The sequence below is a fragment of the Cottoperca gobio genome, chromosome 9 (assembly GCF_900634415.1).
Source record: "Cottoperca gobio chromosome 9, fCotGob3.1, whole genome shotgun sequence".
Taxonomy (NCBI): Eukaryota; Metazoa; Chordata; class Actinopteri; order Perciformes; family Bovichtidae; genus Cottoperca; species Cottoperca gobio.
In genome coordinates, this window is record NC_041363.1 from 18,465,452 (window position 1) to 18,536,863 (window position 71,412).

General features: G+C 38.9%; 6 protein-coding genes and 1 long non-coding RNA gene across 10 annotated transcripts in view; all 7 read right to left on the reverse strand.

The window, feature by feature from the left end:
• Positions 1–6,316: 6,316 nt before the first annotated feature.
• LOC115014162 (uncharacterized) lies at positions 6,317–41,392 on the reverse strand. Of its 2 annotated transcripts, none has more exons than XR_003832868.1 (4): positions 41,306–41,392; positions 40,546–40,648; positions 7,373–7,453; positions 6,317–6,757 (listed from the first exon to the last, which is right to left on the reverse strand). It is a non-coding gene; the product is annotated as an uncharacterized LOC115014162 (long non-coding RNA). The 2 variants fall into 2 exon arrangements; XR_003832867.1 differs by lacking the exon at positions 41,306–41,392 and adding an exon at positions 40,766–41,028.
• A 659-nt stretch (positions 41,393–42,051) lies between these two features.
• Positions 42,052–46,777, reverse strand: LOC115014153 (zinc finger protein 227-like). Its single transcript, XM_029440834.1, has 2 exons — positions 46,433–46,777; positions 42,052–43,866 (listed from the first exon to the last, which is right to left on the reverse strand). The coding sequence occupies exons 1-2, from the start codon at positions 46,602–46,604 to the stop codon at positions 42,671–42,673; spliced, it is 1,368 nt and encodes a 455-aa protein (XP_029296694.1). The 5' UTR covers positions 46,605–46,777; the 3' UTR covers positions 42,052–42,670.
• A 59-nt stretch (positions 46,778–46,836) lies between these two features.
• Positions 46,837–51,952, reverse strand: LOC115014150 (zinc finger protein 37 homolog). Its single transcript, XM_029440829.1, has 2 exons — positions 51,679–51,952; positions 46,837–50,193 (listed from the first exon to the last, which is right to left on the reverse strand). The coding sequence occupies exons 1-2, from the start codon at positions 51,848–51,850 to the stop codon at positions 47,765–47,767; spliced, it is 2,601 nt and encodes an 866-aa protein (XP_029296689.1). The 5' UTR covers positions 51,851–51,952; the 3' UTR covers positions 46,837–47,764.
• Positions 51,953–52,482: 530 nt separating this feature from the next.
• LOC115014160 (zinc finger protein with KRAB and SCAN domains 8-like) lies at positions 52,483–55,277 on the reverse strand. The gene is made up of 2 exons (XM_029440842.1): positions 55,034–55,277; positions 52,483–54,127 (listed from the first exon to the last, which is right to left on the reverse strand). The coding sequence occupies exons 1-2, from the start codon at positions 55,203–55,205 to the stop codon at positions 53,307–53,309; spliced, it is 993 nt and encodes a 330-aa protein (XP_029296702.1). The 5' UTR covers positions 55,206–55,277; the 3' UTR covers positions 52,483–53,306.
• A 625-nt stretch (positions 55,278–55,902) lies between these two features.
• LOC115014154 (zinc finger protein 239-like) lies at positions 55,903–59,020 on the reverse strand. Of its 3 annotated transcripts, none has more exons than XM_029440837.1 (3): positions 58,981–59,020; positions 58,695–58,851; positions 55,903–58,134 (listed from the first exon to the last, which is right to left on the reverse strand). In XM_029440837.1, exons 2-3 carry the CDS (start codon positions 58,729–58,731, stop codon positions 57,122–57,124), a joined length of 1,050 nt encoding a protein of 349 aa, XP_029296697.1. In that variant the 5' UTR covers positions 58,732–58,851; positions 58,981–59,020; the 3' UTR covers positions 55,903–57,121. The 3 variants fall into 3 exon arrangements, with proteins under 3 accessions (XP_029296697.1, XP_029296696.1, XP_029296695.1); XM_029440836.1 differs by lacking the exon at positions 58,981–59,020 and adding an exon at positions 58,931–58,967; XM_029440835.1 differs by lacking the exon at positions 58,981–59,020 and having other exon boundaries at positions 58,695–58,974.
• Positions 59,021–67,195: 8,175 nt separating this feature from the next.
• Positions 67,196–68,728, reverse strand: LOC115014158 (zinc finger protein 90 homolog). The gene has a single exon (XM_029440840.1). The coding sequence runs from the start codon at positions 68,566–68,568 to the stop codon at positions 67,507–67,509; it is 1,062 nt and encodes a 353-aa protein (XP_029296700.1). The 5' UTR covers positions 68,569–68,728; the 3' UTR covers positions 67,196–67,506.
• An 820-nt stretch (positions 68,729–69,548) lies between these two features.
• The window catches only part of LOC115014155 (zinc finger protein 664-like), a 2,045-nt gene continuing 181 nt past the window's right edge, over positions 69,549–71,412 (reverse strand). Inside the window, exons 1-2 of the mRNA XM_029440838.1 lie at positions 71,310–71,412; positions 69,549–71,153 (exon numbers count right to left, since the gene is read on the reverse strand). The exon at positions 71,310–71,412 is cut by the window's right edge and continues 181 nt beyond it. Of these exons, the coding sequence (XP_029296698.1) occupies positions 70,207–71,153; positions 71,310–71,412 (1,050 nt within the window). The 3' untranslated portion in view covers positions 69,549–70,206. The remainder of the gene's footprint in view (positions 71,154–71,309) is intronic.

A 71,412-nucleotide genomic window follows, 5' to 3' on the forward strand; every position in this document is an offset into this window, starting at 1 on the left:
TGTTTTTTCAAAGACACCTTGACAAAGGCGTTGACGCAAGTTATAGTCTTTGCAATAAATAGCACCTCTGTTAATTCGATGTTGGTTTATCATTACAGAAGCTAATAAAAGTAGCCATAATGTGTTATTTATGAGTCGAGTGAGTTTTTTTTTATTCAAATGAATGCAAAGCAGTATTCATTGATTTATTTATTTTTTACTATTGCAGACAGCCGGACAAGCTGCGAGCAAACAGTTCAAACGAGGAGAAACATTTTTATTTATTTAGAGTTGCGTTTCCTTCTGGTTCTATTTTAGTCTCCACCAGAAATCTGGCTCTCTAGCTGCTAAATGCACCACTACATTCACCAGCTAGTCGTTGGTGCTGAGCAGGATGTGTACGGTGGGTTTGTCAGAGCCAGTTACTGCTGGAACCAGATTAGAGTGATGACACTCAAAACTGTAGAGTTTAGGGATGTGCGCGATTAGTTAACTTGACGTTAAGCGTTCCTACCCTCGCTAGTCGGCACCAGAAATACTAGTCGGTATGTATTGTTAAAATTATTATTATTTTATTAAAGTACACATTTAAATTACATATTGACATATATACACAATATATTGATTGATGATCGACACATACTGTGTCTAATGGCTCTAACATAAGCACATTTATTTCTGACAATGTTGAACCTTATAGATTAAATTGTGCTCAATTTCAAATATTTTCTGATTGTTTTTGTACTTTTTGACTCGTCTAAGTTCAAGAAACATCCCTAGTAGAGTTGTGCATCTTGTTGGGTAAAACTTTAGTTTGACAATACAAATTTTCTTAGTGGTTTTAACATAACATAACATAGTTGGATATCTTCTACTCAGATCCATCAAGTGCAACAAATGCAGACCAACAGAAATGTGTCTGAGCCATTTGTGCAGCAACACACTTGACAATGTACAGAGACCTATTGGCATGTATATTCAAAGCACAACGGTGTCTTACATAAATTATAAAATGACATCACAAGACGCAACGTCTATCCGTCTGTGCTAGTTCTAGTCGTCCTTCCGATTCCTCTGCTGTCCCGTCAAGTTAAATGCTCTTTTGATCAAATGAAGCATAAATGCTTTTCTTGTCTGTCAGCGCAGCTCAACCCACAAACACCCGATAAAAAACCTGATGTGATAGTATCTGTAACTGGCATCGAATGTTCGTTCTAGTGGTGTTGTAATGTAATGTAATGTAACGTCTGAAATCCCTTCAACCTCAAATGGGTTTTGACAAATCTGGCACGCAGCAACAGTTTTTGTTTGTTTTTGTTTCTTAAAAGTATGCAGACTCTGATAACTGTCAACATCTAATTAGTATAATCTTGACAAAACAGGCTCTAAAACAAAAACAAAAAGGGTCAACATTGGTAAGAGGTTGCTATTCTTTTTGTGTCTTTCTCACCTGCTGAAGTGCTGACGATTCTCTCCTCATGGACAGCAGACAGAGACACATATTTAGAGAGAGGTCATGGTGTCTGGCTTTGATTTGATGTTATGAATGCATGCTTTGTAGGGCATGACACTAACTTTTTTGGTCCAAGAGAATTGCACCATCGAAAATCTAATTCCAAATGTTTATTTAGTAAATAATGTTTGGATGATTGATCCATCTCAAATATTTAATATTCAAAAGTTTGGCTGGTGAATAGCACTAAGTTTAAAACGACTGTGGCGAAACAGTACAGACGTTTTCCCCTCACACAGAAAAAAAGGTCAGCGCGTCTGATCGTTGAATCTTTGATATCAAACTATCCAGCACACTCAGGTCTTATCATTAAAGCATTTGCTAGGCTTGAGTAAGCCTCTTCATAGAGGAAGAAAGACACCCGGGCTATGCTTTGAACTTGAGATAACATGGTCTCCACATGGTGTGCGTTAAGGAAGTGCTTGTGCTGTGTGTGTGTGTGTGTGTGTGTGTGTGTGTGTGTGTGTAGCCATTTGCATTTTCAAGTAAAATAAGGCATTAGGAACATTTGGCAGGTAGAATGTGCAGAGTGCAATTTCCAAAATGTTTTTCTCATGCAGGCCCCTTGGAAAGGAAAGAAGGTAGAAGAGTATTTCAATTCTACAGATGTTAAACATCAGCACACACGTAAATAACAATCTACAAAACATTAACCAATTTGCCACATTGTGATGCCATTTCTTCTTGATTGTAATGCTCACATTAACTTCAAATTCATTCCAGTTTTATTTGTTCTAGTTGTACATGTTTAGGGCAATCAGAGGACAAACTCTCCCGTGTTAGGCCTTGAGAGTCCAAAGGATTCTTGGTGCCTTGATTTTTCCATCAGGCTTCACACAAGTTTCTGGTGGGAGTTTGGGGACAAGCAAGACCTGATTTACACATCCTCCAGTTCCACCACCCACCCGCTCCCCCTACCTGACAGGAGCAGCTGCACCTCATGACAGATAGGTCATGTCATCTCCAAAATTCCTGCAGGGCTGCCCTGCTCTCAGCATTTCTGTCAGCACTCAATATGACATTCTAATTTTACCAAGGCTGGCACGCCTGTGCACCCTCAGTGTGCACTTGTATGTATATGCTCAGTTGAATAGATGCACTGTTTGACAACCAGCATTGGAAGTAACTAAGATATGATCAAGCACTGCACTGATTGATATTTACATTTGTTTGGCTATTTTGGATGGACACCAAGTATGTAAGTAACATTGCAAATACAAGTTAGGCTTTTTCAATCCACTGCTTTTTCTGATGAGGTCAGCGGGATAGGAAGGAAATTGGTCAAAACAAAGATGGAGCCTAAGACTTTATCTTCTAAGATGAAACAGATGTTGACAAACTGCATAATTTGTAGTAAAAAAAAAAGAGGTAATAAATCGCAATATATGTTATTCAGCTTAACGCAAAATGTTCAAAATCACAAATATCATATTGTGACTTAAGCATCGTGATAATATCGTATCGTGGGGCCTCTGGTGATTACCACTCCTAGATACTATATATATATATATATATATATATATATATATATATATATATATATATATATATATATATATATATATATATATATATATATATATATATATATATATATATATATATAAAGTTTATATACACAATATAAGATGATCTTTTGAAAATGATGTACTGCTTTCCATACATACAACATATTTTAAATGATCTTCACCTTAACCAGCTGCAACATTAAAATGCCGCTTACATGTTAATGCATCCTTAATAATAATAATCCAATTATTTAATATGTAAACATGAAACGCTCACATGGGCCATTCATCCTCCATAATGAGCATTTTTAATGTTGATACATGAAAGCAGGACTTTTACATGTAATCGTGTATTTATGAACTGTAGTATTGTTGCTGGTGTCTCTGGATTTGTGGAGCAGTACATGCTTACAACAAATAAGTCACTCTAAATTGGAATTGATCATATACAACACCCAGTGCACAACTAGACACAAACCAATGCAGGCAGTCCAAGGTCTTGTTAAGGCCATGGAATGAGCTGCACAGCCCTCTGGGTAATGGACTGGGGATGTGCTGGAAGGAAACTCAAGCCTTCTTGCCATTCCAAGCAGAGCACAGCAGGCCGTGCTCCGTATCAATGACAAAAGCAGACAGGCAGCCAGCCTTGATGCATAAAACATGAGCCTGAGAAAGTTAGCACAACTGAGTCAATTATCATTTTTTGAGGAACAGAAAGTTTAACTTCGTGTTTGGTTAACAACATAATAACTCCATATACCAATGTAAGTCGCCTTTATTTAAGCAGCTTATGAACATTGCAACCTTATTTTGCCTTTAATTTCATCGTATAATAATAAGCCAGACTCCATAGAGAATATAACTTAAAGAATTACTGCGGGAAAGTATTGCATATTATGATATTTAGTGAAAGATGACTTTGCTAAGGAGTGTTAACTCTAAGACAAACACATTTAAACACGCATGTAGTCTAACTACTGTGTAGTCCACAAAGATACAGCAGTTTTGTATAAATTCAGACAAGGCCAAGGAGTTGTTTTGGTTGAAACCATATGGGACTCATTTGCGAGGGAACTTCTGGCATCGATTCCGGGGTCTGGTTTTGATGTTCAGATAGGAACGGTACACATTTCGGTCAACATGAAACTATTCCAAGATAAATGTGTCGCTGTCGCTGTAATAGTGAGGAAAAACCTAAACCATGCACATATTTAAATGACTTTTATTTCTTTTTCCCCTCACGTCAACAGAAATGTAAGTTAGCTTGTTCCATATCTTTCATAAGTCCATAAAAACTAAAAGGTCAGTTTTAATATTTCTTGTCTAGAAAGCCGAGCACGGCTTTTTAATGGAGAAATATTTGAGTAATTAGATTCCATTTAAAAAAAGTGTAAAAACAATTGTGTATATAAAGTTACAGTGAACGTTTCTGAGTTGAACTTTAACAGGCAGATTTGTGTCTGCTTTTCTCTCCTGCTTGGATCAAATTAGTTGAGGGGCCTGTTTAGGGAGAACTTGGGCTACAGCAGAGACCAACACAAGGTTCAACTGCGAAACTCTTCAGTTGCATCAGCTTCTCATACAGTTACATCAACTCTTATATCTTATGATACATCAAATATTTGAAAGAATAAGGCACAAAGGGAGGGAGAAGCATTACAAAACAAGGAACCTTGTAATGTCTGTCTGAACTAACCTGTGACCTCTAAGCGAGGGAGCCAACAGAACATCTGTGAGAGCTCAACTGATTATAGTTTGTACATATAGGTTACAGTTTAACTGATCGACTAGAAGTTGTAATTGTCTTTTAGGCCAGTTGCATTTTTATAAAGTTTTCAACTTACTAACTTCAAGCGTCAGCTGCAACGGGCAAGACAGAGGCTGTTTTCCCGACAACTCCTTATACTTGAAAAATAAACTAATATATAAAGATATAACAGATTACTGGCATTGTTTTATTTATATGTGATTTTTAACAATGTTCTCACGATGAAAACAAAAGTGCAGTGTCGAGTACGGGTCCCTAGAGCAGCCAAATGTAGTGATTGCCCAATCCAACTCTCATGGATAAAAAAGCATACAAAAACAAAATGTACTACCTAAAGTGAGGGAAATTGCTGCTGATTGCGGTGCGGGTAATCATTCATATAATGCTGTTCTTTGACAGCAGCACAACGTATTTGGGTTCTTGTAATCTGGTGTGTTTCACACTAATGCCCTCACAATGTTAGCCATGCTGTGATTACAATCTGAGCAGCTATGAGAACGCCATTTGCTTTAGATGTGTGGTAAATTACAAGGAAAACAAAGCCCACACACACATATAGTAACATGCAGACACTGTGGCACCAAAATAGCAAATGTCGAACCATTATGTAGCTCACACTTTGATGTGAGGACACCCTCAGCACTTCTGACACTACCTATACTGCTCTGGTGGATGCACACTGGAGAGGAAAATTAGATTAAGTATTGTACCATTCTCCAATTTCCACTGGCCAACTTTCTTGCTCCTTTAAAGCCAAATGATTGTCTGTTCAAAGTGGAGCCTCCAACTGGTCCAGGATTCTCAGCAGGCCACAACTACCTTTAATCTCCAGTAAGTAGTTTCTTGGCACACAAAAGGAAAGTTCTCCCATTTTAGCAAGCATGTGAAAACGTTGTATAAATCCTTTTGTGGGATCTGCATGAAATCTGATAAATTGTCTGAATATCTTTGGGTTTTGGGCTGTTGGTTGAACAAAAGACATTTAATGACATCATCTTGCAGTTTAAGAAAATAATTTTGGTATGTTCTCACTTATTATAGACCAAACACAGAAAATAATCTGCAGATAAATGTAATAATGAAAATAATCTTTAGTTGCAGCCATTTGTTTTCTCTTTTTACTTTTACTATTGTGGACTCAGTGTGTAAATGTATTAGATTAATTAGTGTTGAGCCTCCTATGATATTTTACTGGCAATACCTTTTTTCCAGGATGAAGGACAATTACATTACACTACAGTTCATTTAGCTGACGCTTTTGTCCAAAGCGACGTACAAAAAGTGCAAACAATCATGGAGATACAACTCCGAACAGCAAGAATCTTGCAAGTACAATAGCTTCAAATGAAACTAATGCCTGCATGGTGCGGCTCAACGCCGCTCTACTTTTAGTAACAGTACATTACTTTTCTCAATTTAATTTTCTGCAGCAGATAGTACCTCGTCCACGTGGGTGGGATTTGATGGCTAATTACAAAATGGCAGGTTTGTAAAGGATGTCCAGTGTCGTGCTGGTGACGATTCTCAAACTTTCACAACTTCTTCTAATGGAAAAACAAAAAAGAATTCTTGATTTATTGACATAGTTTAGCATAAATTACGAGAATTTAACCAACAGCAGTACTGTATGACATTTTATAAGACTGATCCTACAACCCCATTTGAGAAATAAATCGACAATTTGGCTTTGGAGCTGGAAATTTGAGAATGCTTTCAAGTGCTGGTGTTACACATCCTTCAGTGTCTGGAGACAGAAGGCTGCTGGAAGTCCTTCACCTCAGGTGAATTTGACAGACTCAAATCAAACTATGTACAAGAAGCCTCTCTTTGTACAACTAAATACTGTACGCCACAAACAAGGCCTCTTCTTTGAACAATAGAGACGTTTGCTGTAGCTTCTCCTGCATGCCATGACTCTTTCAAGCTGTAACTTCAGTCCACCAGCAGCTGCAAGCCCGCATGGAACCGCTTACGTGAGACATCCACTGCCTGCATCCATAAGAGAGACAGAGAGAGATTGAGCATGTGGTCCAGGGTGACAGGCACCACAGGTTAGGTTTCACATTCACATATTGATCAGAAGAGCTGTAGAGATCACCAACAGGGACTGACACACCCAACTTAACTCACACATACTTATTATTTTAAAGGATGAGGCTGATGTTATTCTCTGTTTGTGTTATTGTTAACAAATCCAATGAAAAGACCAAATACTCAATACTTTCTGATTTCCTTGCTCCGTCTGTGGCTCTCTATTCCTATTGAAGACCTTTTAAATCTTTAGTGACGGGTTACAAATACATAATGTATAGGACAATGACAAGACATGTCCTAAAACAGCTGGGCATCACTCAAACAGGAGTAAATAGTGCATTTGTTTGGGAATATTTGTTTTTTAGCATTGCATTAATACACTTTTGAATGCCACGTTTCGGATATAGATGATAAATACATATTGATAAGAGCAACTGCAAACTGTAAACAGGTGAAGATTGCAGGGAAATAGGAAAAGCACACTTGAATTTGTCCATTGTACATTGTGCTTCAATAAAGTGGATGGGAAACGGAGTGAATAATCGTTAGACAAGTGCAACGTGTCCATACCTTTAAGTATTAACAGCAACGGGAGGATGGTGTTTTTGGGTTCATCTCAAAATAAACTGCAGTGCCCATGCTGCCGGTAGCCTTTAAGGAAGAGAATAGATGAAAGAATCTGTTGCATCTGTTATCATTTCACATTCATGATTTCTAAGTAAGAGCCAAATACTTAAAGGGAAACGGGATACCTTCACTTCTGGAGGTGACAGCTGGTCAGAAAGAAAAGAGAGCGAGATACAGAGACAGGGAGTCAGAGACAGAGAGAGACACAGAGACAGAGAGAGAGAGACAGAAAGAAAGAAAGAGAGAAACAGAGAGACAGAGACAGAAAGAAAGAAAGAAAGAAAGAAGAAAGAGAGAGACAGAGAGACAGAGAGAGACACAGAGAGAGACACAGAGACACAGAGAGAGTCAGAGACAGAGAGACAGAGACAGAGACAGAAAGAAAGAAAGAGAGAGACAGAGACAGAAAGAAGAAAGAAAGAGAGAGACAGAGAGAAAGAAAGAAAGAGAGAGACAGAGAGAAAGAAAGAAAGAAAGAGACAGAGAGAGAGAGAGAGAGGAGAGAGAGAGAGAGAGAGAGAGAGAGAAAGAGAGAGAGAGAGAGAGAGAGAGAGAAAGAGAGAGAAAGAGAGAGAGAGAGGGGATGCAGCTGCAGCCGGGCTATATGATGGTAGGGGGTCCAGAAGCAGATGGGGGCTGCAGACTGCACTGCAACACGATAGCCAGTTTGAAATACCCACATATTTTTAAAAAAGAAAAAAAAGTAAGATCACTTTCTGTCTCCAGGTTCTTGAGCATAACAACCACAAATAAATTCCAAACCCCTTTTTATATACATGTACATATATCTTATATTTTTTAAGCTCATACAACCAGATGTCCTTAAAAACTGCTTCCTGCACACTGTATAACTTTTAACTTTAGGACTTAATTGCATTTTGAAAGATAAATTGCACATTAATCCATTCATACAGATGTAGTGTCTGTTTTCTGTCAAGCTTCCCATGATTAGAGACGACAGATGATTATGGAGTCCATGGCTGGAATCCAGCTTTTGACCAAAGACTTCAGGTTTAAGATGACTGAAGAACTTTGGCATCTGAACTAAAAGAAACCTAATATTAGGTATGCCCCCCCCCCCCATAAAGCATCTCTCCCTCCCCCTCTCTCTCTCTGCCCTGAGGGCTTTTAGCCGAGAACCTCACGAGGCCTCACTTTAATGATATCAGCATTTTCTGTAGAGTAGGAACGTTACATGAACTTTACGTGGTCTGTGAATAGTTTCTGGTTACCGAAATTAGTTTGTACCTAACCACTAATATCTTCTCTTGAGTAGAAACTTTCTTTTGGCAAAAGAGAATTAGAATGGAATGAACTGGATTATGTTAAATCTTTTTAGAATTGATATCATAGTTCGATTTAAAGGAAATGTCAAAACACAAACCGTTTCAAGTCTTTACTTTAGCAAAGGCTGTTATCTTGCAGAGCATTTGACATGTTCATGTACTTTGTAGTAATTTTATGAATGGTCATAATCTGGGTTGCCAATATACTACAAAAAGATTGAAATATGACATATTGGATATTGTAAGAAAATCTAATTAAAATATCTTTCAAATTGATAAAAAAGCAATGGAATAAGTATCTATTTGGTTAACTAGCTATACTGTAGATATGCATAACATGTTTAACTTAATATAAACTAACAAACTTTCTAAGCAGCTTAACATTTGCAGGGGAAAAAGCAATATTCACAAAGTGTTGGACCATTACTTTTTGAAATAATATTAATCTATGCTCACTTAAACATAATTTAATATGGAGTTACTGTTTTCCAGATGACATACTAAAATGGTCCAAGAGTGTGGGTAACTTATTAACACCACAAATCCAACTTAAAACCCTTGGGCAATTTCCATTAAGTGTGTAGCCAGAATGATGACATAGTGCAACACCACTCAAACCTCACATTTATGTAACTACACATTAACATTAAGAAAGTCTCATGTTAGCATAGGTTGTGGAGCCTTAATGTGCTTAAAAATATACCACAGGGTGAAAGTGATAAAGGAGAAAGCTCCTGCGCTTCCCTGGATGTGACCAAAACTTGCTGTCCCTCGAGGAGGTCGACCCCATGAGGCCGGGACCCCAGAAACTCACAAGAATGTCATCAGTCTTCTGCCAAATATGTTTGATTACTTCTACTTTTCTCATGTTAGTCTTGTGGTACAGCTCTGGGAAAAATGAAAATAACACTGACTGTACTATAACCCAGAATGATATTAATATTGCAGGGTTTCAGGTGACACTTCATCTGCAGCCTTACAGCTCCTCAGAACTTATCATTTTGTCATTGATTTTTGTATATGAATAAATCCAAGTTTACTAGAATAATCAAAAAAATAAAACACTTTCTGGGGCCGCAGGGTTCCGTATGTTTTTTTTTTTTTTTTTTTAAACTGTGCGCGATCTTCCCGCACTCCACCTTTTGGGCACCCCAGGCCTAATGGGTTGAATGTTTCATATGTCAATACCTTGTAAAGTGTGTGATAAATTATGTTTCTTCTTTCGTGTTACTGTCAAAGTTTTTTCTTTTTAGTTGTTTTTTTTCTGCACATTTGTTGTTCGTCTGTTCAGTTTGCTGAATTTCTGTTCTGCTCTTCAAAATCAACAAACAGATGTTAAAAAATATAAAATTAAAATAATGCTGTGTTTTCGTCCAGCTCGTCAAGTGGTCCACTACATAGATATGATCCTTTTGTAAACTTAATTTATTATTAATAGCCCCCTCATGGATGTTAAATTAAATATGATGCTACAGCAGATCTAAGCTCATTGACACCTTAGTGTCCGCTGGCTGCCAGGTCAATTGTGCACCTTGCCAAGAAATAGTCCCCGGTAAAATCACATGTTTCTACATTTTAATTCTGTCTTAATTTTAATTAATTTCATTCCGATTAAATAAACCAGATATAATGTGTTAATTAGTTATGCTAAGCTAAGCTAACCATCTGCAGCTTTATATTTAACAGGCATATATGATAATAGTATCAATATTATTATCCAACTCTCAACAAAGACTCTAATAATCATATTTCCCAAAATGTTACAACTCCTTTAAAATCAAATATTGTAACATTGCATCTCTTTTTACAATATAAAAATCATGCTTCCATTAATGATGAAAACAATTCGCTAACAAAAGCTTTCTTTACCTTGCCATGCTAAAACATAACTCTCTTGCACAGCAGCATGTTAATCCTCCTATATGTGACCTAAGTCTGGACATGAGTTACAGCAGCTATAATGTGGTGGCTGTTTCACTTTTATCACTCCAATTATAGTTAAAAACATGACGCCTCGCCTGCATAAGTGCCTGCTTGAATTTTCACTGGTCAGGCGAAAAGAAGGGGAGAGAGGAGGGCTGCAGAGGGAAACGTACACTCAACATTGTGAAGTGAGGGTTTATGAAGAGCCTATCCCCCCAGCAGGAGATGTTTTATTAGTGGTGTTTAAATGACCGGCTTGTTAAACATCAAGCGGCAGGCAGGCAGGCAGCCAGGCGGTTGTTGCCTCAGGATTCGCTGCAATGCTACATCGCAGGCTATTTTCACCCTCTTTGGAGCTTTATTTGACATGCTAGTGTGTAGACAGGGTTGTTTTGAGACACAATAATCACTCTTAAGTTTAAGTTGAAACACTAGATTCCCACCTGTGAGTGAGAGTTGGGACTCGGGTGGTCCTTGGTTATACAGTATCTTCACGTCAGAGAGAAAAAAACAGGCCAGGAAAGAGAGGTAGGATAAATAACGAGCCGTTCCTGAAGTCTTGATGATATTAACACCTTGACACGTGCAGAGAATTAACTTAAAAACCCTACATGGATCATTCACACACACACAGAGTCAATGATGAGTGTTCCTAATGTAAACACAGGCACAATTTGTTAATTGAAAGTAAGATACAAAATGATTCCTTTGCTTGAAGGTCATGGGAACACATGAAAACTAAATGATCCCTGGAGATGAGGGATACAGTCATGGAAAATGTGACACAATAACTGTGTTCATTGGTGATGACACAGACGGAACATCAGGAAAAAGGAAAAGTCAAGATGTCCATCCATTGTAAGGATATTACCCAGTTATTACTAATTGTTTCCACTCTTTTCTCTTGATTTAGATTACTGCTGAGAAAGTCATGTCTGCACAGTTTTGATCTTGAATGAAAGCATCTGTTTAATTACTGGCTTCAATTAAAATGACTGTAATTAAAGTTTGGCTAATAATACTTTTCTTAAAGACTAATCTAACCAATTTAGAGCTGCAATGTTGATTGACAGAAAACTAAGTAGCAAAAGTTTTTCTGGTTATTTTTAAAAACATTGTGGTTTTTCTGCTCTTCTGATGAGGTCGTGACCCTTCAGGCTGGCAAATAAAATATTATATTATAATATCTTATACAGAAAACCTCAGACTCCAGACTCATAAATCCAACAACAACAACAAAAAGTCTCTTATTTTGACATATGTAACACCAACAGTTTGCCTATTATTTATTTGCATACACAGCCTACAGGGCCCTCCAGAATTATTGGCACCCCTTTAGTAAAAATAAGCAAAACAGGCTGTAAAATGTCTTTTATTGTTTATCGTCTTGGCCTTTCATTCAAAATATTCACAACAATCTGACCTTTTCACTAAGTAAGTAATATTCAATCAACATTCTATCATAGAAAAAATAAATTTTGACTTTGAATAAATATCTTTCTCCAAAACATGTGTGCCACAATTATTGGCACCCCTAAAAAGTCCTATGATAAAAATCTAACTGAAGTATATTTCCAGTCACATCTTACATCGTTAGGTTCTCCTGTTTGATTAGGAACTCTTAAGTGGTCAACCATGACTTCCTGTTTCACTGGGGTATTAATATGAGGTGACACAGGCCAAAATTCTCTTTGTCATCCTTCACTATGGGAAAGAACCGAGAACACAGTGAAGATCTGCGACGAAAAGCTGTTGAGCTACACAAATTAGGAAATGGATATAAGAAAATCTTGAAACAGTTGAAAATGCCCATTTCCACTACAGGGCAATAATGAAGAAGCTTAAAGCAACCGGAAATGTTAAGAATCAGCCTGGAAGAGGACGTGTGTGTACATTGACGCCACACACCGTGAGGAGGATGGTTCGACTGGCAAAATAATCTCCAAGGATCACAGCTGGAGAATTGCTGAGGTTAGTTGAGTCTTGGAGTCAGAAAGTCTCCAAAAGGACCATCAGACGCCGCCGACATCACCACAAGTTGTTTGGGAGGGTTGCCAGAAAAAAGCCATTTCTGTCAATTAACAACAAACTAAAGCGCCTACAGAACGTTACTGGGGCTTTGATTGGGACAGGGTTATATGGTCAGATGAGACCAAAATAGAGCTTTTTGGCAACAAACGTCAAAGGTGGGTTTGGAGTAGACAGAAAGATAGTCTTACAGAAAAGCTCCTCATACCCACTGTGAAGTATGGTGGTGGATCTTTGATGTTGTGGGGCTGTTTTTCTTCCAAAGGCCCTGGACATCTTGTTAGGATACAAGGTATCATGGATTCTATCATATCTAACAATTGTACTGATATGTTATCACTGCTTTCTACGAAAGGAAATATAATGATTTGTCTTCACTTGAGCTTTCTCTTTGGCAAGGATCGACAACTGAAGGATACTATTTAAATAAAATAATACTTTGACCTAGGTAACCAGACTAGTTTTGTGCTAGATCAATCACAGTTAGGCCTGTCATGATAACTACAGTTGTTGGATGATATTGTCTTAGAAATAATGAAAAGAACTGCTGTAGGTCAACAAGATTGAATTTTACGATGTGGCTCCAGATGATGTACAGTCAGTTACCTGTCAGTCTGTATAACTTGTGGTTTACAGCTCTTGCTTCATTTGTGAAACGCTAATGTGAACAAGAACAGGACCAGAGGTGAAAAGCAACGTGGTATAATATTTCTCCTCATGCGGACTAAATGAATCAAACTGCAGTTGTGAAAGTGCCCTTAGATAGAAAGTGAGCACCACAAAAGGATGGATGGATATCTCAAAACCTGGACAAATAAGACAAAAAGGACATTTAAGTCATATTTCCAGATACTGCATCACTTGTTTAAAAAAAGGTTTTTGGATGAACGGACCCTTACATGAAACTTGAAACCTTACCTTCTCTCACTTTCTGACCTTTCAGTGCAATAACTTTGACCTGTAACAATGATGCAACTTTTTCTTTTACGTGAGCATAAGCAGACTTTTAGCACCGAGTCCTGGGCCAATCAATTGATAGATTTTATTTTGATCCTGCTACAACTGCCCGCCGTGGCTGTCCAGACTGCCTGTAATTTATCTGGTGTCTCTAAACAGTGTACACTCCTGGCAGCGTCAGAGACAAGCTACGCTCTGAACAATTTCTAATGTAAATACAACCACCTGACTGTGAAAATCTATGTTTGAGCTTTGGGGCTTTATTGTGTTCTCAGAACGAATGAGGGCAGGGAACACGAGTCAGATGATTGATTGCACAGCTAGTGAAACACTTATATAGGAAAAGAATGCAAATAAAAGCACAGGATTGGAGAATTCAAACAACAACATCAAGAGAGCAAACATTTGGTCTACAATAGAAGCAGAAGAAGCTGAACAAATTCTCCTGTACTGTGATTATATTCCATTAACCCCAGCCTGTTTTCAAGGGTTGAAAGCTGTATTAATGATGCACTGGGGAGTGGTTTAAGTTCAGCACATATTTCATGAGCCAGAAGAATGAGCGCTGAGGTTTCTGGTTTGGGGTCATCTGAAGAGTCAAGACGAAACATCTCTCGTGGAGCCCCCACAGGAAGTCATCGCTAAGAGTGCAATTAGAGAGAGGAAGCCCCCCAGTTTTTGCTCTGAGTCATCCAGCCCAAAAGATAGCGTTAACATCTCTGTTTTGGGTGGTCATGTCTTCATGGTAACCCTCGATTTTTAAAACCTGGCGAAAACTCTTGCAAAACTCACTGCCCGACCACCTATCCTAACCTTAACCATTCGAGGTCAATGCCTAACCTAAACCATCTCGCAACAGTTTTGCACATCAAGGGTTACCATCTAGACACGACCATCTTGGGTCAAATGGATATCTGGTTGATTCAGAAACATGAGCTGTAAAACATTTGTGAAGCTGTTCAGACAAGAGACATGTAGTCCTGAAAGTCATGCTGAGCATGTGCTATATATGTTCTGAGAACATGAAGATAACGACTAAATAAACTACACACTGTACTTCCAGACTTTGGCAAGTAGTTCAGCAAATACGTTTTGATAAGATTGTCTTACCAACATAATGAGCGGACACTGCAACAGTCTGGACGAATCTGCAAAGATGCAAACAATCTTGCACATTAATTGTTTTATTCTTTTGCTCTTTCTCTGGTAAATCAGTTGAACTCTGCACAACATTTGCCTGGAAACCCGACAAGTGATCCACCAGACAGGACGAGTTTACTTTTTTAACATGTAAAGATAAACAAACAAACAAACATTTGAAGCCATCTTTCAGTACAGTTTTTGATACTTAGTGCTAAAGACATATTTTGGTTGGTACCCTTCCCTAGTTGGGAATAGATGGGAGATTAAACAAAGTTTAAAGAAAGTGGCGATCACCTCTGAGATTCTGAATCTGAAGTGCTCATAGGTTTTAAGGGAAAGTGTTTCTGAAATAGCATTGATACTATAATAACATGGCATAACAATCATAAGTCCATTATGGCCAAAATGAAACACACTGACAAGCTAATGTTGTATTATACGGTTGCAACATTATTACTGTTTGATGGAGGTGAAGTAATCCAAAAACAACTGTAAGCTATCAGCCTCTTATCAAATTACATCAATCTACTTCCTTATGTTTCAAAGTTACACTTTAGCATTATTCTGAAACAGATCTGTAAAACATAACTTTCCAAGTCTCTGCGTGTTAATGTCTCCAACTGTGATGACTTTTACGTGACCGCTTACTCACAAAGCTGAATGATGTGTGTTTACGTGTTGAGGAGTTTGGCATTAGCACCAGGCGGGCTCCTGCTCCAGCTGCTTGTTTATGTTCATTCTGGAGACCGACCACCTTCAACCGACATCAATTCAGGCAAGAGAGACACAACCACCATGTGTGAGTGTTCTCGTACTGTAAATATTTCCTTAGCTGTCGGCTGCCCTCCCTGCCAGCGCTCACATTTTAATAAGGTGTGGGCTCAGACAGATTTAGACCGGGTTTGTTGAAGATAACTTGTCAGTTGAAGAGTGTTCTCTCTGAAAATATATTTCTACGTGACGACTTTAGGGAAGTTAGTCTAGTAAATAAGTTTTTATTTTTTAAAGTGGTGGCTTTGCCCTCATCATTCGAACAAATTAGTCGTTAGTTAGATAGATGCAAAACTGATCAGCATTCATGTATTTTAAAGAATATCAAACAAGGCAATACCTGAACAAAGAATACATCAGACCCAAATCAGCTTTGGCAAGACTGGCTCACAATAAAAGTGTCACTTACATTTACCTCTCAAAGGTGTTTTGAGACTTCTTGATTTGTATGGGGATTGAGATACATTTAATCTGAAGCAATTAGTCGTCAATCAATCAGTCAAATGCCAAAAAGAAAAGTCTGCAACCATTATCACAATTGATAATGCAATTTGTTTTATATTGTTTGATAAAAGGATCACGATAATAGATTTTGCAGATACTTGATATGCTGATATTTTCCAACTCATCTTGGCCAATAGCCGATGCTAATATACACATTTTCTTTTTCTCCACCAAATTGCACACAGTCTTTCCTGTAGTGGAATTAAATGCCTGCCGTTATCATGACAGCCCACTGGCAGATGCCGACATAAAATACAATGATTTTCAAAATACTATTTTAAAGCCTTTATCTGCAGATGCCAATGATCTGCCAATATCATCGTGTAGCTCTAGGTTTTAACCAAAAATATCAAAAAAATGTACTTGTTACTCGCCATATGGCTCGCAGACAATTTTGAGCTGTGTTTCGCAAAGGGCGGGGCTTAGCTCCCGACATACAAACACACGTACGCACACACCTACAGTCAACAACGTTTAGGGGTCTGGAGCTGGTTTACTGAGTGGATTAAATGTACCAGTGTACCAGACTGGGATGGCTGAGTTTCCCCACAAAATCTAATGTTTCTTGGATGGCTTGATATTTCATAAAAGCAAACACTACCATGAGTAATCACAGGGTAGTCTCACTTTTCTTTCTTTTTCCACACATTTGGAGACTTTGCACTGTTTGTCTTCTCAAACTGTTTCAGTGTTAAAAAAAACAACTTTTTTTATACCAATCCAGAAAATAATGAGCGACCATAACATATTAGTAGGGTTTATAAATGGATTTTTTCACAATAAATAATTAGTTGCTATGGCTATGGTGAAGGGAAAATATGATGTTGCTCCATTGGAATGTCTCCTCTATGTCCTGCCAAATCTGAGCTGGAAACACTTAGTAGGGAACCTGTGTGTACTAGGAGCCGCTAATAATTTGCTTAAGGGAACCCACATCTGCTCGGATGGCTGAGGCAGAGGTTAAGAGTGTCGAAACTGGGCCACCGCTCCCTGCCAGTTGCAGGCTGAGAATAGGGCCTAATGTTAAACAAAAATCTTAACTACAGGAAATAGGCCTGTTATCACAATATAACCATTTGCCTTGGCTGACAACCAGAGTAAAATTGCTCCTTGTTTACTATTTTTGAGTGGGGCCAAAAGTTTATGGACAGATAAATCACAAATCCTTAGCAGAACAACAGCAGTTGCCGAACTGTTTATTTTTAGTATCGAGGCCAAAACGTAGAGCAAATAGACGGAACAAGTGTGAAAAAAGACAAGTTTGTTTATACAGCTATCGGCTTTGTTTGAGGGCTTAGATGATAATCCGAAGAGTTCCGCCCTCTGAGCTACTGAACTCTGACGAGTGCTCAAACGCCTCGCAACTTCTTAAAACAGCTGCTTTGGGAAACAGAAGCAAACACAGAAGAGTGTTTAAAAGTTGGCTGGAACGAAAACGAAAGCCAATTAAACAACATTAGAAGGGAGATGCTTCTTCAGCCTGCAAAGTTTGTCTCTGTCATTTTGGGAGTTTAAAAGTAGAGTAAGTCTCAAAACATGTCCTTCTATCTAGATTCCACTTGCTATCTACGGATGAAGAAGACAGGAGGGAAAGAACAGATGAATAAGTGAGAAGGAATCTTTGGCAAGGTATTTGTGTTTTAGCATCATGGATGAAAGTTACTGTGAATTTTGGTCTGAAGGGCCTCACCTGTGTTCTCCCTGTTAAACTCTGCTGACTAAGCATTCCTTGCACTCGCATTATTTTAAGTAATAAATAAACTCAAAGCGTCAGCATTGCGCAGTTTGACCCAAAGTGAAAACGACTTCTCAAATCCCCTCTGAAAGACCCTTTCAGACAACGGCAGCAGGACCTGAGCGGCTCATTGGTGACGAGGAACAAGCCTCAACTCCATGCAGTGTTTGGCTGCGTGCCAAGCCCTGCACTGATGGGATCAGTGTTTTGGTTCCTGCATCAGGGTGTAGTTTTTCATCAGAAATAGAGTGAACCACATCCATATGAATTGCTGCATATTTGAGGTTATTAAAAGGAGGCCTTTGCTGGCGCGCTGATCCTCAGTTCTGTGTATGATAAAGTTTTAGGACCCCGGGACAGCGCGGCACCCTTGTTACTGCAGCAGACCCGCTGAGAGAGGCCTAAAGTAAAAAGAAAAGACCAGCTGGGAACACTTAAAACCAAAGCTAGGATGTTAAGTTTTTCCAAAAACAAAGTAAAGGTCTTTTCACTTCTATCACTAATATATCAGATTTTTTATTTTTTTCCTTCTTCTTAAATGTGAGCAGTTGTTGTGTCACCCAGTTTGTGTTGTAAGTTATTTTTATGAAGTTCTTCAGAAGTTTTAAGGTAAGAAGGTTGGGGCAGAACTGATAAGAAATAAGAAATACAGTGTACGATCACAACAATAAAAACCTCTGAGAAAGTCCCATGGCTAGACAATAAATATATATATATATATATATATATATATATATATATATATATATATATATATATATATATATATATATATATATATATATATATATATATATATATATATATATATGCATATGCAAACTCTCACAATTGAATACACCAGTTGCTTATGGTGGCTCATGATAATATGTGTAACTGACATGACTGAGTCCGTGTGTGTGTGTGTGTTTAAGCATGTCACAGATTTTAAATGGGTTTTAATCACAAAACTAAAACAAGAAGCAAATACATCGTAGCCTGCCAAGGAGGGTGCTTTCCACTCGCTCTCTGTCAAGTCACAGAATGATGATATATTTAAAGCCGCTATGATCAATATGTTTATATTAACAACGGGTCCCATGACTTATTGTATGTGGAAGCTTGTAGTGACGAACCCACAGATAAATGTAGCCCGACTCTGCAACTCTACAAAAGTTATTTCTTTAGCATCTTTTAGCTCATTATGTTCGTTTTCTGACCCACAACATTACCGTTTTGGTTTACTCTCTAAGCTCTCACCGTAGCAGGCAGCTGTTCTCGGGGAAAAAGCTCCGATCAACCTACTGTACACTACCTGGCAAAGTCAGGGACTAGCTGGTTGACATAAAGGATATTTTAGAAACTAAAGAGACTAAAGGGACCAAAAACAGAGCTAAAGAGTCAATATTGGACTTACATCCCTCAGCTGGACACAAACAGGACTCCAAATGAATGCTTATGTGTCTTGTGTGCAAATAGGCTGTTCACTAACAAGTTAACCACATCAACTTGACAATAATGTCAATAATGTGATCGCAGCTCGTTTCCGCTGCTCCCAAGTGGCCTTAAAATCAGTTATAGTTTAAAAGCAAATGAGCCATGATAATGTTGGGAAATTAAACAAATCTATGTGACATTGTCAACATGTGGCCTCAACAAACCATTAGCTTTCTCAGCTAAAGTTACATATACTATCTCACATACACACACACAGTAGTGCACTAATAGCCAGTCTCAAGTTGTTCAAGTGCAACATAAACCTTCAAGAAGAATATGACAGAGAAAACATAAAAGAAAATGTGGGTATTGTGTGCAAAGTGTTGTCTTACTATCAATTACACCAGCACACTGTGTAGACAATTCCAGAGGGATGCAATTAATGCCTCAGACCAACAAAAAACAGATGTATTTCTGTTCATAAAGAGGCCGACATGCAGCCTCTACCAATGTTTTACTGTGAAATGTTTTTCTTCGGGCACTGCTACATAATTATTTCTTTTCACAAGGATTTCTAGGCTCATGATTTTCTCATATTTAAGCAGTGAAACACAAGGACGAGAAATAATAGACCAGCCATGAAGAAAGGTGATATTTACTATGATGCAGGACACTACAGGTATGATAGGAAAATCGGCCGTTCACTTGTAGGAAAAACCTGATTCACAACATCATTTTGCAGCTTTGGCAGCTGGCACATTTCTTAGGAAAAACTAATGAGCATGTGCTGCTAGTGAAACATATGTACGGTCACTCATATCCCACACAACCAAGTGTTTCATTTGAACACCATTAAAAGAGCTCTTTGTGGAAACAGAAGAAGTGACAATACAAACTGCTCGTAATGGAGGCAGGAGTTCCTCTTCTGAGTCTTGACTTTTGACTTTTTTTGCATAGTGGTAGTTTATCAAGCACAGTAGAGTGATGTTACATTTCGATAGTATCTCATTAATGCCCAACGGTCTATTAAAAAGGTAGCAAAGTAAAGGTTATAAAGTATGGCGCTATTGAGGTGTTAAAGTGGTAGTAAAAAAGATTGCACTGCGGAGCCAGACACAAAAATAGTTGAGAAATTACTTGAAATGATTATGAACACACGAATGTGTTAGCTGCTTTAACATATATTATCATATTTCTTTGCCATTTTCTGGTGTTTTTCTATGCTTTAACATCAGTTTTATAGATTGCTTTTGTCTTTTGAACAACATAAAGATGTTACACCAAGTTTGCTCTGCATTTCTCAAACTCAAAAATGACACATCAACATTTGCAAGGATGCAAACCAGCTTTCCAGCCTTTTGTTTTTGGTCACTGACTAACATGATGACTCACTCTTTATAAAGGAAAATGCAACAGGTCTCTTTAAGGTTTACAATTATATCAAATGGAAAAACAGTTGTAAAGTCATGAGTTACCGAAACAAAACCCCTTTCTATGGGGTCATGCAATGAGAGGATTTTATATGTGCGACAAATCAAAGAAATTACGGAGTAGACGTCGCTTTTATTGTTTTAACAGAATAAAAAGAAGGGATCTGTCCAGATGTCCATAGTTACTGCATGCTGTAGATTTTGTAATGCTATAAAAGTATTGTTATTCTACAATTGGTTCCACTGTTATTACAACAAAGTGTTATTCTGTGTTCAGGGTGGAACAGGTAAAAGTCTGTGCGAGACAAACCAGTAGGTTTTTGTCTGCAGGCCTATCTTAACCATCTGAAGGGAACCTAAAGCAGGGGGCTGTACCCAAATCTTTAAACTCTACAGACTCTTGTCGGAGTTCATTTCCCCCCAAACCTCCTCCTCTCAATGAATTCCAGATGTTTTGCAGACGAAAGTGAATTTTAAAGGGTGGAGAGGTGCTGGCAGTTGGGGGTAGTTGTTCTTTTTTTGCACAGTATGTATAATGTATGTATGTCATTTACCTAAAAAGCAGTATAGGCCCCTTACACATGGCAGGACTCCAAGGCCGTGCAGAGACATTTTGTCCTAATGTCTTAAACAAGTAGTGAAACTCACAATTTAGCTGTAAAACCAACTAAATGATTTACATTTACAATAAATGCAAATGCAGAATATAGTTGAAATAGTTGTAAATAACAAAAAGCAAGTCCAGACATACTATGCAATTGCCAACTCAGTTTAAATAACAGCCAGCATAGAAACAATTCCAAGTCTAATAAAGTCCTGACTTGCACATCTTTGGCACAGAAACTCTACAATTCTGTGAACCCTCAAATTCAAATAGTAGGTGAGGCAAACAAGCAGAAGAGGTGTTTCAGATCTAGTGACTGTGTGTGGTCTGCCTCACTGGAATAACCTCGGGTAATGAAGACATGACTGGAAGAAATATACTGCTCTCTATTTTAATAAAATATCAAATCCGTCTTGCCGGAGGGCAAGATGAAAAGAAGCCTCGACCTAGTGTTCCTCTTGGCTCGCAATAAAGTGGCAGCCCCCATGCAAGCTTCTCAGACAAGGGGAATCAAACGAAAAAATGCATGAAATGCAATTATTATCCCTGCAGTTTCTACAAAGTCTATACTGTATGAAGAAGCTAAAAGCAAAACATACTGATGAGATGTTTTCTACTCTTGCAAACAACTGAACAGGATTTTTTATAACTTGAACATGACATACCTTCAAATCTTTGTAAGCATGTTTTTGCTTTTAGCTACTTGCGGTTTGTTTTTCTTTCAAATATGAACGAGGCTGATGTGAGAAATTAGTGTTTTACCATGAACTTCCCTGACCTCATCAGATCCATTAAGGAATCCCTCAAACCGCTCCAAGCACCACTGTCCACGAACCAGTCTGACTTCTAGCTGCAAATCATGGTTTCTTGCTCACCACTCTTTTGCCTGACTCACTCGACCAAGACTGCAGACTCATTGTTTGCTTTCCTTCCTAGTAGAGGCACACGTTGGCTACCGCACATGACATTGGCAGCAGATGTGGCGGGGCCCAGAAAAAATAAACTGGCCGACGATGATGTCGTCCGCAGAAGCTAAATATTGACTTAGCGACCTGTAATCAGATTCACACACATGACAGAATGGAATTAAACAGCAACATTTGCCCGTGTCGCGTCTGTCGACCCTCCCACCACAACAGAGGAACCCCAGCTCGCTGGGAAAAACCAGACGCCCGGGGCTCTCGGCTCAGCCGATCTGGTCATGAGAACTTGCCAATGACGCCATGGGGTGGGAATAACAAAATGGGAGACGTACAGTAATATGATGTATAATTACGTGTGTGACAGTCCTGCCTCCTACCAACTCTAAACTCAAGCTTTGGAGTGGGCTTTCCTTGAACTCCTAAACTTCTTCTCAAAATAAACTGAATCAAGTGAAGACTTTGAGCAAAAAGCCGACTTTTTAAAATGAAGTGACTGAGTCTATTGTTATACATTGCACTGTAGCTATATTTAGACCTTAAAACTCAATAATGAATCACTAAAAACAGTTTTAATATTGGATTCAGTGTAGTTTAGATCCAATGTTTCTCTTTTTCACTGAAACTAACGTAGCCTGTTTAAGAGATAACCCTTCTGCACATCTGTTTATAAGATCAATGTTAATCCAAGCATCTGTTTATCTACCAGAGTCACAGTGCTGGCTCATCTTCTTCAGCGAGGGAAAACATTAAGCCTGCATTCTCTGAGCTCTATAAATTAAGTCTCCAAATATAAGACCTTCATGTGGTTGGAATCTGGAGATTAAACAATGGTCGTAAATCAGGCACATCTGGGGTGCAATAAATCTGTCGTTCTATCTTTGGGCTCATCTCGCTCTGGATCCCGTTTACCAGGATTTGAAGAGCTCACAGTGCAGATAGAGGGATCACCTTGCAGGGATTATCTAACGAGGTTGTTTTGTTCAACCATGAAAATCGCTTTTTTGCTATGGATCAGCATGTAGTTGGAATCAAATAGTCCATGAATTTCATCACTTAAGATACTTACATTTGTTTGGCTCACAACATGGGTTTTGTTTTCCACTGATCTGCAAAAAGGCGCAATTGATGTAACGGTGACTCATACGGCTTTATAGTTGGAACTGAAAACTTCTAGCAAGTCCCACCTTGCATATTATATCCCAGAATATTATTCCAAAATGTTCTCGACTCGAATTGTGAGTGCACATGTGCCATATCTGCAGGGACTATTTATCACAGCAATTATTTGTGCATGAAAGTTGTGCGGTATTTGTAAACATGCAACACATGTTTGTGCATTAAATAAGACATTTCTGTGGACACATACAACAACTTCTTTCTTTACAGTATGTGTTGATAATATGACATTCCTTCATTATTATTGGGTTCGTACGTCCTTTTTGAGAATACTATGAATTCATTATTGTATCATTATGTTTCTGACGAAAAGCAAAACTTTGATCAAGTCACGTCTATGACTTTCACACAAAATTATTATTTCTCTCCATGCCTGGCTTATTTGCAGCAGATGTTTGGGAATTGATTCTGCATTATACACCAAACCATCTGTTGTTCATTCGCTCTATTTGTTTTGTTTTCTATGAATCCAACACACTTTTATCACTTGCCAGTTGACCAAACTAATGAGGGATATGAAAGCTTTCTGCCGAGCTTTATGTTTTGGAGCACTAAGGCCTTCAACCACATTATTTTGTAGCCTATATATATGTATCTGAAGTCACCAATCTGAAGTACTGTAAGAGGATATATTAATGTTGAAGTCAACAACATGTTAATTTTTTTTCCCCCATAAAAGGGTTAGAGGAATAAAAAGCTTTAGTCCAACCACACCAAACCGGTGTGGAGTTTTTCTAACCCAAGCTGTAGGATTTTACACAAGTTCAATACTTTCCTTTTCACAACATTCTCAAAAGCACTCGAGTTCACCAGGAACAGTCTCTTCTGGCGGATTCAAGCAACAACTCTGATTACATTAAAAGAATACATGGCGTCCACTGTGATGTTTTAAGCATCTCAAGCAAGTTTCATGTCTCTGCAAGTAGATTTTGATTCTGTGCCAACATGAACTGAAACTATTGGCTGCCTGGAAGCTAAAGTAGGGAAAACACATTAAATCTAAGATATAGTGCGCTTATGGTAAAACTGGCAGGTTTTCTTTAAGTTGCTTAAAGTACATCCAACTGTGGTCAGGTTTTAAATGTTATATTTTAGCAAAACCTCGTAGCCTTAGCAACAAGTGGCCATTTTACAGTTTGAATCATCAACTTCAAGGGGGGCACCCCAAATTTATCCACAAAGGCCTGTCCCGGCATGCAATATGCATACGTCATGGGAACACAGATTGCAAAGGTAAAATGCACACAAACATTCAGGGCAATTCAGGGTCATTAATTCTACTGACCTGCATATATTTTAATGGTGGGTGGAAACCTGATGACTCAGACGAAAGTCATAAAAGACGATGAGAAAGTGCTTCATACAGAAAGGACTAAGAGTGTGATGAGCCAGTTATTAGCAAAAATGCAGCCCCCTCAAACTTTTAAATAAGAGCACAGAGCAGCAGTCCCAACACAGAGGGCTCTGGGAGGGAAAAAGCAGGATTGTCTGGCAAAGAAAAGTCAAATAACTTTTCCCACAATGCATTGCGACAACATCCAGCAACGCACTCGGTCAGCCTATCAAATATATACACGGCTACATTCCTGCTAGAACATTTGGAATTGATATTGTTTACCTGGTGTTCATTGCAACACAGGGTCAAATTAATGTTGCCGTAATAGTTGTACAATTTTTGCTGACAGTATTATAAACCAGGCTGCAGTGATAAGCCTTGAAACGTCTGGATCTATTACTCAAACTGGACTTCCTGTATTTCATGTCTCACCAGTACCTAAAGCAACATGCTCCCACCAATGCAGCCCCTCATGTTGTTTAGATGCTGCTTTGGCCTCAGGCAGAAGTAAGTAAGGTATTATTTCTCATAGTGAAGGTTGACAAATAAAAAACAGCTTATTTACAGTTTTCAAATGCACTCTATAACATTTTACAATGCCCAAGATTTGTCCAGTTAAACCATTAGTGAACATTTTAGGGCTGTACTGAACAGTTCAAAGCTTCATTTATACTGTTGACATTCAATTTCTAAATCAGCATTCAAATGCTGCCCAGCTTCTCTAGCAGCAATCTACATACAGAACCATTAACTACATTCATATAGCTACAATAACAAAAAAATGTTTTAGGGTTAGTGATTCGAAGCTTCATTTAAAAACCTCAAAAGAAGCTTTGAATGTAAAAAAATAAAAAATGCATTTGGTGAGGCCCTAGAATATTCTTGGCTTTATATCTGGTGTATGACTACACATAGCGGATTGTAACAATTACAGTAAAAACTTAATGTGGAAATATATTTTAAAGTACTGCAGATGCTACTTTTCTCATAGACTCTAAATGGCAGGTTTTGAACAAGACCAAGGTAAGATGGCTGCCATATGGTTCCTTTTGTGTGTGGGAATGTGTTTTGACATTTCCTCTCTATTGTTAAGATCTAAATGAACTATCCAAATGTTGCTTTTTATTTCAGTAGGAGGTTGTAATTGGCGGATGCCTGGATAAACTGTCAGCTTAGACCAATTTCTTCCACAGCCATCTGGACCTTTCGCGATTTGGCCCATTAGTCTCCGTTCAATGCCTGCACATTTTTGGCCTCCCTACACAGAAAAGGAGATAGCGGCTCAGATGACGCCAAAGGTAATCGCAGGAACTTGAACAAGCCCCTGCCATTTGTGCACCACCAGACTGATAAGTTAGACAAAATGCACATTGGAGGTTGAGGAGGAGATTTTATTCCAGGCCAGGCTAATTGCTGCTGATTGCCAGGCAGATTGGTGGATCGTTGGCTAATCAAGATGGCAGCAAATTGATTAAACCCTGGCCAGTCCTTTGAATGAAGGCCTGTTCCCTCCCAGTAAATCAGCAATTAAGAAAAGAAACACGATTGTTTTGAGGTGAGAAAAATGTGCCATGTTTGTATGCATGCATCTTTTTGGTCCGTTTTGTCATAGGAGAGCAAACAAAAGAGAGATATTTGAAATAACCACACAAGACAATTGTAAGGAAAATGACTATTGTATTGATAAGTTGCACTACATTACAAAAGTATTGTATTTAACATTTATCAGTGTAAATTTAAAGTGTTATAAACTAGGATTCAAGTCTAATATTGGGAACATAGACATAATGGTACATCCTTGATACGAATAACGACTAATTATCCATCGCATGTCAAGATATCCTTGTTACAAAGGAAAATAAAAACATGAATATGAATAGATATACAAGTATAATTCAAAAGCAGTCTTGCATAAACTTACAATCAATAGGTCCCAAAAGATACAATGAAAATATCAAACACATTTAGTTCAGGTAGCAAGGTGGGTGCCGTAGATAAAACACTAAAGGGGAAACAAGAGTCAATACAAGAAGAAGAAAGAACTGTTATGTCACCATATGTTGTATAATATGAAAATTATTTAATAATAATAAAGCAGCTCTGAAGAAAAACTGCATGTGAAAACATGGCACAGCATGGCCCTCCATGTTACTTCACACTTCTTAGATGCCTTGAAGTTATCTACTAGAACTTCCAAAGATGCTAAATGCTAGGTTTATGTGTTGCAGCTCTTCCTGGCATTCCTGCTGGGGTGTCACCAGCAGAGTGTGTAAAGGCAGCTGCGGGGAAGCAAAGGTGAGCGGCAGAAGTCATAAATCCTCCTCAGTCACTTGTTGTTTGCTTCTTCAAAGAGAGCCCCTGTCTTCAAATGAACTTGTTGCCCTCACTAACTCAAGTTAGGCTTGTCCAGCTGTTTAAAGTGTTAAAGTGTTACTCTTGTATTATTTTGTTCTGTTAAAAAGATGATAAATGAGACGACGAAGCAGAGGACTCAGTATAATTTCCTGGAACAGATCTGATCCTCAGAAAATAAGCCTGGAGAATGTCATATGCATCTTTTCTACATGTTCCATCTCATCTAATTCATTTCCTATGGAGCTTTGCTCAAATGAAACTCTTCGCTTGCCTCTGGCAGAGGGAATAATGTGGAGTAGTGAATGTTTACTACTGCAGACTGCAACCGTAACAGGGAATCACTACAACTTTCAAACACAATAATCCACAGCATTCACTCTCACTTTACCTATTATAGCTAATTTAATATAGAAACCCATAATTCTGGTGGTTCATTTGTGCATGTTCTCTTAGCTCAGGGCTCGGGAACCTTTTTGGCTGGGAGAGCCATAAAAGCCAAATATCTTTTAATGTATTTCCTTGAGAGCCATATATTTAATAACATTTATTTAATATTCACAACTCACTTTTCACATTCAACAGATGCTCTTTTATTAAATAAACTAAACGTTTATGTTATTTATCTAATTTATGTGCACGTTTCTGTGTTTACTGCACGGGTGTCAAACTCAAGGCCACAATTATATCCGGCCCGGAAGAAAATATAATTTTTCTAATAATAACTGGCCCGTCGGTTTTGGTAATTAAATCAATGCATGGCACAACCGCAGGAAAATACATATTTGAGGAAGTATCTAAATGTGTGAATGAAATGAAACTGCCCCGGGACAAACTGATGGGACTGACGACAGCTTGCGATGTGATGAAAAGAGCGGATTAGTGCAGGATGCGGGAGAAGATGCAGCGAGAGAACTGTGCAGGTGAGCTGACGGTGTATCACCGCATCATACACCAGGAAGTGCTGTGTTGTAAAGCTCTGGAGATGGAACATGTAATAAGCACCGTAACACAGACAGGAAACTTTATAAGAGTCAATGTAAGTCTTTTCCTGAGGAGATACATTCTGAACATGGCGGTGCGATGGCTGAGTCGAGGGAAAGTGCTGAATAGATTTTTCGAGTTGCGTGAGGAAATTGTTTTGACATTGACACGTTATCACCCAATAAAGTTGACGTTGTGTTCCTAGTCACCTGATTTGATTCTGTCATAAACAACACATGAACATCTTTACAAATATCTTTTTAAAAAGACAACAGAACCTGGACATGTGAGGATAGAAAAATCAAAATCTGAATAGCATCAAACACAAAAAGTGCATACATTGGAAGCACAATATAAAAACACTATATATTGAACTTGGCAAATGTAGTCCAATATTCACTCTCCCATTAGCTCTGTTTTTAATCTAAAAAAAGGTCCACATTTTATTACACGGGTATAAATGAACAGTGTAGCTCCTTAACTTGGATGTATTAAATTTTAGGAAATACAAAAGGTTTATTATCCTTCTTGCTGACCTGAACACTTTACTGTAGGGCAAAAATAATTCTGTAACTAAAAGAAGAGGGATGGGGAAGTGGAGAGAGAACAGTGGCTATCTAAAAATCACATTGTGATGTGACATAAACAGATTTGAGCTGCAACCACTCAACTTGTATTTTATAGCTGCACTCCAGCTTTAGTCAACACTTGTGGTGATTTCTGTGGATTCTACCCCTCAATTTCACAATACAGAGTTGTTGACCGAATAAATTCAATAACGCATCAAGCTGAGATTTGTCTCAGATGAATTTAAATACACCGTATTTCCATTTGGGAAGGGTTGCCTGTCAGAGATACAATCACATTAGAGACTGGGACAGCAAACTGTTGTGTATTCTTTAGTTTTCTCCAGGGCACTAAGAAAATGCCAACAAGGTTTCCATTGTGAAAGAACAGACGTCCTTTGTGTGCCCTGCCACTGAGTTCTGTGTTTCCATAGCCCTGTGCTCTCCACCCTCTAAATCATATAATATTCCTGAATTACAATGACATGTGCAGGATAGGGTTTCTACTCTCTCAGACGTTTCTGTCAGAGCGTCTTAAAGTTCTGTCTTGGCCAGGAAATCTGAGCCCCGCTCCACAGGCAGAATGACTGAAGACAATGGTCGTCAGTAATTTATTGGTTTTAAGAGGTCTGGTGTAAAAACCATAAAAAGTTCAACTCTAAAGGAAGAGGAACAGTTAACTTTTTAAATGTGGCATATTATTGGTACCAACAGCATTCAACATGAATTTAATCAATCAACCAAATAAACAAGACTACGAGTCAACAGCCGTGCTTACAATAACAATGTTATATACCATGCTGCGGTTTAGCAGCTATAATGTTTACCATGCTCATACTCTTCACTTAGTATGCTAACTAGCACTAAACACAAGGCGTGGCTAAAAATGAGAGTTAGAATAAATGTCTTGTCTACAATTTATGAGTTGCTAAACACTGTATATTGTCTGAAAGTGCATGTGCACATGTAAGTGTGTGCTTCTCGGTTTGACCTGTGCATTAATATGTTGGCAGAAATACTGTCCGTTGCAACTTCCCCCCTCTCCTTGTGCTTTCTCCCCATGTCATGCTCCCTGCAGCTCTTCCTTCATGCCCTCCTTTCCTCCTCTCTTATTGGCTGTCGAAGACATGTCTGTGGTTCTGTGGGATCCTCCCATGTAAACAAGCATGTTTCACCACCAGCAGACTGCCAAAACCCCTCAATTTGTCACTTCCCCAAGTCAGTTAGTGTTTTGCGGCTTGCAAGGTGCTAGCAAAGGTACTTCAAGGGGAAACCTCAAGCAAAGTGAGGCCAGGGATGGAGGAGATGTGGTCGGTGGCTTGTGCTGTTTTGTAGGTGTGCTGAAAGTACAAACCACCAACCAGCCTCCAAAAGAAATACAACCTTCATCTGTTTACACTTCAGACGATGTTTTAGCTTGACAGATGTTACTTGTTAGCGAATTAGCCCATCAGGTTGTCATATTGCTCCCAGCGCAGCTTAACTGTGAAACCGATGGTCACTGGCAGGCCCCGCACACCCAGAACTTGGCATCTGCCTGGTCTGAACCACAAACCCACCATTCATTAGCAGCACACGGAAGGTTGATTTGAAAAAATAAAGAATCATGTGGGTATGATGGTACTCAAGGTTTCACGAAAATGCATGTCAATATTAAAAATAACTGGGAGAAAAGATGGGGGACCAAAACATCACCATCAGATATTGGAACCCATCCCTAGATCCACTGATAAACCCGAGTAACAAAACATCCAAGCCATCCATGCAACTGCTGATAAACCACTTTGAGCTGTGAGGGCTCCGATATAGAAGTTTTTACAGCCACCTGGCAAATCAACCAGTACACTAATATTCCTGTATGACTCTGTTCAGTGGTTGTCAAGACAGATGGATACACTTGCTGTTTAGGGGATTAAATCTGTGATCACAATGTTACAGAAGTGACTCGCAAGCCACCAGGCTTGTTTGCCAGCTTTAAAAAATGCAGTGTATCTTCGTAATATTATGATATATCGGCGCATATTGACACATTCCAGCAGTCCTTGTTGGACAGCTTAGCGACTCAAGTGTCAGTGGTTTTGTGGGTGTCGGTATAGAATATGAAAATACTTTCAGATGGGATTTAGTTAACGAAGATGCAGTTTCCTTTGTCATCTGTGCACACATGCAGATGGGTACAGCCGCCGCCCCCACACACACACACAATTACTTTTCTGTTGTCTTTCCACAGCTCATATTCGCCAGATGCAGCAAGAAACAGCAGGGTGATAGAGAGGGAGAGAGAGAGAGGGAGAGGGAGAGGGAGAGAGAGAGGCTGCAATAAAGTAAAAGAAGACAGAGAAAGAATGGAGGAGAGAGGAGTGAGGAGTGTAGATAGAGATGTGTGTGTGTCTGATGATTCACGCCTGCAAGGTGGAGGAGTAGAGGGGTCAAGGGTACTGCAAGTAGGGGGGGAGAAGGGAGGGAGGGGGAGGGAGTAAGAGAAGGGGGAGTGCAACCTTCCTTTGGCCAAGCTGAAGGAAAAATATGCTGGCCTCCCGCTGATATCTGTGTTATCCATGAGACTGGCCTGGACAGGTCTGCTCACTTTCTCTCTCATTCTTCTTCACTCCCATCTCTTCACACACTCTTTTTCACACCCACACACACCATTTGCTCTCTGCCCTATCCTCCTCTTTCTTTTTCCTTTTTTGTGAGCTCCCAACTGTTGCCACCACTCAGCCTTTGTATCTTCTCTCTCTCACTTGCTTTCATGCCGTTTGGGCTGCAACCTCATATCTCGAGTGGGACGATAATTCAATTAGATCTGAAACGACTGCTAGATTAATTAATTTATTAATTAATTAATTAATTAATTAGTCAGTAGAACACAAGTCATAAATATGAGCAATAATTTAGTCAGTTTTAGAGCTGAAATGGTTGGTCAAATAATGTAAAACATTATTTAGCAATCATTTTCATCATTCGTTTGTAATTTACAAGCAAAATTGCCAAAACGTTACATATTTCATCTTCTGAAAAATTAAGATTTGATGGTTTTCTTCGTCTGCTGTGGTATTAAATTAAATATCTCAATATCTCAATACCAACCTGGCCACTACACCCTCCAACACCGTTTGTAGTCACACTCACAGCTGAATGAGGCTCCCTTCTTTAATAATAATAATAATAATAATAATAATAATAATAATAATAATAATAATAATAATAATAATAATAATAATAATACATTTTATTTATAGAGCGCTTTTAAAAGGTACTCAAAGACGCTAGGTCTTAAGGTGTAGTAAATAAAGCGGCAAGCTTCGGGACGAACTTCCACTTACTCTGGCCAAAACACAAACTGTTTTTAATTTTGTAACCATAGTTACGCATCAGCATCTCTTGGAAGAAAAGTAATAAAATAACAATAAAACTCCAAATTCTTTAGTGGCATTTCTGCCACTTTGTAAACCTCTTCTTGGGAAGTCAGTCCCTGTAAATATACAAAACAGTCTACCATTTAATAGAACTAAAATACAATATAAAGTTGTAATCCTGTATTTCTGTTCTGTATGACAATAATAAATGTCTATCTTAGTTTGCGCAGTTTACTATTAAATGTTTGCACGGAACTATTTCTACACAGCGTGTTACATGACGGACACAAACAGTGTTGCACGTGGTCAGTAAGGGCAGCTGGTTAAGTCAGGATCGATGCAGACTCACTTTGGAGGGTTTTATAATCCACCTCCACTCCCCACTATTTGGTTTGGAACGGCACTTAATACTTAAACATGCAAATGGAATGGAAGTGTGTAGGGAGAGGGTGTAGGGGCCAGATTGGAATTGAGCCATTATTTACCAAACTCTTTCTTGAGTCATCTGTCTCACATGTCTCTCCACCTCATAACTATAGCTGAAACTGTGTCCCACTTCGCTTGCCTTCCACACTGCCTTTCACAGGGCACAAGGTCAAACCAGAACACAGAAAAAGCCAAGGAGCCTCCTGGAGATATCTGGAGAATGCCGAACATGGCCGACAAATGAAGACACAGCTGCGCTCGTCTGAGAGCTCCCAGTCTCTCAGGAACGTGGAGTTATGAGGCCACTCACACACGACTCTGTTTGCTTAGTCTCTGACACAGAAAGACAAGCAGCACGAGAGATGGGAAGAGAGAGAGGGAGAAAGGAGGGAAGGAGGAAAGAAAAGGGAAGAGCGGGGTGAGACGAGAGTGAGTGGGTAAAAGACCGATGAAAAAGTTGAGAGATCAAAGTTAGAGCAAAGTAATACCAGAAAGATATTAGAAGGACGTTGCCGTTACTGGAATGCTAAAACACCCTGCAGGCCCCAACTCATAATCAGCCTGGACTGCTTTCACAACAAGTGAAACTCAGACTCTGTGTCGACTTTAGAGAAACATTAACAAATGCAAATACAACATGCTTTTATTCATTTGAATCTGAGGTCACTAGGGTGTCTGGGCTTTCTGTCTTGTAATTGCACAATCGTGTATTTTGAAAATTTTCAAAATTCCTGTGTCAGTATTTAAAGCCAAAGGGATCCATTTGACTTTTTTCCCATAATCTTTTGAGAAGTATAATTTTCTCCCACATACTCTCTTGTCTGTTGAAAGACATTTCTTTACAGAAAGATTCAGCTCTGATTCTCAAATTAGACCAAACTCCTGTATGTTTTACAACTAAAGCTTTTTCTTTCAGAGGTCAATCAGAGTCTTTCATGAGATGTCAGACCTCATGCTGCAGGCTTTCTTAGATATTAGTTTGTGTTTTTCCAATGGGTGTGCCTCACTTGGCGTCAAAATGGTTCAACAATGTGCTCCTAATCCCACATTTTATATGCGTTATGATATTCTAAACTTGTTTTGTGTCTGAGAACTGTAAGATTCAAGCAGTAAATGTTTGGTTTTTATCAATTTTGCTTTAAAAATGACTGATAATCAAAAGAAATGTCGATAAGTTTACTGTGCCGCATCGACTAATCAATTAACCAACTTATCATTGCGACACCCAAATAGGTTGATTTTGATATTGTAAAGGGCATGAAAGAAATAAGTAATTTCTTGAACACTAGTAGGCTTTGGAAAATGACTAATGACCATCTACAATATACATAATAACTGGTAGGTCCTTTAAAAACTAACATTTCAGAATGAATGACACACACAAAAAGGTGTCATTGCTCCTGGTTGGTGGCCACTGATGTCAATCTCGACACACACACACACACACACACACACACACACACACACACACACACACACACACACACACACACACACACACACACACACACACACACACACACACACACACACACACACACACACACACACACACACACACACACACACCAGCTGGCCAAGCTAAACCTGTATCAGTAAAGGCAACAAGTTCATTTGAAGACAGGGGTTCTCTTTGAAGTCGTGTCACTTGGTCAGAGAGACAACACTATTGTGAGCTGAGGAAGATTTACGACCTCTCCAGCTCTCCTCTACTTTCCCACAGCTGCTTTAACACTATCTACTGGTGACAGCCCAGCCAGGCAACTAATACAGACTCACAACAAAACAAAAATACTATCTTTTTAACTCAAATGTACATTTAAATTGTATGCATTATACAATCATTAAAACAATGCATACAAGCTTTGTTTGATATCTGCAAAACAACAATAATTTGCTCTCTTTCATTATTTTTCCAAATGCAGGTTTGCATTTAAACTCTGAATTTAATTTGTGTCCGAATTTAAAATCCTGATCCTTTACACAAACGTGTGCTATGACCACCTTTCATCAGGTGAGGGAAACGTGAGATTTAGATTCAGGGTGAGGCAGTCACAGCACGTTCAACCAGTGAACTGGCGCCCCCTGCTGGCCATGGACGTGTACTCATTACAAACTGTGTAGGGCTGCAACTAAAAAAATGTATTATTACTGAACTTTTTTCTAGATTCATTTATCAATTGTTTAATTAATTAAATGTCAAAAATATTGTAGGTAAGGTAACTTCTTCAGTTAACCAACTTATCATTGCGACACCCAAATAGGTTGTTTTTGATATTGTAAAGGGCATGAAAGAAATAAGTAATTTCTGGAACAAAGAAAAAAGACATTTAAAACTCTAAAACACTAGTAGGCTTTGGAAAATGACTAATGACCATCTACAATATACATCATTTGTAGCCAAATGGATTACAACATGCAAACACACTGGTAGGTCCTTTAAAAACTAACATTTCAGAATGAATGCCACTGATGTCAATCGCACCCGCACACACACACACACACACACACACACACACACACCGATTCATCGATCATCAAAAGTTTCTGTCGACCACAAATATTTCTTATAACGGCAAAACACAATCTGTTGCTGTAACACACACCCACAGATTAAACATATTCAAATGTCAAATAGCACATACAGTTGTGTACTTTACAGCTGGCTGTTTAATGCTTCCTCCCTTTTCCTCTCCTCCCTGCAGCTACACTGCCTACCCAGGTTAAGACCTTTTCCACCATTATTTATGTAAAGAAATAAAAACAGAGTTCAGTCTTTGTTGTTACAATGACTGAGCTGCACTTAAAGGCCATTATTTATGCTAGAGCTCAGGCTGCCAGGTTTAAACTAGAGCATTTGTCTCCAATGGTGAAAAGGGAACCGGCGGAGTCTTAGCCCAATGAGGTAATGCCACTATTACACTACTCTAATGCTTCTCCTTGGCTCGTTGACGGTGGAATAACTGTCCTACTGTGATCAGAAGAGCATTCGCTTCCTTCCTTATAAGTCATCTTTTCAACTATTACCTCATGTTACCTTGAAACAATCAGATCCCCTCTCTGCTTTTCACTCAAAGGTTTCCGTAAAGCTCCCCTCTCAAAGTCCTTAAACTATCATTCTGACGTCATGGCAATATTGTAAGAGAATTATTGCTTTTCCTTTGAATTGTTTGGCCTTACATTTTGGAAAGTCTGAACAAAAGCTTGTCCTGTTGTTGTGCTGATCATAACAGCCTAACAGGAGAACAAGATAACAGCATCAGTTGAAAGTTTAAAGCGTAAAAGCACTGGATGTCTGTGAACTAGACCGAGAAATAGACTGAATTTACAGAAGATTACATCCATATAACCGCACTAACTAAATGCAGAATACCATCGATAGAAAGGGCTTTTGATATTTAAAAAGTGGACTGCTAAGAATGTCACACAGATTCTCATATGTAAGGTAAGAAATACAGGAAAGAAAGGAGCAGAAATTGAGTGTAACAGGATAGATGGTGGGAGCCCACGTTGTTTGTCCTTCACAATTCAAAAATGTTTGAGAAATGTACCTGCACCTGTTGATGGACTACAGACATATACACAATCATCAAGTAATTATATTCGGGCTGCAACTAATGATTATTTTCATTATTGATCAATCTGTGTATTATTTTCTCAATTAAATCAAATGTTTTGTCAACAAAAACCGAGCTTATCAAATGTGAGGATTGGATTAGTTTCCTGTGGTTTATATAATTGTAAGGCTGCAATGATTAGTCGATTAATTGATTAGTCAGTTGATAGAAAATGACTTCGATAAAATCTTCTAACGTGTATATATGGTGTATGCAATTTTACATAATATCAATTGAGAAAATATTGATAGATCAAATAACCAGATATATCATTTTTTACCAAATGAAATTGTGACCTAATAGTACCAGATATATAAAAAGGAAAGTACACACTGTGTCCACTTGATTAGGTACAACGGTGTAATGAAATCCAAACTGTTCTGCCATAAAGTCTATGTTTATGATGCCTACAATGATTTTTTGATACAGTCATAGTGGGGTTCATTTCATTTCGTTTTAGCCTTTAGAGCAAGGGTGGGGAACCTCCGGCCTCTGGACCGTATACGGCCCGCGAGACCATTTGATCCGGCTCTTGAGGTAATTTGTAAAACGCACAAAAAAATAATCCACTAGCAAAAAGAACTAGACGCCAATATTTTAAACGAGCCACTGACTGTTTTTCCTGGACACGGTCAGGGTCCTTGAACACAACACGAGCGGAACGTGTCATCACGCGGTCACGTCATGTCAAAAAACTTCCATGAACGCAGCGTGGCGAGTGTAAAACAGAGAAAGCTGGACGCGGAATGTCGCACTTTCCAGGAGAAATGGACGAACGATTATTTCTTTGAGGAAGTAAAAGGCCAGTGCCAGTTTAGTTTGTGCAGACGCGCTGTTATTGCGATGCGATGTTATTATCAACCACTTGGTACTTACATTATTTTTTATTCTATTTAATTATTGTTTACTGCCTTTTTACTTTATGTTCTTTTGCTGTGACAAGATAAATGTCCCCGTTGTGGGACTGATAAAGGATTGTTGATTTCTGATAAAACAGAAAGATACATGGATAAATAAGTTGCTTTTTTGCACAGCATAAAAGAAAAGTGAAATGGGCTGCATCTTAAAAACAATTTGCAGAGCTTATGAGTTCAATAATTAGTACGGCCCTCGAAGGGTGTTGTAAAACAAAAAAAATGGCCCTTGATAGGATAAAGGTTCCCCACCCCTTCTTTAGGGCATAGTTAGTGGTGGAGTTGTACTGGGCTGCATCATATTGAGAGGGATTGCTAATATTCTGCTACCGTCATGCATGTAAATGAGAAGGACAGTACGACACCTTAAACTACGACCTCGTTATTGAACAGTCCAATAAACATGTCACCAAAAAACTGAAAAAAAATGTGTTTTGTAAAAGATATATTTTATGACAGAACAGTTTAACTTAGATTGCACAGCATATGTATTCAACTAAATAGAAATGATGAAAAATACACAACCATTCAGCCACAGCAGACCTGTCAGAGCATGAAGAGCCATTATATTGTGGTTGAAATGTAACCTGTGATTCAAGATAAGGTAGAGGAAATGTTCTCCCTAAAACAATAGGACTTGGATGTGGGGTGCGTGTTAGAGTGAAACCTTTTGCTAACTAAACACAATGCTAGTTCAGAATATCATACAGCCATCCGTGTGTGATCAAGAGTTTCAGGCTTATGAGTCATCAAACCAACATCCATCGACACCTGTCACTCCAGATTCATGCGCTTTTTGGACCCAAATGTAAATGTAAATCCCACATCCTGTGAAAATTAGAGCTCAGTTTTTAAAAACATGCATAACTTCTTACACAAAAACACAAACAAACAAACCCAAAGCAAAACCAGGGTCTTTAAAATTGCTACGTTTGTAACCATGAAATTACAAGGTGGTGTGGTTTGTACAGCTATAAAAACATAATTATGCACTGTGGCTTTATGAATGCTGCCGCTTTCAAAATAAGGTCTCTTAGAAAAGCTAAATACCTTTCTGTTAATTTGTTCCCTTTTCCCAGGCCTTTGATGAGGTGAGATAAGCATTTATAAATCATGGGGTTAGCAACTGAGACACTTTCTGCGATCACACAAGCGTGTCTGGCCAGAATGAATATGGATTTGATATGCAGTGCACGCCAACGCTCCAGCCAATGCTAATCGCCAGGGAAAGCTTGTGAAAACCATGATGGATTCCGCAGACATGGTTTTTGAGCTTGGGGTTTTATCACAAATCCATTTAAGCTTTTATGTAATTTGGTTAAATATACAGAATCCTTTTTATCTTTTTATGTGTCCATTTTTGACCCACTAAGTTCGTTGGAAAGTATGATGTAGAGGGGGAAATTCCCATTTTATGAAACTTAAACTCTGCAGTGTGTGTGTGTGTGTGTGTCTGTGTCTGTGTCTGTGTCTGTGTGTGTGTGTTAGGTGGGAGTGAGTTCTGCCGGCAACTCGGCTTCGCGTCCTGGCCGCTCTGTTTGATCCAATTTCCACAGTGTTAACTAGTAAATGATTTGCTGAAAAGTAAAATGTCAGCCAGAAGATTTAGACAGTGACAGGCCACTCCAACCTGCTGAGCTTAATGGGGAAGAAGATGGAGAGATAATGAGACCAAGGCGGCAGGTTTTCTGACCTGTGATGATTCCTGAGTATTTGGGGTCTAATCCAGGAATCCACAGACTTCTTGATGATTCACTTCACAAACATTTATGAGCAATCCCAGTTTTTCGCTCATATTTTAATATTTTGGATTTGTAAAGTTTTAAAGTTTGAGTTTTTTGTTTCAAACACATCTAGGTTACAGATTACGCCACTGAGAGCTGACTAAACAGAAGAATTTCCTCTTCACTACAAAAAGATTATGACCATCGGTCTAAACTGCTTCCTTTTAGGCTTGAAATAGTCAGCCTGCTGCGGGGGATTTTAATCTCAGCCTTTCATATCAGCCATTACTGGAATCCTTTTCATTAGGGACTTCCAGACTTCAACTGGTTAGATTGTTTATGCAATTATGTATTCACTGTAAAACGTTTACAGCTTTCAAGCATTGCATTGCCCTGAACAGACAGAACATTAATGAAGCAGATAAGCCTTAAACAGATAATATTTGGCAACTCTGAGTTGAGGTTCCTACTTTTGTTTCCATCTCAGGGTTTAATTACTTTGATTAAAGCATCTTTGGCACCTTTTTCAGCCCCGATGAGCTGGCAGCCCTGATGAATGATTGGTGCAGCAACAGTTATAAAACTGAAACTGCAGTCATTAGTGATTGTTGATGCAATATTGCATGCAAATATAGCGTAGCTGATGCTTTGGCAGATTGCATACGGCAATAGTGGAGTCGTGATAGTGCTTGTGCAGGCCTTGTTCACAAAGTGAAAACAACACCAGCATCCAATGTAATATGCAAATAATGTGATAGACACTACCACCATGGACCAAACACATTGATGCAAAACCACTAATGACAGCTAGATGTTGCAAAATAACTTAGTGCAAAATAACTGTCACTGTCAGCTGCTCTTGCCACTTCTTATCTGAAAATATGACTTCAGAAAGAGAAGGGTTACATCACAGATACTTTCTCTATGTTATAGTTTAGTATTTTGTATGTTACCACAGAATTTGTGCAGATATGTTATTTCTTTATAGGCTCTGACATAATCACTCCCCACAAGCAAACATCTAGCTCAGCACATCAGATAATAAAAGATAATAATCTCTCCCCAAAGAAAACTAAGACACAGAGACTGTAAACACATGCTGATGCAAAGCTATCGGAGCAGCTGTAGCAGCAGCAAAGCAAAGCAAAACAAAACAAAACACTGTTACATTTAAGATGAATTCACAGCAGCAGGAAAATATATGTCTTATATGCAACAACACATTATAAATGCACATTTAAACACATGAAATCATGACATGTAGCAGGCAATGTCCTCTCATTTGAATTATTATAGCATGGTTAGCAGCAGATGACCATCATTACATGAATATGGAGATGTGGCTGAATGTAACGGTGTATAAACCATAGAGCAGAAGATCAGCATATTTAGATGCTGACACATAAACCAACTGTTTTGAAGTGAAATATTAAAGCTGAATATATGTGTGTCTACACATCCAGGGTATAATAAACGCCGTTTCCTTTGAAGTCAATATTACAGGGAAATGTGTATGGATTGTGTGCAAAACAAATGATCATAATTACTTTGATAGAACCAAAATTAGAGACCCAAAAGACTCTAGAGACCCAGGTTTGCGTTGAGACGGTGAGTAACCCCCCAAAAACTACATGGGAGGATACATACCACAAAACCAATCTCAAACATCCATCTATTGTGTAAACAACTCATCCTATTCAAAGTCTGACCTACTCACCACTATGTAAATCAATAGCATAAATTAAAAACAAGCTACAAGAAATGAATTCAGCATAAATAAATACACTGCCAGTGAAAATGCAGCACACACCAAGACATTGAAAACAATCAAATCTGCACAGAGCAGCTAACAGTCATCAGCGTCAGCAGCCTCATAGCTTACAGAAAGGCCACACAAAGTGAGCAGGGCCAAGACATGGACTCACAATCAGCAAAGTCTTACCTTGAAGTAAATCAGCCGATCTTTCGCATTTCATCAGGAAGGGAAGAGTGAGGTCCAAGCAGGTGTTTCGGTTTCAAGTGCACCCGTGCGGCTGACAAGATAGCTACAACCGAGCGGGAAACCACATGGTGCAAATACGTTATTTCTCCACAAATCGTTCAAGAGGATCAATCAGTTGACAGTTTAGGCTGCTAATGAAATGCTAACAAAGTTTACAAACATGCAATGTAGCTTGCAGCAGGACCGCGATGCTAGCAGGGCGTCTGGAGCTCATATGGCTCGGCCATGCAAAGGTGAAAGGGTGCGTTGGATCTATGCTGCAGTGAACCGAGTTTGTCATGTGTGAACACGGAGTTGGTTTGTTTTGTAATTTCTTGTTCAGGGTACAAAAACAATAAAACCTAAAATCATCAAGACAAGAACATAAAGTGTATGGGTGGCTGAGACAAGATAGGCCTATCATACATAGATAGGCCTGTTGTGTCCTGGGTGGAGGTTTTCTCTGGTCGATAAATAGGTGTCTAGTTAAACAGCATAGAGGGATTGTTTTTGTTTTTCAATGTACTGTAGTTCGGGACTGATTCAGTTCCCCCCCCCCCCCCCCCCACAATCACATACTGAAACAAAGTAACACATATCATCCAAGATGATTACAAATATTGGCCTGTTTGAAACTGATACAGTGGCAGAGGTTGGGGTTAGAAGAGTGGAGGGTTGCAACCAGCTGTGCAAACACAATCTAGATGATTTATGAACCAACCTGTGAGCTGCTAATGGTCCAAAGTGACACTGGAGCCACAGCAGCTTTGGAACCACGACCCACTGTTTACCCACTGCAACACAGACCGATAAATATACAGTGCAAAGACGTAGGTGGGTGGTCTGAAAGACAGACAAGACACAGCGCTTCTGCAATTTTCTTCCATTTTATTAATCTATTATCGTTTTTTATCACTTTGTATACCCCGCGAAACTACAACTATATACATACTCTTCGTTATCATATCTGACAGCGAGCTCTGAACTAAAATAATATTTTGCAAAGAGTGAGCATGTGAGTGTGTGTATATATAACGGAGAAGAGAAGAAAAGATGAAGAGATAGATAAGCGTCTGTGCAAAGGAAACGGTGAATGCAATGAAAACATACCATATTTGGTTAAGTAGTATTAATGAGCCCACTCACTCACGTGTAAGTTTGAACTACAAGGCACACTTTGTGTCTGGATCTCAGCTTTAATGCCTACCCTGTTACCAGTCTTAACCTAACTACAACAAATAACAGTGAAGTTTGACCTTTGGTAATCAACAACATTGTTCACAGAGTTACTATTATTTGAATAATTATTGACTAATAATTCCTATATTAGTAGAATTAGGTTATATTTGATTTATTGCTGCAAAAGGTTTCTCTGTAACAACAGATGGGCAGCACATTTAAAATGTTTTACATGAAAGATTAGAGACACACATCACCATTTAAGTCAGGTAGAGACAAATACATCAGCCATATTAGAACATTTTAATACAAATGCCAAACAAACAACAAAAGTTCAGCCACTACAAGAAATACATTCTCAAAAGATACCAATGCAAATGCTGCACAGGGGTAGATGGCAGCGGCATCACAAGCAAAAATTGACATCCTGTGTGCACATTAACAAACAACCACCAACACACGACTCAAAAATATTAAAATGAAATGGTGCAAGTATATAAATGAACACATGATGGCAGAATGGGACCATGAGTGGGTTTTTTGGTAACAGCAACTGAGGCATTTGTTGTAACCTGTTGATCATAGAGGGTTTTAAATCCAGTTATACCCAAGCAGCAGCTGATCTGGGTCCAACAACAGATTTGTATATCCATTTCCACAAAGGTAGTGATTTCATCACTTCCCAGTCGTTGCTTGTCTCCATCAGATATGTGGTTCAGGGGCCTGTATCATTAAGTGAGTGCAAGGAGTCAAACAGCCAGCCAAGGCAAAAACCTTGAAGACTATTTCTAAGGCCAAAGTGAATTGTGATTATATTTAGAACAAGGCCATGAAGGGAAAACTTTTCCAAAAAAAACAAAAAAAACCTAGTTTAGTAGATAGATTACTTTTTGTGTGTCAAGTACAATTACATCTTGTAAGAACTGCTGCTGGGTGAGACATCTGTATGAACACTCATGTGACTTTTCCGTTTTGAGCTGTTTATGAACCTTTCTTCACAGACGGTGCATTGGTATGGTCTTTCGCCTGTACGGATCCTAATGTGTGTTTTCAAGTCAGTATTTTGAGAAAAACAGTTTCCACATGTGTCGCACTTATAAGGTTTTTCACCTGTGTGGGTTCTAATGTGCTTTGTCAAAGTGCATGTGGCAAAGTGTACTTTGAGTGTGAATTTTTTCCTACATTGAGGGCATTTAAAGGGCTTCTCCCCTGTATGCACTCGAAGGTGATTTTTCAACGACGAGGAATCTGAAAACTCCTTCCCACAGTCGCTGCAGGTGTAAGGTTTCTCACCTGTGTGAATCCTTATGTGCTTCTTCGTATTAGCCTCGCAGTTGAAATTCTTTCCACAGGTGTTGCAAACGAACGGCTTCTCACCTGTGTGAGTTCTCGTGTGTCGCTTTAAGGTAGACTTCTGGATGAACTTCCTTCCGCAGTGGCTGCATTTAAAAGGCATTTTACCTGTGTGACTTCTCATGTGAACTTTCAAGTTTTTCAAGTAAGAAAAGGGTTTACCGCAGTCATTGCACTTGTAAGGTTTGTTTTTTGGATTTGGCTCAGTAGTATCAGCTGATGTTATGTTCTCATGGTGACGTTTCTCTTGCGTTTCTTTTGCATGATTTGTAGTTGAAGTGGCATGGCCATTGTTACATTTATTGTTTGGTTTTGGCTTAATAATTGTAGCTGATCTTGCATCTCCATCCTTATTTTTCTTCTTTGGTTTTGTCTCAGTGCTTATGGTCAATGTTGTGTTCATTGGACTCTTCTTTGGTTTATGCTCAGAACTTGTCGTTGATGATGTGTTCCCACAGTGTTTTGGTTTTAGCTCAATATTTGTAATTGATGTGTTCTCTGCAGGACGTTTCTTCTTTGGCTCTGGTCTATCTGCTACATGGGAGCTGTCAGAAAGGAGCTGATGGTCACTCTTTGCTTCAGATTCTGATCTCATCCATACAATACGGATTCTGTCAAGGGGATCATCCTCTACTGCACTATCCTGGTTCAGTATAAGCTGCTCTCCCTCTTGACTGTTGCAGAGCTCCTCCTGCTGGTCAATAAGAACTTCCTTCTCCTCCTCCTTACAGACATATTGCTGTGGAAACTCTGGGGGGACAAAACAAGGAACATTAAAGATTGTTTTCTCCCCTGTGTAGCTTTATTAAGAAATATAAAATAACTCTTGATGAATGACATATGACTCAGTATTAACTACTGTGACAGTATAGAAGTGACAGTAGGTCTAGACTGTGGTCAACTCAACAAATCAAAAGTAGAATATAAAGAGAAGTCAATCCAAGCTCATGATGCACATGTGATCCAGAAAGATGAAGCGAGGCAAGAGAAATCCCGCAACAAGGATTCTGCGAACAGTATCGTATTCAATATCGCCATTTTGAAGGTGTGATCAAAACCCATCCAGAAATCAAGGAGATAGTGTGCAGCGATAGTTGCGGTTATCAGAACTGCAATGCAAATGTGGCACGTGCATTTTCTGAGCTTGCCAGGAAATATGGGGTACTTATATACAGAAGTACCTTGTTGCAGGTCACACACACATTGAGGGTGACATCATGCATAGTACCATTGAATGCAACAATGATAATGGATATCATCACCCCGAGAGACTACATGGTCATACTCCAGACTGCAAGAATCAGACCATCACACGTGAAGGTGGTCAAGCATGAGGAATTCCTGAAGTGCTCTTACTTCTTGAGCATCAGAGCAGGCAAAAAAAGCTGGAGATCCGACTGTACATCATTTGCAGGCTCTTCAGTTTAGCAGTGACGGTGACGTCCATTACAAGGTATCCTTCTCGGCGAACTCTGCGTGGGATTGCACGGCCACAGAGGTTACAGGTGCCAAATAAGCTGCTGGCATGGATCAGAATGTTTCCACACGCTCTGCCAATCAAGGAGAGGAAGTCCCAGGACCTTCAGTCCATGAAACATGTCATGCCCGTCCAGTGTCAGCAGTTCTTCCACAATTTGAAACATAATTGGGCATCAATCAAGATGACTGAGAATGAAAGGGAGAAATAGTTTTAAATGGAAATAGGTTAGTTACAATTTAAAAACCCAGCAAAGAAGAGCTGGAGGGAGAAGTGAAGAGAGGCACAAACCTCCTCAGTGTTTGACTTACCTGCCCTTTGTTTGATTTAGCTAAGAGTGATTTAAGTTGTAACTTTTGAGTTTGCTTTGTTGAATTAAAGGGCCATCCACGGTCTCTGTGTGCTTCGCTAGCATTTTAAACTGTTTGTAGGCGGACCCTTCCACATGGTCTGTCACAGTAGTGGGAATAAAAGGCGAGCACTGTTTTGCCTATGTCACTTTCTCCAGAAGTAATCCGGCCTAAGTCAGGTTTAAAATTGCCAAAGTCACAACACCATGTTCTTAAATTGGCTACTTTACCTTTAATAGCACAATTTAAACACATGTAGTTGTTATTTTCTTTAATGAGACACATGCAGACAATTATTTTAGCCATTTACCAATACTTGGACTGTTTACATGTTTCCATGAAAGTGCTATCATGCGTTTTGCCTGTAGCAGACAGAGATTTAAAAAGATTTGTTCTTTCTTCCTTATGTTGTGTTCTTTTGGGTAACACCCTAACAAAAAAAGCCTGGGCTCCATGCTTAACTGCAATGATACAATCTCTTCTATCATACATTTAACCTCCTCCCAAAACGTTTTTATCTTGGTACACTCCCAAACACAATGGAAGAACGTTCCCTTGGATTGTCCACATTTAAAACATAAGTCTGGGATATTACCATTAAATTTGTTTAGCTTTTCTGGAGTAATATATGTACGCATTAGCCAGTTATATTGTAAGAGCTTAAGACGGGTATTCGCTGTTTGTGATTGCGCTTTCTTGCAGGCACCTTCCCACTCATCAATTGAAAGTCTTCTTGCAAATCCTCCCTCCAATTTTTAAGTTTCGCTTCGGAGGACTCAGGGGACGCAGATATAAGCAAGATTAAAGTGCAGAAATTAAGTTTTTCCCCCTACAGTCCTTTAATTAATATTATTTTCTCTAATGGAGAGTATGGAGGTATAAATAATAATTGTTTTTGGTTTGCTCCAATAAAGCTTCTAATTTGTAAAAAAATGTAAAATGTTTCTGTGGAATGTTGTGTTGACTTGCAAGTTCCTCAAACAACATTAGTTTATCATCATTGAGCCTATATAGATCCTGTACACCCTTATCTGACCAAACCTTAAACCCACTATCAGCTCTGCCTGGAGTGAAGTCATCATTTCCCCAAATTGGACTAACACGTGAGAGAAAGGGGCTCGCCCAAGTACTTCCTCACTTCATGCCAGACTCTAATCATGTTCCTAGTAACAGGGTTAGTGGTTTTTTTGTAAGTTTCTTAAGACTAGGTAGCTCTAAGAATTGGGACTCCATCTCTCTCCAGGCAGGGAGGTTAACTGAGCAACATTTTAAACGGCTTTATAAAGCATTACTTCAAATAAAAAAATAACTGGCAGCTTGCAGGTGAAAAGAAAACACTCAATAATATTGTATTTGGTATAAGAACAACAGTACGAACCGGTAACCGCTGCTGAAGGCGGGAGGCATGTTTTATCTGCCACATGTCCGACTCTAAACTGACGTCTTTTTACTTTTTAGACGTAACAAGAGGTAGAGTAAGTTAACATACCTATCCTGTGTAGCTTTATCTCAGGCTTCAAGATGATATCCAGCAGTCTGCGTTGATGGACGATCTTCTCCTCGTACGCAACTATAGTCTGCTCACAAACTCCTACAATGTCCTCCACAGCAGCATTTAGTCGCTCGTTGATTAACTTTCTCAAATTCTCAACTACAGACATTTTCAATACATTAGGATTTGGCTGTATCTCAGACACGCCGTCCGAAGTTCGTCACCTCAACAGAAACACGTCATTTCCTGCAAAGGCCTTTTATCTTTTATCAAGCTATACATCAGAGATAACTATTTTAAAAAATCGAAACTACACTCAAGTCGTTATCGCCATTGAAGCAACTTCCTCACAGTAACCGTCCATCCATCAGCTGCCCAACATGTCAATTACAACCAAGCCATTTAAGGAAAAAAGTACATTACAATTTATTAAAAACTCTGTTTTACAGAACAAATTACAGGCTGCACTTTTGAAAACAACTCATTACATAGACGTCGAGGCATTTAGACAAAGAGGCAATGTTTCTTTTTCTTATTTGCCTATGCAATGAATAATATGAATTCTGATTAAAACAATGATCAATAGATAAACACATTGTAAAGTGCAGGCCACTCATTCATCTCAATGAGACCACTCAAAAAAAATAACCAAGGCTTGTCTCGCAAAACAGTTAAAGGTGAATCAAGTGTTGCTGTAACACAAGGCAAGTGCATCCGGCAAAGAACTGCATTGGCCAGTCGAATACATGCAAGATCACATTCCAGGTAGACAACTTTGTGACAAAAACAGTCATGATTGTGGATAAAATCATCCTGGATTGTGTTTCATCGTCTCATTAGTAACTGAATCAACAAACCCTCACAAACGCGGCCCCATCTGAACACCCAGCATAAACTGGGTTATGCACTTAACTCTGTTCGTGCAGCAAAAAAAGCAGATCTTATCTACAAAACCCTGAAGTGAAAAGAGGAACATTTAAAAGAGGAACTCAACTGAACATCTGTAATATTATTTAGACAGTATAAGAATAAAAAGATGCATCTGCAACAACTGCTAAATCTGAGAGGCGTGGTGAAGCCTTTTGTGGCTCCAGAAGGAGCTGCGTGAAATCTGATCAATTATCTCAGCATTGGTTGGTATTGAAGACCTCAAAACATTAAAAGAAACCTGGGGTTGTGGAGAAAGAAAGAAGTGATGTTGCCAGACATCTGTAGGCGGTTCATCATCTCTGACTGAGGCTCGCGGCTCGAGGTAACCAGAAGCAATTCTACTTTAGTGCAATTGTTTCCTTTTGTCAGAAGTATGATGTATCAAATGCAGACAGCTTTTTAAGCAGTAGAGCTTTGTGCATCACTTGTGTGTACACGCTTGTGTTTGTTGAGTTTAGACCAGGTGGAGAACTGTTCTCCACAAGTACTGCATTTGTAGGGCTTCTCCCCAGTATGTAGCCTCATGTGTCCTTTCAGGTCTGTTCTATGACCGAACGTCTTGTCACACACATTGCACAGGTATGGCTTCTCACCGGTGTGTGTTCTTATGTGCCTTTTCAAAGTCGTCCTAGTGGCAAATCTTTTCTTGCAAAAGGAACACCTAAAGGGCTTTTCCCCCGAATGCACTCGCAGATGATTTTTGAAAGACGAAGAATCTGCAAACTCTTTCCCGCAGTCGCTGCAGGTATAAGGCTTCTCACCCGTGTGAATTCTCGTGTGCTTTTTCAGATTCACACATGAGCTGAAGCTTTTATCACACGTGTCACATTTGTACGGCTTTTCTCCGCTGTGAACCCGCAGATGTAGGTCGAGATTATAACTCCGGTTGAATCCGTTTCCACAAACCTTGCATTTGAAAGGCTTCTCAACAGAGTGAATTATTATATGTTTATTCAAATCCCAACTCTCCCTGAACATTTTCCCACAAGTATCGCATTTGAAAGTCTTTTCAACAGTGTGGGACTTCATATGAAATTTGTAGTTTTTGAAATTAGTCATCACTTTACCGCACCGGTCACACTTGTAAGGGTTATCATTATGGCCGATGCTATCGCCAGCTGTGTTCCCATCTTTCTTGTTTGGTGGCGAGTTAGTGCTTCCATTTGATGTCGTGCTTTCATTGTTACGTTTCTCACTTTCTGTTTGCTCTGTTCTTCTGGTTGATGTCGTCTTCTCATCGTTGCGCTTCTTATTTGGTGTTGGGTCAGTGCTTCCATTTGATGTTGTGCTCTCATCGTTTTGTCTCTTATTTGGTGTTGACACCTTGCTTCTTGTAGACATTGCTTTCCCATTGTTAGGATTCTTATTTGGTGTTGACTTAGTACTTGAAGTTGATGTTATTTTCCCACCGTTGGATTTCTTACTTGCTATTGGATCCGAACTTTCAGCTGATGTTGTCGTCTCATTGTCACATTTCTTACTCGGTGTTGGCTCTGTGCCTCTGGTTGATGTGTTGTTCCCATCTTGGCTTTTCTTACTTGGTGTTGGTTCTGTACTTTTAGTTGATGTTGTGTTCTCACCAATATGTTTCTTATTGGGTGTTAGCTCAGTACTTCTGGTTGATGTTTTATTCATATCGCTACGTTTCTTTTGTGGTGTTAGCTCAGTATCAACATTTGACGTTACGTCCTCATCGTTCTTATGTGGCGATGGCTCAGTACTTGTAGCAGATGTCGTTTGTCCATTATCTGGTTTCTTATTTGTTGTTGGCTCAGTACCTCTGAGGGACGTTGTGTTCTCATCATTATCTTTCATATTTAATGTTGGCTCACCATTTCCACTTGATGTTGGTTGTTTATCATTGTGTTTCTTATTTGGTGTTGGCTCAACTCTTCCAGGTGAGGTTGGACTCCTATCTTTGCTTTGTGGTAGCTCAGTACCTCTGCTAGATGAGTTATTCCCATTGCTACGTTTCTTATTTGGTGTTGGATCAAAGCTTCCAGTTGAGGTTGGTCTCCCGTCTTGGCTTTTTTCATTTGGCTCACTGTTTCCTGTTTGCTTCTCATTTGAGGTTGTGTTCTCATCATTACCTTCCCCATGTGTTGTTGGCTCAGTACTAGTAGCAGATGTTGTTTTTCTATTATCTGGTTTCTTATTTGGTATTGGCTCAGTACCTCTATTTGATTTTGCGTTCCCATCACCACTCTTTTGTAGCGTTGTCTCAGTACTTCTGATTAACATTGTGTTCTGATTGTTATTATTTGGTGTTAGCTCAGTACTGCTGGTTGATGCCGTGTTCTCATCATCACATTTCTTACTTGTTTCCTCCGCACTTGTAGCTGATGTTGAGTCCCCGTCTTTGCTTTTCTTATTTGGTGATGACTTGATATGTCTCAATGGTGTTGCACTTCCATGGTTACAAGTTACGTGATCTTGGCTCTCTGCTCTCACACATGAGTTGTGAGAGAGGAGCTGGTGGTCAGTGCTTGGTGCTGATACTGCAGAATTCTCTGTGTCAGATCCAGATAATATAACTTTGTTTGAGATGCTGGATTGAGGATCTTTATTTGCTGCACTCTCAGTTTGGTCAGGGTCCAAAGGCCGAGACTGGTCACTGTGGACATTTCCCTCGCAAGTTGGAGTCGACTTAGAGGCTTCAGTGTCCCTTTGTTGTCCAAACTGCTGCAGTTCCTGACCGATGCACATTTCTTCATGTTCCTCTTTAATCGGCGAAGGATCTGGTGGGACCAAACTGGAGATCGTCTCCTGGTTAAAGTGAATCAGGAGAACCTCCCCCTCCTCCTTATAACCATGTGTCTGATGGAGCTCTGAAGGTAGAAGGACAAAGTATTGGGAAAATTATGATTTGTAAATATATAAGCCTATATTTAACTGTTGTGATTAAGAAGGTCTATAATGAACCGTGAAATAAATTTAAAAAACAGAAGCTTAAACATGATAATGAACTTTAGTCTTGGTTATTATTTGATAACCCCTAATAAATAAAACAACTTGTACAGTAAAGTAAAAATTAATTTCGAGCAAGTACATTTACGATCCACTTTCCCAACCGAGAAAGAGGAAAGAAATGCATCAATGCACAAGTACCACTTTACTGTTTAAGATGGTTAAGGTGGAGCTCATTTAAAATAATGTATACAGTTTGGTAGTTTAGTTCCAAACTAGGGGTTGGGACCCTCCAGTGGGTCACAAAATAAAACTGAAGGGCTGTAAGAAAAGAGGGGGAAAACAAAGAAAGAACATAATACAAATCTCCTGCACAAATTTGTACAATTTATTTTTGGACTTTTCTTTAATCGTGGCTGTTTTGTGAAATATTGGATGATTTTACTCCTTTGGACCTCCAAGAGATATTTACATGAAACCGTCGGGGGAATTTAAACAGTCTCTGTGGTGGAAATGCCAACAACTCAAAGACATCTGAAACATGACAAGCTTCTTTGTGCTCCAACCTCGAATAACTTGAAGACCAATCTAAAGCATAAATGAAATGCTATATTTATTCTTAAGGTTTTATTATTTTACTCATTTAGAAAAAAAAATGTAAATCACCATTTTCATGTTAGTTCCTTATTTGTGTTTCTTGGTGGCTAAGATGTTATATTTATTTTTATATATGACTATTTTGTAAATGACGTCTCTAGCTCAATGTTTTTCAAGTTAAAATAAAAGGTTGAACGAATGAATGAAAGAAAGACAAGGGACCCCAAATTGACACAGTGTCACACGCCAAAAGGCTTTTAAAAGCTGTGTGTGTGTGTGTGTGTGTGTGTGTGTGTGTGTGTGTGTGTGTGTGTGTGTGTGTGTGTGTGTGTGTGTGTGTGTGTGTGTGTGTAAGTGTGTAACTGTGGGGCTACAGCTAGTTCTCAGATTTAAGTAGTGGAGTACAATATTGCCTCTGATTGTAGTGGAGTAAAAGTATAAGTAGCATAAAATGGAAATACAAAAGTATGAGTACCGAGGGAAGGTTTACAACCTTTTTCAAGTATTCATTTATTGCCCCCGAGGGACTAAACACCTGGAGCACAGAAGCAACTTCCGCATGTAATGTGGTATCACGTGTGTATGTATTGTGATAGTATTTGGTTGAAAATACACATATTAAAGTGTTCAAACTATTTGGACTCGACGTGCCCCACTGTAATACATATCACAGCATTATGTTTGATCCGCTACACCTGTCCAACCGGTTTGTCCGGAAGGTGGGGCTCGACGTACCGACACATAAAATGTTAATGTACCGACTGTTTAACACAGAATTTTCTTTATTACATAGAAATGTTTTTCCAAACCTGTCCGTTGTAACTTTATCTCAGGTGTTAAAACAACATCCAACAATCTGCGTTGACGAGCGATTTCTGCCTCGTAACCTTCTACTTTCCTTTCAAAGGCCCCCAATATCTCCTGAGCAGCCGCAGTGAGCCGGTCACAGACAAAGCGTCTCATACTTTGTGTTGAAGTCATTGTTGAACTCAAATTGAGATACTTTGTGTGGCTAAAAACTTCATCAAACTCTTTGAGGCAACTACACGAATGGATGTGACGTGCGTTCTCAGTTTTCTTCCGCATGACAAGTTAAAGACGATACAAAAATAAACATTTGGAGGTCATACTGCCACCTTCTGTCCGGGAGTGTGTAGTGTTACATGTTCAACTGTGTTCATTAATCAGAAGATGTTCATGTTTTCTTTCATTTCTACACATACTGTGATTTGTTTATCAGCATTGTATTATATACCTTTTTTTATACATCCAAAACTCTGTCTTGTTATGCAAGTATGAGAGGTAAAACTATAAAATAATGAAAGTAAATAATATTGTTGCCGTCTTTGTTAAAAGTAGCTTTTTGACCTTTAGCTCTTAATGCCATGTAAACAGTTACAACTTATCCTTTTTGCAATATACTACTCTGTCAGTTTGTTTCGTTTACTCATTTAATCTGAACACTTTGATAAAATAGCATAATATATCAAACACAATTTCCCAGAGCTCAAGTAATGTTTTCAAATTGCTTGTTGCGTTTGACCAGCGTTCCAAAACCCAAGATATTCACTTCGCAATAGCATGACAAGCAGCACATTAGAGATGCTGGAACATCTAAACAATTAATCCACCAAGCATTTTAGAACTCAAACATAAAAAACAAAATGGCAAACACAAAATATGATTTATTCAAAATATGAGGGTAGAGGCATTCTGCCAACATTTAACACAGTAGAGGCTATTGTGACACTTTTACAAAGCATATAACAGAACCGTAAAATGCAGTTATAGTAAAGTTCCAAACTTCTGAATCGCCAGCCTGCAAAATATACATGAGCCATCTAACGTCCTATTTGATGCTTCACATCTGCATCTTGCAGTTGTACAATAACTTCTCAGCATTCAAACTCCACACATTGGACTTAAATCCAAGAGGACCTGATTACAAGAAAAGTGAGGTAGAATAGAGATGAAGTCTGCTGCTGAGCTCATCTGTTAGTTCAGTCTGCAGCATGCTGGTGTCATAGGTAGGCTACCTCTCAGTTACCATCTGTTCCATCGATTTACAGATGTGTGATGTCAAGACAATGGGTCGACACTGAGCAGGTTTAAGAACATCTTTCTCAAGTTTGTGTATGGGGAATAGTTATTGCTTCCCCCGCAGTAACCCTAGCTATTACTTCTATCCATCTATACCTAAATATTTCAACACAATATTACAAATTGTGGCTTTATCATTTTCAATCTATGCTCCAAATTTAAAATCAGAGAGGCATCACACACACACACACACACACACACACACACACACACACACACACACACTCTGTGTAAACAGTTATTTGCCTAGTCAGGGTTGAGCGGCTTGTGAATTCCCTCGAAGCTGCACGTTTGTATCTTGGTCTTATTATAAAAGCGCTCCCCAAATGCTGCAGTTTTAAGGCTTCTCTCCTGTATGCAAACGGACATGTTTCGTCAAGGCTGAGCTCGAAGATAACGCCTTCTCACAGTAAACACAGATGTAAGGCCTTTCGCCTGTGTGACTTCTAATGTGAATTTGCAAATGTTCGAAACGCCGGAAAGTCCTCTGACATTGGTTGCAAGCGTACGGCTTCTCACCCGAGTGGGTTATCATGTGCCGTTTGAGATTACATTTGAAGCCGAATATCTTTCCACAAACTGTGCAAATGAAAGGCTTCCGAGCTCTGTGAGTTGTCATGTGAACTTTAAGTTGTGTATACAAATCAAAGTTTTTACTGCAGCTGTTGCACTTGAATGGTTTGTCTCTTGATTTGCTTCCCTTGTATTTTTGCTTAGGTTTTGTTGCATTGCCATGGTTGCCACTCGTTTGATCCTGGTTATCTGCTACATGAGAGATGTGAAAAAGTAGCTGATGTTCACCGTTTTGTTCTGGTCCTCCAGAGCTCTCTCGCTCACGTTCAGATCTCGTCTTTTTAGGTGAAATATTGTCTGAAGGATCTTTCTCTGCTGACATTTGATTTTGTTTAGGATCCAATAGCAGAGTCCAGTCTACTCTGTGGTCCCTTCTCTCATAAGTAGGAAGTGACTTTAAGGCATCAGTCTCCTGCTTCAGTACAAGCTGCTCTCCCTCCTGACTGGTGCAGAGTTCCTCCTGTTCCTCTTTAATCTGTGGAGGCTCTGGGTCCTCTTGGTCCAGACTGGAGTTGCTCTCCTGAATACAGAGCTGCTGGTCAGTGAGCACCTCCTCCTGCTCACAGACATGTTGCTGTGGGAGCTCTGGAGGGACAGAGAACAAAATGAAGCAGTGTTAGTGTGGTGGTTGGGAAAGTGACATGCATGTAGCGCTGGGCAATGGGGTTAAAATCGATATCACAATATTAACAGGAATATTTTGCCGATACATATCCTGATATGGCATTGTATGCAAAGATCACTGTCAAGACCGGTCTTCCACTGTTCGGCATTACAACAAACAAGTCTATAAAATAATACAATAAAATCATAAAACCTTTTAGAAAACATTTTGTTAAGAAAACAGCAAAAAAAACAGTACACAATATTGACTAACAATTTCAAACTGTAGTGCTGGTGGTATTTGTGATATATTGTTGGATATCTGAATGTGAACTGTGTCATTGTGATGTTGAAGAAATCATGCGGTCACACAATGTACCTATAAGAAATGTCACCAGCATAGCTGTACAGTAATTAAAAGCAAATGTGTTCATTACTGTAATATTGCACCTGGTAAAGGAAGATCTTTTTTAAAACTATATATACACACACAACCAAGGGAAAAGAAAGCTTAATCTTAACCTATAATAATACACAGTACATTATTTAATGTTTATATTTTGTACTAATAATCTGATTCTGAATCTTCAAAATAACTAAAGCTGTCAGATAAATGTTGAAAAGTGCAATATTTGCCTCAGAGTTGTGGTATTGTAGAAGTATAAAGTAGTTGGAAATGGAAACATAGAAGTAAAGTGCAAATACCTCAAATTTGTAAATTATTGTCCACCACTGCCAATAAAATGTAATTGTTCATACTCTCACACGTGGACACAGTTAACGGAGAGCGTTAAACTCAATTAATCCTTTTCAGACTACTTGTTAATGTGTAAGAGCTAGATATGATATAAAATAGCTGCCTGTTTTAATTCATTTTAAATTACATACCGGTCCTGTGTAGCTTTATCTCAGGCCTCAAAACGGTATCCAATAATCTGCGTTGACGACAAATCTCCTCCTCGTAAACAGATACAGTTTGTGCAAAGACTCCTAATATTTCTTCGGCGGCTGCAGTTAGTCGCTCATTGATTACATTTCTCAAATTCTCAACCGCAGCCATTTCTACTGTGTAAAAAACCTAAATATATAAGGACAACAAATTAGCTAAACCAACTTCCGTGTTTTTTTTAGCTGGCGGGAACAACAATATAACTTCCGGTCGGATTTCCAGATTAAAAGCGTAATTTCTACAAATCTACAGACCAATCAGTCAATAATAGTTTTTCTAAAAATGATTATATATATTATAAACAAATTATTTATGCACAATGAGTTCCTTTTTTTAAATGACAAAAACATGAGACCTTTTAGTCCAGTCATTGTGTACAGTAAAGAGCAAACGCTTCAGTTCATCTTCAGTGCTACACAAAGACTCAATTAACACCTGTACAGTATCTCTATATGGACTCACAATTAGCGTCTGAGATGAGCAAAAGCATTCATTTGTTACTAACTTTTTGAAATGATGATATTGATCAAGGGGAAATTGTGATTTGTTCATGCCTCAACATACAATTTAGGAGGTCACTGATGTAATGAGAATCCTACGCTGTGGATAATAATTATCCATACTAAATTGGCTTTCACAGAAAATTGCACACAGATATATATTAAATTATGAAGTGAGGTTTACCTGAACTTGAAACAGTGGACATATTTGTATGCATTTACTTTTGAGTGGCTCATGCTGAATATTTAATATGATTTAAATTTGCAGTGTAAACAAATACTTATTCAACAAGAAAAAACTACAAAAGGACTTTAAAAAAACTCTTTATATGAGAACAGGCATACATAAATGAGTTTAACATCGATCATGAATAATCTAATTCAACAGATTGAGCAAATTTGACTCTTAAACCATACAGATTATAAACATTGGAGTACATACATATTAAGCCCTCACTTTAGTCTGACAGGCACATAAAGTGTGACATATTAGGAAAACACAAAAGGGAACATTTTGTCCATTTTATACATTTCAACAGCTATGGAAAATCAAGAAACTGGCCAGAATCTTCTCCAGAGAAGACATAAGATTGTATAAATGCACGAGAGGAACCAAAGATAAGAACAGCAATGTGACGTTTTGCAATAAAAGCAATGTTGACACTTCTGAATATTACTGGGGGTTCCCTCAAAACACTAATACATGAGATCCAGCAATCGACAGACTGAGTAGCATTTTTAATGTAAGAATATTTAATATCTGGACAATTACACAAAAGTAATCTGACCCTTTGGGGGACATACCAACACAAGTAATATATAACAAGTAATGCAACATTACAAAATATAGTGAACAAAAGGCAACAGACTAATAAATAGACTGTAGTTGTAGGTAAGAAGGATGTCAGCCTCATGCTCCTCAAAACTGCAGTAACAGAAGAAGGCAGTCAGTGGCATGAACCATTTTTCTTTGACAAAGCACTTAAAATAAACCTCAACATCTCAATGCAAGCTGGGTAAAAAGGTCACAGATCCAAAGAGGACATATGCAAACAAGCAACATTATGCAAGTTGCTTGGTTTTCTTCTGACCATAAACCCAACGTAGTTCATAATGATCTGAGGGAAACAAAAAAACAAAACAGTAAATCCTCATATTTGAGAAATTGGAACCAGTGTATGTTTGGATGAACTATTTCAGCCATGGTAGTTATTTTGAATACTGATCTGCAAGAGTTTAATTTAGTGTCAGTCCATATAGGGAGCATGCATATATATTTCTTATAGAGCTGGGTGATAACGAAACAGACGTTTTGTACATTTAGATCTAGTATTTCAGTAAGTCAGCCGCCGTAACATGCATGTGATGGAAATGTCGCAGGTCAGTCTCATGTCTGAATAAGTATGTCAGTTTTACTTACAAATCTTAAATCTCTTAAATTGCGTTTCCTATATGGCATACCTATAGTTGAATCCCTTCAGTCTACTGTTACTTTGTACATATTTTGAACCGTTCTCAAAAGATATTTCAGTTTTGCTGTTTCTCCCTTGCATGAATCCTCCTGTGAAATCTCAGTCCTGTGTTATGAGAAAAACTTCTCCCGCAAATGTTGCATTGATACGGCTTTTCTCCTGTATGGACTCTGGTGTGTATTTTTAATGTTGTGCTGACAGCAAACCCTTTCCCACACCAAATACATGTATAAGGCTTCTCCCCTGTATGCACTCGGATGTGATTTGTGAGAGATGAGTGGTAAGAAAACTCCTTCCCGCAGTAGACGCAGCTGTACGGTTTCTCCCCTGTGTGAGTTCGGTTGTGCCTCCTCATATCTGCGGCGCGGTTGAAACCTTTCCCACAGGTGACGCAAGTGTGGGGCTTCTCACCTGTGTGAGTTTTCATATGAGTGATGCGGTTTGACTGACAGTTGAATTCCTTTCCACATACTCTGCATCTAAAAGGCTTCACCCCTGTGTGGGTCATCATGTGTTTCCTCACCAGAGACTTTTTGGTGAACCCTTTCCCACAGGTGTCACATTTAAAACGCTTTTCACCAGTATGGGCCCTTATGTGGATTTTTAACTTCAAGAAATCATGAAACTCCTCTGTGCAAAATAAACATTTGAAATGTTTGTTCTGTAGTTTCTGGTCAGAACTTGCATTCTCGTGGTTTCCTCTTGTGTGGCTTCTAGCTCTGGGAGAGTTGTGAGAAAGGTGGTGGACACCATTTGGTTCTGATACACCTGAACCCTCTCGGTCAGATTCAGATTTTATAACTACAACTGAGATGTTGGGCAGTGGATCCAAAAGCAGAGTGTCATCTTCACAGAGAACACTTCCCACAAAAGTAGGCCTTAACATAAACATATCAGTATCCTGCTTCAGTACAAGCTGCTCTTCCTCCTGACCGGTGCAGAGTTCCTCCTGTTCCTCTTTGATCTGTGGAGGCTCTGGGTCCTCTTGGTCCAGACTGAAGTTCCTCTCCTGAATACAGAGCTGCTGGTCAGCGAGCACCTCATTACAAACAGATAACTGTGCGATCTCTGAAGGTAAGGAGAGGAAAAGGACGATTAGTTATTAGGTTAAAGAAGCACCAACGTAAAGCTATAAATCCTCCAGTGGTGGAAGAAATACTCAGATCCTTTACTAATGTAAAAATAGCAATAGCACCATGTAAAAACACTCTGTTACAGGTCCTGCATTCAAAATATTACTTAAATACAAGTACAGAAGTATTATTATTAAAAATGTTACTCAAGTGAAATAAGTAAAAGTGATCGTAATGCAGATAATAATAATGATAAATGTTAATCTGCAAGACAACTATGTTAAATAAATACAGTGGACAAACCATGGATGTATTAAGAGAACGGGACGAACATGGACAACAGTTCCCTCATATTGAGATGGAAAGATAAAGTTGTATAAAATGGCGACACTTAAGTAAAGTGTAAAAATCTTAACAGTAGAAAATAGCCTACTTAAAGCTAAACACGCAGGTACATATAACAGTACATATTTCAAGTATCATTAGGAAGAGAATACAAATATAAACGGATCCTCCATAAAATCAATTAGCAAAGGACAGTGTAATATTACAAACTTTTCTTGTGTAGGTTTATCTTTGGCTTCAAAACCATATCCAGCAGTTTGCGCTGACGATCGATCTCTTCTTCATACACTACGATAGTTTTTTCAAAAACAACGAATATTTCTTCAGCAGCAGAAGTTAGTCGCTCGTTGACAAACTCTCTGAAACACTGGGATGAAGACATTTTGAGCGAATTAGTTACACATAAATACCATGCAGACTATTTGTTGTTTTTTAGCTAAACACACCAACTGAGCCCAGCTAAAAACAGTCCGCTATGATGTAATTCTGTTCTTACTTCCGCCGGCCTCAATACGATGTGACACTGATTTAAGGGGAACACGCTTCCTGTTGTAGTTAGTGGTTTCGTCTATCAAAAATATAAATGTACTAAACTGCAGAGAAAATACGAACGCTACGTAAAACATTTCCAACAACAAATCTCAATAAAGTTTTGCTCAAAGAAGTAAAATAAATACTGTATTGTTGCATGTTTTGTCTTTTAAAGGTGCAATGTGTAGTTCGAAACCACCTACTCCAAAGAAATAGGGGGCCGTATTTGACCTCTACTACTGGGTCCATACATTACATTACATTACAGTTAATTTAGCTGACGCTTTTGTCCAAGGCGACTTACAAGTGCAAGCAATTAAGGATACAACTCCGAACAGCAAGGATCTTGTAAGTACATTAGCTTCAAATAGGTACAATCCTTTAAGAGCTTCAAATAAGCCAAAAAAAGCAACGTACAGAAACAATAGAATATGAATTCAACTATTAGATACAAAAATACTTTTTTTCTCTCTCTCTCTCTCTCATTCGCCGAGATGCAGTTGAAACAGGTGAGTTTTCAGTCTGCGACGAAAGGTGTGAAGACGGTCTGCTGACCTGACATCAATGGGGAGGTCGTTCCACTATTTTGGAGCCAGGATAGCAAACAGGCGGGTTTTGTTTGAAGGGAATCTGGGTCCCACTCGCAGTGAGGGAGTAGCAAGTCGATTGGCCGATGCAGAGCGAAGTGAATGCGCTGGGGTGTATGGTTCGACCATGGCCCGGATTTAGGAAGGGGCTGATCCATTCACAGCACGGTAGGCCAGCACCAGAGTCTTGAAGCAGATTCGGGACACCACTGGTAGCCAGTGAAGGGAGCGGAGAAGCGGTGTAGTGTGGGAGAACTTGGGTAGATTGAAGACCAGTCGGGCTGCTGCATTCTGGATGAGCTGTAGAGGTCTGATGGCACATGCAGGCAGTCCAGCGAGGAGGGAGTTGCAGTAGTCAAGGCGTGAGATAACAAGAGCCTGAACAAGAACCTGCGTCGCCTTCTGAGTCAGTAGGGGGACGTATCCTCCTGATGTTGTACAGAGTGCATCTGCAGGAGCGGGTTGTTGCAGCGATGTGGGCACTGAAGGACAGTTGGTCGTCCAGTGTCACACCCAGATTCCTTGCAGTCCGAGTCGGGGAAACAGTCGAGTCGAGCATATTTATTGTATTCTTATAATCAAAAAAAGCGTAGAATTTTTTTTATCAAATTACATAGCCTTGTAAACACGTCTCTTATCTCAGGTTTATTCCTACAGGCCTTAAAAACTGCAGTTATCAAGCCACTCTTAAAAAAGAACAATCTACACACGTCACTAATGAACAATGATAGGCCCATTTCAAACCTCCGATTTTTAAGGGGCCTCTTCTCTTTAACATCTACCTTCTTCCACTGGCGCAGATTATGGAAAACAACTAAATAAGTTTCCATAACTATGCAGACCACACACAAATTTACATAACCATATCACCAGGGGACTAGGGTCCAATACAAGCACTATATATCAAGGATTAAAGAATGTATGGCTCAGTAGGATTTGGAAAAACTTGTTCATGCATTTTATCTTCAGTAGACTCGATTACTGTGTCTTTTCAGGTCTCAGTAATAAAACAATTAGGCAGCTGCAGTTAATTCAGAACTGCTTGAGTCCTCACTAACACCAAGAAAGTGGATCACATCACTCCAGTTCTGAGGTCTTTACACTGGTTTCCAGTCTGTCGAAGAAACAACTTCAAAATACTGTTGGTTTATAATTGGTTCAGGGCCTAAATACATTTCTGGTCTTCTGCTTTATTACAAACCATCCAGACCTCTCAGGTCGTCAGGTTCAGGTCTGCTTTCTGTCCCCAGAGCCTAAACTAAACATGGAGAAGAAGCGTTCAGTTTTTATGCTCCATTTATCTGAAACAAACTCCCAGAAAACTGCCACAACTCTCACTTCTTTAAAACCAAGGCTGAAGACTTTTCCATTTGCCGCTGCCTTCTATTAAATCATATACATATTCATATATTGCACTGTAACTTTTATTTTTGTGTCTTATTCTACTTGAGCTTGTTTTTTCTTCTATTTTCTTGGAGACAGGAGACAGGGCAGAAGACCAGACAGGGTTAACAAAGAAGTGTTAAACCCAGCAGGGGACAGGAGGTGAACTGCACTTTCTAAAGAACAGGCTCTCAGCCTGGTAAATTAGCACATCTGATAGCGGAATCTATTGAATTAGCAAGTCTGTGACCTGATCCTGTGAATATGTATATACAGGTATGTAGGGCTGAGACAATTGCTTCTGGAAGCAGCACAGCAGACCTTACAAACCGGTATTTGTGTGAGTTTTATTGATCATCCTTTGTATGAAATAAAACTCGGCTTCTGCTTATAAGAATATTGATCAAGACTTTTATTTGATTTGAATCCTGACTTCGTGGCGTTAAGAATATTTTTCTAACACTTAATGACCATTTTAAATTACATTTTATAATGTGTTTCTTTTGTTTTTGTAAAGCCATTTGAATTGCCTTGTTGAACTGTGCTATATAAATAATTTTGCCCTAGTTTGAGTTTCATAATTTATTCTTTATACTGTGTATTGTATTCTTTAGCTATTTCTCTTTTCTAGTGTTGATATATTTACTGTGTATTTTAATACTCTAGTGTAATGCGTGTCTGTCAGTCAGTGGGCAAGACTATGCAAACTTTGAACCAAACTGGTGAAACTTTTATATTGGCTTGTGTACAGGGTGGCAGGGACACATTATCGACTGGTGCTTTTGTTTTGTGTGTTTATGTTTTGGCATCTAGCAAGCAAAAATGTGGTTGTTAGTCCGTTTGTCAGACACATAAATGAAATAGAGTACACAAATAGCAAAACGAAATTATGTTCACATTTAATTGGATTTCTTACATAGTAATATATAACAGTGAAGTCAGTAACTCGCAAATATAAAATCTGACTTCATGAAAACATTTGTAGGAGTCTTTATATGAAAATATAAAAAAAAAATACTTGGAGGTACATTTTAATTCCTTGTTAACATTTAAACCAAAAGGGAACATTTGGCAAAACCCTCAAGATGCTTCATTCATAAACATTTTACATTCAATTACAGAGATGTAGCCATTGCAAAAGCCTAAACTATTTGTCTCTATGCACTCTTAAACGCCTTTTCCATCGATAGGCTCCAAACAATCTTTTCCCGCAGGTCTTGCAACGGTACGGTTTATCACCTGTGTGGATTCTTCTCATGTGGAACAAGTAACCATTACATCCAAAATGTTTTCTACGTTATGCAAGTATGCCGTTTCTCACCCGTGTGGATTCTCACGTGGCTTGTTAACTGACTATTGTATCCACATGTTTTGCAAATATATGGCTTCTCACTAGTGTGGATTATCGTATGCCTGTTTAATATTGAAGCGCTACAGAATCTTTTTACGCAAGTCTTGCGAAGACACGGCTTCTCGCCTGTATGGGTTCTCGTGTGTGCATTCAATTGTGACTTAAACTCAAAAGCTTTCCCACATGCGTCACATTTTAAAGACGTTTTACCTGTGGAAGTATTACATTGAATATCTGGGTTAGAGTTGTTTACATTGTTACTGTTGCTTTGGTGATGTCTGTTCTGGGATTTTGGCTCTGCATTTCTATTTGAGTCTACATGCTAGCCTACTTTCTGATCTTTCTGGTGAGAGAGAAGCTGCTGGTCACGGTTTTGTTCCGATACCATAAAGATTATAGAGAATACAGGGTCTTTTTCAGGATTCAGGATTCAAGTTCAGTGCCTGATCTTTCACTGTGGTCACTTTCCTTGGTAGTAGTCATCATGACGTCATCAGTCTACTTTTTCAGTACAAGCTGCTCTCCCTCCTGACTATGTTCCTCCTGTTCGTCTTCAATCTGTGGAGGCTCTGGGTCCTCTTGGTCCGGACTGGAGTTCCTCTCCTGAATACAGAGCTGCTGGTCAGTGAGCACCTCCTGCTGCTCACAGACATGTTGCTGTGGGAGCTCTGGAGGGACACAGAACTAGAAGGAATAAGATTACTACCTGTGATGGTAGAAAAACAGACTTCTGAGCAGAAACATACAACAACTTTGTATTTAAACCACTAGCACACTATATGAATCTTACTTCTCTGTTAGTTTTATATCAAAAGACAATTGACATTTTACACACCTGTCCTCTGTAACTTAATTTTAGGTTTCCAAACCATACCCAACAGTTTTCGCTGACGCTCGACCTCTTTATCGGACACGACGATAGTTTTCTCAAAGGCTCCAACAATCTCTTCAGCAGCAGCAGAAAATCGCTGTTTGACGAACTCTCTCAAATGCTCAACTGAAGACATTGTTGTTAAATGATAAATTAAATAATCACCCGCACACGATCACGCAGCTAACTCAACCAATGCTTGTTGCAGTTACTTCCGCTGGATGTCACACTATTAAGTTCCGACAGCGGAAGTGCGGGAGCTTTTCTTTCCGCCACAGGTGATCGCTTTATATTCAAAACACGGTGTCTTTAATATCAGTAGCAAGGATGTACATCTACCTCTCTATATTTTTACAAGGAGATGTTGTACTTAATTGATAAATACAACTTTTAACTGGGAGACATGTTTTTTGTTCCCACGTAAGAAACGTTAAATTAATCATAATGCAGAATGTCCCCTGTCAGCAGTTGTGGGATGTAATTAAATAGATACTCATGTAGTACTTCAGTATAAATGTGAGGTACTTTCACTTTATTTGAGTACTTCCACTACATGTATTTGATAACTTTAGTTACTAGTTACTTTACACATTGATGCACATTGGCTAATTAGGTAATATAAATTAGCTCCACTTTACCAGCTGCAACAATAAAGTGATGCTTACACATAAATGCATCCATAATTATAGTCCAATATAATAGGTTTATACATGATTCTTAAAAGGGCCTTTCTGAATAATGAATACTTTTACTTTAGTTGGTACTTTAAGTAAATGTTGATGCTAATTCTTTTTTACTTTAGTAAGATTTTGAATGTAAGACTTTTACGTGTAACAGAGTTGTTGTTTTTTACTGTGGTCTTGCTCATTTTATTTGAGTAAAAGATCTGAGTACTTTTTCCACGGCTGCCATATAGTAACATATTAACTGGCAAAAAAACTATTGTAACTGTAGCTGTCATATAAATATTTTGGGGTAAAAGCTTATGAAGAATTATAATACTGCTTACATGTTACATTGGTTTGGATAAATCAATCTAAATGTCTTATAATGTATTTTAAAAATACATTATTCATTAAATATTTCCTAATCATTCTCCATAACCTATGAGGAAATACATTTGGTTTATGGGGACATATATTAACAATGGCATGACCCAATGTTATAATTTTGGTCATTTTACTTGTACCCTGTACAGTGCTGTCTTAGATATGAATGAGTAATTTATTCGACTAGAACTATTTTGAGGGTGTGAAAAATGTGTAATCTATTGTATTAAGATTTAAAGTTGTCTATATATTCTGCAGTTCATTAACAGAAATAAATGTCCATAGTTTATTTGGTGGATTCATGTATCTGTTTTTGGTTGCGCCATTATAAGAACTAAATGTTGTTCAGGTCTCCTCTAATACTACTGCTGGTAAATTGTCTAACATAGTTAGAATTTCACTTTGTAGATATTAATCAGTGTGTGTGTGTGTGTGTGTGTGTGTGTGTGTGTGTGTGTGTGTGTGTGTGTGTGTGTGTGTGTGTGTGTGTGTGTGCGTGCGAGAGAGAGAGAGAGAGAGAGAGAGAGAGAGAGAGAGAGAGAGAGAGAGAGAGAGAGAGAAAGAAAAGAAAGTGAAATGCAATGTTATGACAATCTACATCAGGTCTCACATCTCTTTTCTTTGTATTTACATACACAATGTTAATTGTGCTGTTGGAGTTTCATACACTGTTCAAAATGTATGTATGTATACATATATATATATATATATATATATATAAACATAAACATAAATATATATGTATAGATGTCTACCTATTGAGAGGGGGACTTCCTCAATCACAGCTGTACAGACTTGTTTGTCAGCACTCTGAAGTTACACCCGTCTTGTCTCCCTCGAGTTTTAAGCAAAAAGGTAATCATTGACATTTCTTCTCTATCTGGCTTGTTCAGGATCTGTCACATATACATATCTGCAAAAAGACGGACTAATATCAAGTCATTTATTCATATCAAGGTGCAGCAAGACATAAAGTTCTACTCATGAGGACCATTTGGCTTCGCTGCTACACGGACAACAATTAAGTAGTTTACTGTCTCAGTTTCACCAAAAGGCCCCGAATGAGCTTTTACATTTAGCATATAAACTCTAGCATAAGAGGAATGTCCCTTCTTCTTATTGGTCGATGTAGGCCATTGTCCAATGGCCTTTGTTGGTGCGGTAGGCGTGTCCACGCCTCTTGGCACATTTCCATCTTTGGAGTCTTCAGAGGATGAGCCAGGGAGTTTTCCTTATTTGGTGTCGGTTGTAAGAATGGGTGCAGTTATCTGCCCATAACCCTCAAGTTCTTTATGACCACCTGTTGTTCAGTACATCTCTGCTCAGTGGTTACTACAGTTCAGAACAACAACTTCTATGATAGTGGAAATGGTATCTTTCCTCACACACATCTTATCTGGTCACATTCTCGACGAAGTTAGCTTCATTCACAAAGTGGGTCAAGGTTTGAAACTCTCTGTGTGTGATTAATCTTTTCAACATAGCAATGCATACAGTACATTAATCAAGGTATAAAAGTACAGTGCAAATCTAAGAAAAAGCAAGTAAACTGAGTTTGGTAATAAATGCATGATTTCGACAAATCCCAAATTAATTCGACCGTGTCGGTTTTCGAGCTGATCAATATAAACAGTGCCGTGCAGTTTCTTCTCTAATTCAGCGTCTCAATTTTCCTGAGAGTCTGACTTCTCCCTGGTCGTGCATTTCACCCATCAGGGACTCCATTCTTGTATCGAGTGCACCCACTCTCTGAACAGAGTTCAACAATGTATTAGTTGAGGAGTTAGGTTGCAGTAGTTTGTCCTATTTCAAGTCTATTTCATCAAATCTGTCTTTTAACTGACAGAGTCTGAGGTTTGCCTTTTTGTTTGTTGCATTGACTACGCGTAGTTACACAAATAATAACTGGCACCCCAATGAGGTAGGTGCATGACGTGGCTATCAGGAGGAATTAAAAGATATTTTTGAAAATAATTAATTATTATATTTAATCTAAATTATTCATTTGTATGACTCAATTGACATCAAGGTAGTTAAGAGTTAATGTAGTCTCATAAAAATAATGTATGCGGTCCTGTGAGCGTCTCTATGTATTCTGCGTGCCTGTGCACGAACACGTGTGGAAGACAAAGGAACATGTATGAGGGGGAAGCTTTGAATCACTCTCTGTGTGTGTTGCTATGTTTAAAGGCCAATTCATGAATTATTGTGAGATCGTAATGTCTATTTGACAATGTCAGTGTATACAATACTTGACACATCAACTGGTGAAGCCACCTAACGTTACCAATGACCTCATCACACAATACAGCTCAGAGTATAAAAACACATCAACACATGTACAAACAACAGTACTACAGTTCTGTGCTTGCTTAGCCGTATAAAGTTAATGTATACTTTTTGATACTAAGCTTCTTGTTAACTGTTCCTCTTATGAAGTCTAGCTGGCTGTGGAGAGCCACGGCATGCACTGAACTTTGTTACAGAAGATTAGCAGTGCTGGCTAACTGGAAGTCTTTGGGCAAGTGCTCGCGTCTGTGCGGATAAAAAAAGAAAGTCCAGTGATCAGAAAGCCATTCAATGTGGCGAGCTGCGGAGGCATGCTTCCAGCCGTCTCCTGCCGCACTACTGACGGGGAGAGGCCGGAGGGGGGAGGTCCCATCACATCACTGAGTTTAGGTTTTGTTGACCTGGTGACGTCACGTGTCACGGGCTACAGTAATCAATCGCTACTGTACATTGACTCTTCAGACAAAGTTTAGACCTCTTCCAAATGCAGACACAGCGAGTGATATAGGGCTTTCACACCCAGAGAGGATCCTGGGAAATCGAGAACAATAGCTCAGTTGCCATGATGTGAGTTCTTAACCCTAACCTACAAAACACTCCTGTGCACAAAGCCACCAGACTCCATTAACAGAAAAGTCATTGTACCTTGCCTGTTTGTCGTAAAACACACTTTATTCAAACGTAACAGAAACAAAATAAAACTCATTAAACATGTTTTTGTTAGTCATTCAACTGTTCCAACAATCACCAACTCTGCCTTCTACCGTTTACTAACCCTGCTTCAAGTGCACCTTGACACATCAGAAAAATAACAAAGGCATACTCATCCACTGGCAATAACAAAGGAGTCTATCGCCCATTTTTAACGAGATTTCCTGGTTTAAAAAACCTGGATGTAAGCGCAAATGTGTGTATGCAGTACATGTATCTTATATGCTTCGCCAAATCCAATACATACGAGTCAATTGTCCCGCAAATCTTGCAAAGTTACAGCCTCTCTCCAGTGTATATTAGTCATATGAACTGTCAGGTCACCACTGAGTCTGAAAGCTTTCCCACATATTACGCAATTAAATGGCTTCTCACCCGTGTGGATTCTCATGTGGACTGCCAAGTCACGAATCAGTCTGAAATCTTTACCACATGTATTGCAAGTATGTGATTTCTTCCCTGTATGAATTCTTACATGAGTCTTCAATGAGGATTTCTGACTGAATCTTTTCCCACAGGTGTTGCAAGAGTATGGCTTCTCACCTGAGTGAGTTCTCAGGTGCGGGATCAAGCTTGACTGATACTTAAAAGCTTTTCCACAAGTGTCACATTGGAAATACGTTTTACCTGTTTGAGTATTATGGTGAATCTTTGACATGGTAGGGTTATGTACATTGTTAATGTGACTGTTGCTTTGGTGATGTCTGTTCTGTGAGTTTGGCTCTGCATTTCTATTTGAGCCGGAGTCTACATGCTTGCCTACTTTCGGATCTTTCTGATGAGAGTTGTGAGAGAGGAGCTGCTGGTCACTGTTTTGTTCTGATACCATATAGCTTGTAAATTGTACGTTGCCTACAGACTCTGATGCATTTAGAGTGTCAACAGGATTGAAGTACAGAGTTTGATCTTCACTGTGGTCACTTTGCTCAGTAGTAGGAGTCACCATAAAGTCATCAGTCTCCTGCTTCAGTACAAGCTGCTCTCCCTCCTGACTGGTGCAGAGTTCCTCCTGTTCCTCTTTAATCTGTGGAGGCTCTGGGTCCTCTTGGTCCAGACTGGAGTTCCTCTCCTGAATACAGAGCTGCTGGTCAGTGAGCACCTCCTGCTGCTCACAGACATGTTGCTGTGGGAGCTCTGGAGGGACACAGAACAGAAAGAATAAGTTACTACTGTGATGGTAAAGAATAAAAAGCAGACATGCGAGCATTGAGCAATTTCTAATTATATATAAATTCAATTCCTCTAAAAAAAATTTTATTAAGAGTAACACACCTATCCTGTGTAACTTTATTTCAGGTTTTCCAAACAACATCCAACAGTCTTCGCTGTCGATCGATCTCTTTTTCGTACTCGACGATAGTCTTTTCAAAAACTCTGAATATTTCTTCAGCAGCAGCAGATAGTCTCTCGTTGACAAACTCTCTCAAATACTGAACTGAAGACATTGTTGCCTAATTATAAATTAAACAAGCATACGCACTGCAACTACAAACTCGTATTTCAGATTATTCATTATACAGCCATCTATATGAGGATAATATTCAGAAATACCATTCACATACACATATGAAACACTCTCACACACAGATATGAAACACTCTCACACACACATATGAAACACTCTCACACACACATATGAAACACTCTCACACACACATATGAAACACTCACACACACAGATATGAAACACTCTCACACACAGATATGAAACGCAGTCATATCCACATGTGAAATGCTTTCATACTATTTCATTGAAATTAAGCAATATCATGCTATTCCTGTTAGTCTTCCTTTCCTTCATGTGACAAGAAGGCCTTCATTTTTAACTGTAACACACTACTGAACTCAGCGTTTCACATGTGTATGTGAGTGATTTTAATGCGTGAATGATTTTGGTTCCAGTTGTGTGTGTGTGATTGTTTCATGTGTGTGGATGATAATCCTGAATCATTTCTCCTCTGCCTTTCACGCCATGCTCCATGTCTTTCTGATATTTATGTTCATCCTATTTTCCCCATTTCACAGTTGCGGACTGTATCTGCTTTGTGGTCACTGTTTCTTATTATGTATTGTCCTGTTTGTATACTTCTTTTCTATCCCTGACCTTCGTACCTGACTTTAATTGAATTACAAAGTCTTAATGTTAGAATAACATGAGATCAAGAAACACCATTGTGTTGCCCACGTTCCTTTAGGCACCAATTATGGTATGTATTACAACCAATTGGGTTGTTATTGCTTGTAGTTAAGATACTCATCCAATCAGTCTGAATAACTGGCATTTAAAAATTGTTTTATTATTAATAAAATGCATTGACAGCACCAAGTAGCACATCCTCTACAATATGTCTGGAAAGCCCAAAACAATACAGTACCGTATATCCAGTAATAGAACAATATATGCAGGGGGGGGGGGGAAATCACAAAATAGATAAAGAAATATATTGTATTTAACATTACTAATACTGCAGATAAAAAGACTGGTTGGCAGGATAACAACAAGACAAGATAAGTGACCCCACCAGTAGAGGGTTTCTCAGCTTCAACATCAGAGTTCACAATCCACTCATATAACCGAGGTAGTTTATAAAAATATATCTTTAAAGAATATTAATTTAACAAGTCAAACATTTATAGGAAGTTCACTCACTGTGCAGAACTACCGTTACATTATTACATCCTTTGTATGAAATAAAACTCGGCTTCTTCTTATAAGAATATTGATCAAGACTTGTATTTGATTTGAATCCTGACTTTGTGGCGTTATTAAGAATATGTTTCTAACATATATAACTTCAATACAATAAGATATGTGACCTCTATTTTACATTGAATGTTACACAATGATTTACTTTTCTCCCAAGTGCTGCATTCATGTGCCTCCCCACTTTAGTTTCAAATAGAAAACTACTTGTCTGTATGCACAACTTTATAACTTTCCGATTCAAAGTTACGGCTTCTCATCAGTGTGGGCTCTTCTCATGTGGACCATCAAATCATCGCTACGTCTGAAATCTTTCCCACATACTTTACAAATATACGGTTTCTCACCCGTGTGGATTCTCATATGCCTTCTCAATGTTGACATCTCAATGAAGCTTTTCCCGCAGGTCTTGCAAACATAAGGCTTCTCACCTGTGTGGATTCTCATGTGACCTATCAAGTTACCATTGTATCGGAAATGTTTTCCACATGTTTTGCAAGAAAATGGTTTCTCACCTGTGTGGATTCTCATGTGGTTTATCAAGCGACTACTGTATCGGAAATTCTTTCCACAAGTTTTGCAAGAAAATGGCTTCTCACCCGTGTGGATGCTCTGGTGTCTCCGTAATATTGACATATACTTAAAATCTTTCCCACAAGTGTCACATTTGAAAATCGTTTTACTTGTGTGAGTATGATGTTGAATCTCCGACAAGTTGTTTACATTGTTACTGTGACTTCCGCTTTTGTGATGTCTTTTGTTTTGTTTTGGCTCTGCATTTCTTGCGTATCCTGAGTCTCCATGTTTGCTGACTTTTTGATCTTGACTTTCAACTTCAAGAGAGTTGTGAGAGAGAAGCTGTTGGTTACTGTGTGCTTCTGATACCACAGAGATGATAACTGGTACGTTGCCTACAGACTCTGGTGCACTTAGAATGTCATCAGGATTGAAGTACAGAGTTTGATATTCACTGTGGTCACTTTGCTCAGTAGTAGGAGTCACCATAAAGTCATCAGTCTCCTGCTTTAGTACAAGCTGCTCTCCCTCCTGACTGGTGCAGAGTTCCTCCTGTTCCTCTTTAATCTGTGGAGGCTCTGGGTCCTCTTGGTCCAGACTGGAGTTCCTCTCCTGAATACAGAGCTGCTGGTCAGTGAGCACCTCCTGCTGCTCACAGACATGTTGCTGTGGGAGCTCTGGAGGGACACAGAACAGAAGGAATAAGATACTACTGTGATGGGAGAAAAACAGACTTCTGAGCAGAAACATACAACCTGTGTTTAAAGCATTAGTATTATATACAGGTCGTATTACATTGTTAACTTTTTAAAGACCATTCAGGTTGTACACACCTCTGCTGAGTAACTGTATTTCAGGTTTCCAAACAACATCCAACAGTCTTCGTTGTCGATCGATCTCTTCTTCGTACTCGAAGATAGTTTTTTCAAAAACTCC

Excerpts from the sequence above, each read along its gene's own strand:
- LOC115014153 (XM_029440834.1), bottom strand. The coding sequence starts at position 46,604 with ATGTCTGTAGTTGAGAATTTGAGAAAGTTAATCAACGAGCGACTAAAT. Across the intron at positions 43,867-46,432 it reads GATAAAGCTACACAGGATAG|AGTTTCCACAGCAATATGTC; the intron begins GTATGTTAACTT and ends TTGTCCCCCCAG.
- LOC115014150 (XM_029440829.1), bottom strand. The coding sequence starts at position 51,850 with ATGACTTCAACACAAAGTATGAGACGCTTTGTCTGTGACCGGCTCACT. Across the intron at positions 50,194-51,678 it reads GATAAAGTTACAACGGACAG|AGCTCCATCAGACACATGGT; the intron begins GTTTGGAAAAAC and ends TTCTACCTTCAG.
- LOC115014160 (XM_029440842.1), bottom strand. The coding sequence starts at position 55,205 with ATGGCTGCGGTTGAGAATTTGAGAAATGTAATCAATGAGCGACTAACT. Across the intron at positions 54,128-55,033 it reads GATAAAGCTACACAGGACCG|AGCTCCCACAGCAACATGTC; the intron begins GTATGTAATTTA and ends CTGTCCCTCCAG.
- LOC115014154 (XM_029440835.1), bottom strand. The coding sequence starts at position 58,866 with ATGTCTTCATCCCAGTGTTTCAGAGAGTTTGTCAACGAGCGACTAACT. Across the intron at positions 58,135-58,694 it reads GATAAACCTACACAAGAAAA|AGATCGCACAGTTATCTGTT; the intron begins GTTTGTAATATT and ends CCTTACCTTCAG.
- LOC115014158 (XM_029440840.1), bottom strand. The coding sequence starts at position 68,568 with ATGTTGTTTGGAAAACCTGAAATAAAGTTACACAGGATAGGTGTGTTA.